Source organism: Chlamydotis macqueenii, chromosome 6 (assembly GCF_036417535.1).
Source record: "Chlamydotis macqueenii isolate bChlMac1 chromosome 6, bChlMac1.mat, whole genome shotgun sequence".
Classification (NCBI taxonomy): Eukaryota; Metazoa; Chordata; class Aves; order Otidiformes; family Otididae; genus Chlamydotis; species Chlamydotis macqueenii.
The window spans coordinates 16733238-16805326 of record NC_141561.1 but is presented as its reverse complement, the minus strand read 5'-3'; positions in this window follow the sequence as shown (position 1 = coordinate 16805326).

Sequence of the window (72089 nt, the reverse complement as noted above, 5' to 3'; positions counted from 1 at the left end):
GGGTCAGTGTCATTACAGGCAGCAGTGTTGTTCTCAGATACTATTTCATTGGCTTCCTTCTCCTTTTTCCCCTCTGTCTTCTGAAGCACATTTTCTTTCCCTTGTATTGCACGGTAGGGTTGTATCCCTGGAGATTCGCAGTGATGAGGAGGAGTAGGCTGAGATCAAAGGCACTTCTAGCTTTGAAAAGATTATTCCTGGCCTCAAACCAAGTATGGCAAGCTCAAATCCATCCATCTTACTCAAAGAGTGTTTCAAAACTGGTCACCCAACCCTTTTGGACTCTGCTTCCCTTTCAACTTTATATGGCACACAGAATTCTTTGATTTTACCTTTTAAAGCACAACTGACTGGTCTTATTTTTCAAACTTGAGGCTACAGACTTCTGTGGTGTTTTCTGTCCTGCTCAATATCTTTCAGGGCCAAATTACAGTTGCTTCACAAATCAAGTACACCGATTTTACTTTGGCTCATTGACCTTTCCAGAGAAATAGAGCAAAAAAAAATTCACTGCATTGCTTTGGAAACATGTACCTCCAGCAATCTAAAGTACGAAAGCAACAACAAAAGAACCAATGATAATTACAAGAAGTTTGCAAAAAAGTTGATACCATTTGTGTGGAAGAATGCAAAGACTTACACCATTTGGCTGAAAGAAAATTTTATTTTAACAGCTGGGTAGGGATAATAGTGTTAATAGCACAAGATGCATGAGTTGAATACATTTCTAGTGTGTATAAAATGTACTGTATTTTCAAACAACTCTTACATTGACAGGATGGATATCACACAGGAAGAGGTGAGTTCCATCTTATCCATCTCTGAATCACAAGTTCAGACAGTCACAAAAAGACTCAGATGTTTGGGAGTATCCTCACTGGCTGTAAGCTGTCAGAGTTTTGGATATCACAACTTGTTTTTCTTGTGTATTAGAACTGTTCTTAGCTCCAAACCTCCTGAAGTAACAGGTGCTTAGTAGTCTACCCATCCATGCATCACTGCTACAAGTAGTTAAAACAAAGTGATTTGGTTTGTTAGTTTTGTCATTGTATCATGGTGCATAAACAAGTGCAAATGGAAGATGTGTCTCCGTGTCACATCTGCTGGATAAAATAGTAAAATGCATCCTGCGAGTTATTCCAGAGAGACAGGTCACAGTCTGACCACGCACTGGTGTGCTTGGAAAATGAATGATTATCCAACATTGCCTAGTTTTTGGAATACAACCAGAAAAAACTAAACTGCTCAAGAAAACAACTCTCAAATTAAAAATGTTCTGAATGGATTAGGAAGGAACAACTTCAGTTAAATCAGTCATTTTATTTCTCCCATATGCCTTGGAAAGTAGTAGGTCATGAATAACGCTTTGTGGATTTCAGGGATGAGACATGCACACATATCTTGGTATGAGCATTCAAGAAATTCCAGAGAATGTAAAGAAAGTTTTCAACGGTAAAGATAAGCACATCTAACATGAATTTTTCAAAAATATTAGCTTGGTGGGAAAGAGGGGTGTCTATGGAAGGCAATAAAACATGGGCCAAGCTAACACGGTGGTTTTACTGCAAGACTATTGAGAAGGTAATTCACTTTCTACAGGTTTTCCTACACAAGATAAATCCAAGACATCATATTTCTCCTCTGCAGGAGGCCACTGTCAGTATATACAGCCAAAAATGTAGCTAAGAAAAGAAGACAGACAAATGTATGTGGTCTGGATAGATGCCATTGAAGTTGCTGATTATTTGGTATTGGTTTTCCTCAGCTCAAAAAAAGGGAAGGCAAAACAGAATAAAAACCCTGTAATTTCTATGAGAGATCAGCCTTATGAGCAGCAGATATAAGGTTATTAACTACTGTCACTAAAGGTTCCATTTGGATCAAGTAATAACTGCAGTCCAGTGTGCCAGAGCCCCATGAAGACTGTTACAGCAGAACCTGCTGACCTTGTGTCATTTCAGACTTCTTTTTCACCTGGAAAGAAGAAAAAAAAGAGCATATAAATAAGTATTAGTTGTACCAGATGACTTCGAAGATTTGTCTTAGCCTGTTCAACTACCAGTAAGTCAATCAATATACTGACAGCCAACTTTCAATGAATGCCTTTTAAAGCATTTTTCCCAAGAGGATTATGTGCAACTAGGATGCAGAGGTCAAATATAATTTGTTCAGAAGGCTACTGTACTACCATGAAATCATGCTACCTCTCACGTAGCCCCGGTCAGTACCAGGCGGTTCTTAGTTTTAAATTCTCTGAATCCAGGCCACACCATTAGAGTTATGTGATTTGACTGCCCGTGTAGTTCAAAAATACTAGGTGCAGTTTTTCTCCCGGTCACCGTGTAGTAAAATCCATTAACACTGCTCAGCAAAAAGGTGTTTTCTAGAGAGACGCTCAGGTCTTATTTAGAGAAGATAAGGCATGAGAGAGGGTTCTGCAGGCAGATTACTCCAAATAGCTGATTCTTCTCCCTCCCCGCTCCCAGTTAAATAATGTGCCAAGTTTTAATTCAACTCCAAGCTACTGAATCTTGTTCTGCTTTTCTCTGCTGAATTAAAGACCTCTTTAGCTGTTTTTTTTTTCCTTGGGAAGGTAATTATAGAGTAATGAAGTCACCTTTTGTCTTCCCAGTTGCCTTCATGATTAGTTAACCAGATTGATTTCTTTAAATACCCCATGGTGAGGGAATTTCTCCAGATCCAGAATAACCATGTGGTTCTGTTCTGCAAATTTTTTTGTCTTTTTATCCTTTTTCAGGTCTGGGTTCAGAATGGGATGCAATAAGCTGGCATTAGTGAATGTCATCTGCAGAGGTAATGATGTAATCTGTTAGGTTATTATTTTTCTTTCAACATACCCTCCTACCTCAGCAGCCCTGTTTAGCTTGTCTTCATAACCAGAATGAACAGCCTTTTGCTAAATTCTATCTTAAGTTAAGACATTTGTAGTGAGGACGAGTCTTTCTGTAGGTATGACATACTGCCTTTCTCTTAGGCAGAAACTTTTACTGAAATATTTCATTTGAATTTATCAATTGATTTCTTTGACTATAAATCATTGCCCCAGCAACACAAGTGTCACCCAGTAGCCTTTATCAGTAGAGATTTTATACGCATTACTAAATCAGTTGTGAAAGTGCAGGTCCAAAATGAGCCTCATCCTTGAACAGCAGCACTAAAAATACAGTAATTCAGGCTTTTCCCCGGGACTGAAATTTTGAGATGTCAGTCAGTTTTTAATTAATTCCTGCTCTATATATTGTTCAGTGCTCATTTGTTTTAAATCAAAATATGGAGCCCTAACAATTCAGTAAAACTAATGACAGTAATTCGAACATACAACATTTCTAATGAGCTCTCTAATGAGCTGTCTAATGAGTTATGTTTAATTAATGCTGCTAAGCAGTAACTGGATAGTGATTGCTGTTTTCAGAAACCATGCTAACTTAGAAGTTTTGTTAAAGTTTTTAAAGGATTTCTGTGTCCTCAGTGGGGACATAATTCCTTTCTCAGGATGGGGAAGTTTGTTATATCAATACCTGTATTTTTGGAGTTCTACACCCTACTCTCCATGACCATTCCTAGCTCTTAGTTGTGTCAAATACCAAATCACAAATATTCACCACTATGTTCTAACAGATGATTCAGGATGGCAGTGAGAGGTTAAGTAGGAGGAAACAGTAACAGGTTTTTTTTGCTGACTTGACTCACCTTATGCCTTAGAGTCAGACTTAAACAGCAGGTTACCCTGCAGAATGGCATCAAGTTTGTTTGACAAGACCTGTTGTTCAAAGTGGTTTACTTTCATGATATTTCTTCCATTTTTCTTCAATCAGGCCACTTTATGTCTAACTTTTCCTATTTTTTTTTAATGAATATCAATTTAGTGAGTTGATAGCCTTCTGAGGGCAAACAGAAAGGCTGAAACAGGTTCCTGTGGCTCATCAACAGTAGTATCCAAGGAAGAGAGCTATCAGGGAAGTGCCTGAACCCAAGAAGATGCTACAGTGCTCACATTACTTTATGAAAAGTTACCACATCTCCACTGGGGATGAAGGACCTACCTTAAAAAAGGAATAGTAAAACAAATGATAGTAATGTATTAGCAGTAGAAAGCTCTCAAAAAATGCTATTCAGGATTAAAAAATCATTATATTTAAGGACCTTACAGTAGTAGAATGAGAAAATGACAAGAATATTTGTGGGAAATAATTCAGAAGAAATTGAGCAAACTGAATTCTGGATGCATGAGTTTACAAAATGATTGTAAAGCTTGAGGAATGAGGATACTTCAGTTTACACAATAAAAAAAAAGAAGTGGGAAAAGGGATGTTTCAGGTTTCTCACAGTAGTTTATTCCCTTCCAGTTTTTAGCAAATTCTACCAGCTTTTAGTCTTGCACATAACACAAGCTATACTAGCTGCTAGAGATAGAGGCTGCACAAGGCAATCCGTGCCGTAGGAAGTCAAGGAGAACAACAAGAACTGAACCTCAGGTAGCAGAAGGGAAGACAAAGTCCCCTGCAGATTTGTCTTCATGGTAAGAGGTCTCTGTAGAAATAATTAGTTCATGTTGTGTGAGTGAAGTTGACGTTGGTCAACACTCATTACTCAAGCTGTTGAAAGACCCAAAAGTGAAACAAGACACTAGGAAGTGTGGAACTGGGAGTGATCTCTAGGAAATTATGAGAAAGAGTATTTTGATCGCCAAGAAAGCCAGCCTCAAGGATACTGGCAGGTGAGCATTTAAGGCTTACTGTGTAGACAAAAGGGAGATGCAAATTGAACATGCTTCCCAGCAAAGAAGGATGGAGAAGGCAGCTGTACATGATCCAAGAGCAAATGCTGACATTATGGCAAGCATCAATCCTAAATGTACTGGAGCTCTGTTCCCTGCCTTCTGCTGTCCCACACCAGATACCTAGCCTCTGTTCCTTGTGCCATTTTCCGCTGGTAGACCATCAACTTCAGATAAGAGGCTGGCTTACAATTAGAGACCATCATGGGAATGCAGAATTGCTGTTGTATGAAAGGTGCAAAGAGTGACTGCATTTCATTGCATCTCACTCTGGAAATGAGGGACAGCCTTCTTTCAACTACTACTCATGGTGGTTCAAGTACTCGCTGAAGGCCAGTGACTTCTTTAAATGTAGCAGACTTTCCTAAGTGCCTTACCATCTGTTCAGTGCTTTTGACAATGTGTTTATGTTGCCAGTCACATAGGGGAAAAAAATCAAAGCACTTCATATTTTTTGTTAATGGAATATGTTGAGATAAGTGATAACAGCCTGAGGCCAATTAAACTTTTCACATTTTTCTCAAAGCGAGGGAGCACGGGGAAGGGATCCTGGCACCAGCAATAGTGCTGAGGTGAGGGGCTTAGCACCGCGGTAATGTGATCTCTCTCCGCTCAGACGCTCCTGTGCTCCCCTCCGCTGCACGCTACCCAAGCCCCTGTCTGCAGCTCAGACACAGGGCTTGGCTTCTCTGCAGCAAGGGGGAACAGAGCAGGCAGGAGTTACCAGTTATGGGTAACCTCAGTTACCAGTGATGGCGTCAAGGATTTCTCCCATTTTAATGTCCCCTTGGGGTACACTTGCAGCTGGCCGAGTTATTGGGGAAGCACTGCCTTGCAAGATGCCTGCCACGTTCTGAGTCTCTGTCTGACTCAAAGCACCTCAGCGCACACGCAACACATCCAGACTTGTTACTACTTTGCACAAGAAGTTCCCCCTGGCTGGCCAAAATTTGCCTTTTCCCTGATAAGCGATATTACCAGTGAGAAACAAAAGAAAATGCATCCAAAGAAGCTTAAAACCATGGTCAGACTGAATTTGTAAGGTTTTGAATTGGCAGGAATTTGGTATTCGTGTACTTGTATCCTAGTGTGGACTATGCTTGGACTTTGAAAGCATAAGGCCTTAGTCACATAGCACACAATGCCACTCTTCAAAATCTCTGTATAGCCTCACTCTGTTCTGTGCAAGGGCTCATCTTGCAGATCTTAAAATGAAAGCGATTTGAGATGATCTAATAGGGAGCTCTATGGGTCCAAGTTCTTCTTTACTGTCTCCTCTCCTGCCCTTTTCCCGACTTAAAGACTCTAACTGCCAGGCAAACACTGAGTTGGGATGGTAGCGTTTCGCTGGTATGAGAAATGCTGAATTTTTCAGCAAGTTGTGAAAGCCAAAGCCCTCGCCAACTTTCCTTTAAGGTTTTTAGGCCCAGTGTTTGCGTTCGCTTTCTATTTCAAGCGAGGAGAGATGTGGCAGGCTAGCTAGAGGCCTGGTCCCTTTGAAAGTCCTGTGGCAACGGACACCAGGCAAACACAGGAAAATGGTGGGAATCACCTTCTGATGTCTAGCTCCCCGATCTGCATGTGTATTTCCATGCTGTAATATAAATAAAATTTAAAAAATCAAGACAGTCAGAGAGATTCAAACTCTCCTTTTCATTATATTGGGAGATATAATAATAATAAAAAAATCCTGTGATTTTTACGTGAGACATATTTTGGGCTTGTTTTTCTTGTCTTACATGTCCTGAACCCGAGTTTGTTGTTTAAACTAGTATAAACTGTTTCTTTTGTGAAGGTTTTACCCCCAGAGATCTTCAAAATCTATTGCAGATTTGAAGAGACTATTTAACCTTTTCTGACATTTAAAAGAAAACAGAAAGCAAGCTCTGCCGGCTGAAAAGTGAGTTAAAGGAACCAGTCCAGTTTGTGTCCAACTGGATGAAGAAAGGATAGTCAAATTCCTTCCATTTTACACATAGTTAGTCATGAAATTGTACAAGAGAAATAAAAAAAAAGACAATAAAATAGCCGTATTGTAACAGCTGAAGCAAACCTTGGGTAACTGTCAGCAGTGAAATGTCCAGAGAGCATTTGTACCATTCCATTTCACTAAGCTGGAGGGTGGGATTGCAGACTGTGAAAGATTATAGCAGAGCCCGTCAGAAATTTACAGCTCACAGTGCAGTGAAGCACAAGGGAAGCCTCCCTTTCTTGTGTACGCAACAGGGAGCCTGGGTTTTGTCTCTCCGATGATGATGTGTAGGAGAAGAAAGTTGCCAGAAGCACCAATGAAAACTGAAGTGTGCTCCATGAACCCTTTCTTTTTTTTTTATTTTCCCATGCCCTACAAAATGCATTTGCATAGTGGGTTTTATTCACTTCCTGAGCTCTTGACTTTGTGGGCTGGATTAGGACAGGAAGCCTAATGATTGGTGTTTAGGGCAATGTCTGATGCTTTGAGGGTATAATGCATAATAGGAATAAGTGCAATCGATGCCACTGGAGAGGAGACACCTTTCTCATTTCAAACAATGTAAACAGCAGGAGCTACTCTGTTTTGTACCTGCTGAGGATCTGGCCCCAAAACCATCACCAAACTGCAACAGGAAGCTTAAATTCTGGCTAAAATGGGAATATATGTCTACTGCAACTGAAACCTGTTGCTCTGTAACAGAGCAAGTACACTGGGAAGCTAAGTTCTTCTTTCTCAGAAATCTCTTTGTTTTCAGTCTCCTCTCTTTATACCAGAGCATCCACCCCCTACGTCAGTGCAACTCCTGCTAACGTGCTGCGGACTAAAAGAACACTTAAGATAGCAGTTATCTGTCAGCAGAAAAGACATAGGGCTGTCAGGGAGAGGGTGAGAAAGAAAAGTAATTCTAGATGACTAACAGCCCTACATACTTTTACTGGTGACGTTTGGCTATAGCAGCTAAGTTCCTCCGGCTCCTTTTTTTTCCTGCCGGTGTTGATTCACCAAAAGTGTTGGATTGTGCTTGTCCTTGCCAGAGCAGAGGAGGCATTACCAACAGCAGAGATGGTCAAGAGATATACACTGGTGCAAGTTTCCAATAGAGATGGCAATTTCCACCAAACTGATTTTCCAAAGTGAAGAATTTTCAAAATCACAATGAGAGTGATGCAAAATGAAGTGTTGCCATTCAAATGAAATGCAACTCAAGTTCAGAAATGCTTGGTTTTCATTTTTATTTATAAAAAATAATTAATTTTTGTCTTCATTCACCACAACATTCAGCTTAATTTCCTTATTTGAGCATTACCTTGTGGGAGTTTTAATTCACAACTCTGTTCTCTATACTATGCACCCATAGTCCTTTGGAGGATTGCAGCTCCCAAGAAATAATATGCACTTGGCTTGGCCGTGTTGGATACTCATGCGACTCTAGTGCTGTACGAGAAATGTAATTTGGACAGAAAAGTTTAGCCTGTAGGGAAATCTGGGGTTCTGGCCTTTTAACTAAAAAGCCAAAATAGAGACCCTCGCAAAACATGAAGATCAGTATTAACTGAATTTCAGGCAAATTGAGCATGTGTGTCAAATCCAGTAAACAAAAGGAAACATTTCAATATAGGTAATTCTCCATTCTCATTTCTATTCAAGAACAATGCAACTATTGGCAATTCTTAATAGAAATCATAAGAAATTTCAGTTTTTGTGCAAATTTATTATGCTGGAAGTACTTCCTTCAGCTTAGAATAATAAGTTTTGACACGCTGGAAGTTCCCAAAGAGCAAGAATTCCAACTTTCTCACTGCTGCAAGTCCATGTTCATTAATTTTCATGGTTTTTTATGTGCAGGCTTTCCTCTGTGGGTTATAAAGGCTTGAGCAGTAAAGCCAAAACATTTACTGAGGATTTGTACATGGGTAATTGAAGGATTTAATTCTTAAAATGGAATTGTGCTCAGGTTGGTTTTATAACAAAAAAAAAAAGATATAAATTGCATAGGTCAAACAAAGTGTTCTTACTTGTGCTGAAGTGATCCCACAAAAAGCAATGTATATGGATGAAAGAACCACCAAAGTCTGTAACAGAGCAGAGTTTGGACTCCTCTACAACCTTTTTTTTTAGTTTTATGCTGCAAGTGATTAGTGGCACAGGCTTCCTGTGAAAAATTGTCAGTTTAGACTGGTTTCATGGGCAAATTTTGAATATGTGAAGAAAAACATTTTGTGTGTGCAGTGTTGTGGGACTTTTGCTCTCTTTTGCAGAAGTGTAGGGTTTTTTTCCCTCAACAGATCTGTTTCCATACTGCAGAAGTGATTCCTTTGATCACCAAAAAGACTCCAGAAACTTCACACAACCTCAAGGACTGATTCCCATTCTGCTTAATATGACTCTGAAGTCCCCAAACTAAACTGTTCCACCTTCAGATTTGGTGTTATGTGAAATAACCTTGATTTCAGATCAGCCTTCTGAAGACCTTCAGACATACAACACTGGACACAAATTTAGTAACTTGGGTCATTTACCCTTGGATACTTCCTTTTCTGCAAGGGAAGTTGAAGGACTTTTGAAACCGTAAGAGCTGATCTGCCTTCAAACTCCAATCAACAATTTAAATCATGCCAAGAGAATTAAAGGATTGATAAATTAGTAAAACAGGATAATAAAGTTTACCAGTTCTTTCCCAGGCCTCTTGTTTTACTAGTCTGGGTTTTGTGTATTATAATGATGATAGTTTAGAAGATGCTGAGGACAAAGTGGTGAAGCAGTTGAACTGGCAGGCTCAGAACACTGTCCCTCAATCCTTTATTTTACATACCTTCATCTAGGACTTAAAGGACTGCCCAAGTGTTCTCCTTCACTGTTGCCATTGGGACACCATCATTAGTGACTGTACTGAGGAGAACAGGAAGGAAAAAGGAAGGAAGGAACAGAAGGAAAAAAAGAATCCTCAGAAGACTTGAGGATTCTTCTGGGTGACAAGCATGAAGACCAAATCTTGAGGAGTACTTGCCATTTTGCAAAAGGCAATAATGTATGTCTAAAATGGCATGCAGTTCTCTGCACAGGGGTGAAACTCCTCTAGACCAAGAAAGAGAAGGCCAAAGTTTATTCTTAGTTCATGATGCAAATAGAGAACACAATTCAGTGATTTTCATGAGCTCCCTAGATAGAATTACGCTCAAGTTGATCATTCATGTCTTAGTGGGGTCAAAGCCAATGATCAGCCTACAGGAAACACAGGGGGAGATCTACCCAACAACAGTGGACGGAAAATAAACTTTCCTTCCCTTTGCTGTAAAAAAGATGGATTTTTGTATTAAAAAAAATTTCTTGTCAAATTGGGAAGCATTCTGGTACTTTCATGAGAAGCAGGACAGATTCAAGACAGGTGTCTACTTTTCACTAAAAAAGTGTATTTGGCTGAAAGCCCCTAAATAAATATATTTTCCATCTTTTTGCAACAGATCATTTTAAATTCAGCCTCACAGAGTTACAGAGGACAATGACAGGACCTTCAACATATGGGAAAAGCACTGTTGTTTTGATCTCCCTGCAACACTTATTCAGCCTTGATGGCTATAGCCATCACTGCACCTTGTAGATAAGTACCCGAGATGGCATTTTCACATAGCTGTTCCCACTGTGAGCCTTTCTCTGCTGCCAATTGATTGTCTGGTAAGGGTCCTGGTTCTTCAGTGTGAGCAGATTAGAGATCAGCATTGAGTTTCCATGTTGTGGGACATATTTGACCCACAACCATCAGGAAACCAGGCAAATAATTCTCGTAAAAAAAGCTCTGCCTCTACTGGAACCTCAATTTTGTAAAAGATTCAGTGGGACAGTGAGAGCTGGTGGGTGAAGAGATCTTTGTTGAATCCAAATTTTCGCTGCAAGAGAAGAAGAGAAAATTGGGGTGTTGAGTGTTTGGTGGAAAACAAAACAAAAACATAACCCTGCCTCTACCAGGCTTGGATCCAGCCCTGTGACAGTCTGTTTTTTTCCACTGGCTTTCAAAATTTATGTAAAGAACAAGGCAAAGAATGTAACTGTTCTCTTGCAGTTTCTGCTCTGAATATGCTCCTAATGAGTTCCTCTTTTTAACCCATCTAATTGTCCATCCTACCCTGGCATTCCCTGGGCCTTTGCAACTCCAGAGATCCCAAGCATCTGAAGACATAAAGCCAGTGTTAAATGGCATTTCACATTCCAGGAAGCTCCTGAAGAGCCACCAATTTCCCCTCACTCCAGGAGGCTTTGCAGAATCCAAAGAATAGTCCCCACATTTCTGGGGAACCAGATCAAACCACAGCACCAAACAAGCATGTAATTGCCAAATATTTCTTTTTATCTTGGAAAAAAATAAAATTAAATAATAAAAACATTTCTAGTTCTTAGTGAATTTCACATGTCCGTGATGCCAAGGCGAAGGGATACTTTCATTCCATTAATAGCAAGGTACCGAGACATCAAAACTAGTGGAGCATTTTAAATTCCAACAGGAAGGGTGGGATGGAGTCCCTCTGTGGGAAAAAAAAAACAATTGTCACAATCAGGATGGAGACAAGGCAAAGTAATTAAGTAAGTGGCTAGCTCAAATTCAATTTATGCTTTGAATCACCTCAACTTTTTTTTTTCCCCATTCATATATGCCAGCTAATATTTATTTTAATTCCTCTGCCCACTCCATCCTGGCCTATCTCTTCTTGTCCCTCAGTGGAATAGGATTTAAAATTCATTTGAAGTCCATTCAAAAGGGGAAAAGATGACTAAAAAGGTGGACTTGGACCAGATTCCGGATCTTAGATCTTCCTCTACAACTGGCTTCATCACTGGCTAATAGGTTAAGGCAGGATCATGGATTCTGAGAAGCTGATGGGGTCCTCAGCTTGTTACAGAGCATGCTGCAGACACCTGCCCTTCTTCAGTTGCAGCTGATCCTCCTCTGATCATCTTGCCATACACACCTTTTGACCACTGCTGCACAGACGCTCCCTTTCAGATGTCATCTCAGCCTCCACCCACAAGGTCATCCCCAGAGACCCCACATTTTGGTGGCACCCTGGGGAGAGGGTGGGCAGCTGCAAAGGAAGGAGGCTGTTGACAGAGAGGCTGCTAATGCTGAGGTCAGTTTCTAACCACCAAGACCAAAAAGATGCCATTGAGATTTCAGTGGGATCAGATTTCACTCCCAAAATTGCTCCATCTCCCTACCAATGACAACATTGTGTCCTTATCTAGATGATCTGGAGTACACAAAATCAATTATTTCCTTCAACCTGTCACCAAGAGGAGCAAGAAACCCTCCTACAAGAAAAAGGAAAAAGTATTAGTTCAGCAAATGGCTTCATTTAGCAAAACTATATCTGTGTCTGATGGCTTCTGGAGCAGATGGGTGCTGAACAGTGTCTGTCAGGAGCAGAGACACTGTGGCGTGCAGAGGAGCACAAGTCCATGCCCCTGTTTACAGAAGTGCCCCAAGTGCTCACAATGAGCATTGCCAATCATTGTTTTCTCTAGTGAGATGTATCAGTCCCTTACTAGGAAAGTCACTCAGTCCCTCTTTTTCTCACGAACTGTAGCACTGAGATGCAGCAGCAGAGGGGCAAGCAATGTAGTTTCAATTAAGGCCCACTAAAAACAGCTCTTACTATGTTATAAATTCTATATTTATCCTGAAACACCAGCCCCATCCTGAGCCTTTCTTCCCCTCCTTTAATTGTTTGCAGAAAAGTTTCCATTGTGTTTTCTTTTCCATTTTTTAAGACCAGTATTGCAATATAAATAGTCTTTTTTCTTTTCTTTTCTTTTCTTCTCTCTCTCTCTCTCTCTATTTTTGCTAATAGTTTGGTTTCTCTACTTGGCTGAATGTACATGACTCTGAGGTTTTGTGATATAATTGCATGATTGCTTCCAAATTTTCCAACCAATGGGGCATCTAATCAGCTGAAAAATTTCATTATCCACTGATATATGCTGGAGGCAAGGCAAAAAAATGGTTTCTCCATGTATCATTTCCTTTCCTCTCCTCCCCCATATTTAACCTTCTCCCTTTACACCCACAGAGTGGACAAAGTCAACCCAGCTGCAAAAGAAGGGACTGCAAATCTGTTAGTTCAGGGGATTTGTGGTTGTGCCATGCTGCTTCACATGGAGATAACCCACTCAAATTGAACTCAGGGTCAGTCCAGCTAAAAAATCCAAGTGTGGTCTGATGTGTGGTATGGAGACAGGTATTACCCTTATTCCCTAGAGAGTTGGTCTCTAGCCTGAAATGTCTGATTTCAACAGATTTGGCTATTTTATTCAGTCTTGCAGTTGCAGACCAAGAAAAAGAAAGAGGCATTTTTAACTCTTCCCTGCCCAATTTTTCCTCTTGTACTTGGTTAGTAATCTCTTTAGCCCTGACTTAATTTTAATTACCACACAAGAACACTACAGGGGTGCCTGCGTCCTTTCACATGCCATCATTTTTCTGCTGAGATATCTGACTTCAAGGCACTGCTACATTGAGCAAATCAGTTAAGACCATAGGTTAATAATAAAAAGGGGGAAGGAGGAAGGAACATCATCCTCACCCCTCATCCAAAAAAACTTTCAGCTTTCTTAAGGGATTTAAGTACACTTGGTGAAACAGGAAAGCAAAAATTCTTGTCTCTGCTGTCTCTTGTTCTTGATGGAGTGGGGCCTGGCTTTGGTCCTCTTAGGGACATTGCATCCCTCTCCAGCTCCCAGGAGGTCCCCAGGGTGTTGCATGCTGAAAGAGGCAGAGGCAGGAGCCTACCATCCTTTCTTCCTCTGCCCTTATCCTCTGTCTGTCACCATATACAAAGCATAAAAACTCTTTCCTCCTCAAATGACTATTTAAGGATCAAAATCTGAGCTCAAGGTTTCACCTTATTTGAGTAGACTACCTAAAAAAAAAAAAAAATCACTACCACTTCCAAAATCTTATTTATAATTACCAATATTTGTACTATATTTTGAACAGCTTGAATTATTTCAAAGTGCAGAACTCTAAATTTTTTTTTTAAAAAAGGAAACCCAAACAACAATAACAACAACAAAAAAGCCCTCTCAATTTGTCTTTTAATTGAAAGCATCTCATGAAAACTGGAAATTTTCACTTACAATGAAGTTTGGTCCTTGCTTTCCACTTTTGCATAAAAATAATCCCCTTCCAAATGAGAAGAGAAGAGAAGAGAAGAGAAGAGAAGAGAAGAGAAGAGAAGAGAAGAGAAGAGAAGAGAAGAGAAGAGAAGAGAAGAGAAGAGGAGACTTGACTTCTAGCTTTCCTGAACAGTTAAATCAACTTTGCCTAGTCAAAGTTAAAACTACTCTCAAAATCTTACTTTCAGTCATCAGTTGGTTTTACATATGGTTTCTCATTTGTGAGACATGAGCTCAAGTGCATTTATCTGCTTACAATATCAAGAAGTCATTTACAACAGGTCTTTCTAAACAGAATTTTTAAAAAAATCTAAATACTCTTTGCAGGCTGCTCTCTGGAGTGCCCTGGATCTCATTAGAAGTGTAGTATTTTCCTCTTCCTCTAAAATTAAATTTAGCTTCCAATTAAAAGCTGGCCCCTCTGACAGACACTTTGTTTCACTTTCAGGTCCAGATTTCTTACCATGTTGACCCTACCCAATGCCTCCCGTGACTTGTAAAAGTAATAAGGATTATGCACAGCTGCACAGATCAACCCCCACCCCAGCATTCAATTGCTATCATGAGTCTTCTATCAATTTGCTCTAGAGTAGAGAGGAGAAACAATTTTCCCACCCCATGAAACTGAGATTTCATAAATGTTCCCTTTCCACATTATGATGGAAAAAAAAAAATCAAGGTTTTTGGTTCCTTTTGTAAAAACAGCCTCCCACTCCACAAGGGAACACTAACTAGCTGGTTAAGAGACTGCTCTGGAGGACAGAATAGCAGCAGAGGTAGGACTTCCACCTGCAGTACCAAGCTGCGTGAAATGAGAGAATAACTTCAGGAGACCCACGTTCACATGTTGGTCTACCTCAGACTTTCTGTTGTGTTGTCTTGGGCCAGTCTCTTCAACCTCCTGTTCTTGTACCCCTGCCCTCTACTTTTCCTGGTCTCCCCTTCTCAAGATGATCTTTACAAGTCAAGAATCAGAACATAAGGCAAAAATATGGGCAGCTGTCACCTAGGATAAACCTCATTTCCAGAGCATGTTGTTCTGGTTACCAGCACCAAATTCATGCTAAGAACAACTCCTGGCTCCTTAGTAAACTAGAAAATTTCTTTAATTCATATGTAATTGAATGGTGCCAGCTAATTATTAGAAACATAATAGCCTGTTACATAATCATAACAGCCTCAATAAATGTGGTTTGAGTTATTATGTAGTACTTTATTAATAGACAATAAATACAATCTTAAATCTAAATTAAATCCTCATTTCGCAGGTGCTTCATTTTGAAAGGGTATCAGAATGTGTCACTGAAGTCAAATGTCAGCATATTTAAAGTCATGTGACAAAAATCCTGGTCCAGATGTTGTTTCAGATCTTGTTCGAGGGACAAGTGGAAGAATGTCCTTGGAGAACAGCTTCATACAGCACAGTCTCATCTGTTGCTCACACGTTTTGTCTGAACATTTAATCCCTACCAGCATATAAGCATTCTGGAGGTCACTTTTGGGCAATATGCTCTGGAGGATCTCAGGAAACAGCCAGATGGTGTGAGAGCATGGTGGTATTTCTAGCTGGATGACCACCCACTTCCTCCTATAACATCCTTTGAGTGTAGGAAACAAAAGCAGACAGACTTAAAGCCAGGAAAGAGGAAAGTTATTTAAAAATAAGTGTCGTGATTGATAGCAACAAGATGGAAATTGCTAGTTTCATAAAACCAGATGCTCAGGAGCACTCCTGAGGATGCCTCACCTCATGGACCGTAGGGGTACAGTGCCTTGTTTTTTGCAACCAAATAGCATTGCCCAGGGAAAGGACTTTCCTATCACTGTGGCTGGCAAGGCAGCTACAACCATTGCTTTCTGGTGATAACTTCTTCCACAATAATTTATGAGCTTTCACAACCTAGGGTCCAATTATTGCCATCTGGTCTACCTGGGTAAAAACCAAGAAAGGCAGGGAAATCCTGCAGTCTGCACAAAGAAATCAGTGAATAAACCAAAGGCTTATGTGAAAATGTAACTGATCTTTCCACATAGACCTGATGGCTAGATTTCAATGTGATTTAGAAATTTCCTGCAGGCTTCAGTTATGCTGACAGGCAAGGAAGAAAGGAAAGAATATTCTGCAAATATTTACTCCCCCTCAATTAACTCACTTTGAAGAAGGCCATCATCATTTTCCTTCTTTGGACACCAGTAGCCTGGCAATAGAGGACAACAGTAGCAAAAACTGCAAGAAGTCCTACTGGCTATTTGTCCCAATGCTGCTTTCAGGAATGCACCTGTGAAACCAGGAGTAGTTATACAATCAATAAATTTATTTAAAGGCTACCAGGGACCATTCTGATCAGCCAAACCTCCAGAGAAGCCATGTAAGCTAGACCTGAATAAAGCTAGCTACATAAAGAGGAAGAAGAAAGGAAGTACTACTGTGTGCAGATGAGTGAAGAGAGATTCTAGATGGGTTTATGACATCAGTCAATTATCTACTGGCTCACCCAGAGAGAGTGGGATACAGGAACAAGGCTAAAAGCTGGAGGTGGTGGAATGGGGATCAAGGCTTCAGAGCTACTCTTAGTAGCTACTCTTAGATAGAGGAAGAGAGACCAAGTGAGTGAACCAGCACAGAGAACAAAGCCTCCTGGAATAAAATTTTAACAACTGATTTATAAACCAAGTCTGATTTTGACAATCAGTTCTACTAAATCAGAGTAAATTGCCCCCAGGTCAGTTTTCAAGGTAAGAAAACCAGAAAACCAGAAAACATGGACACTTCACTTTGGTGTTCAGGGAGAGGAGACAATGAAGACCTGACTAATGGGAAAGAGCACAGAAATGAAAACTTGCACAAGTGAAAGCAGAATAAATTCAAGTAATGTGTGTAAATGCAGGGTTATATCCTAAGCTCAATTCTCAGATAGTAAAAGAACTAACTTAATCAAAGTCAAGTAGCAAGACTTTGTAAGGAACATTGACTGCTCTGCAGGTTCATAAATTAAGAAGGAAGAGAGGGAGGGCAGAGGTGAATTGCTCAGCTGTAGACCCTTTCTCAAAGCAGCCACAATAAGTCAGGTGTTAGGGTGTGTGGGCATAGGGCAGACGGAAAACGTGACCAAGATGCAAAATGTGCCAAACAACATTGGGTTTCAAACTAATGTATCCAGTGAGATATCTGTATTTCAAGGATTTTTTTTTTTCTCCCAAAGAAGGATTTATAGTATGGTCAGAGTGATACATGCATAAGAGTGTGTCCATCCACTCTACTACCTACTGAATGCCAAGGCCGATTTAAGCCAAATTTGGCTGGAGGCTAGCATCTGAGTAGAATCAGTGTCTTCCAGTAGAAATAATGAATGTAGAAAGCCTTTCTGAATACCAGACACGCAAGATTTATTTTTGCTAATATAGAGGATACCATTGTTTGCAGCAAAATTTCTTCAGTTCTACGTTTGTAGGCATGTTGTATGCCAGAGACTGTCAGCCAGTGGTGCTGGTATTAAACCCTAAAGCTTCTGTCCAAAGCCTGCTGTTTAGGCAGGAAGGAGTTCAGTCTGTGATGCTGGTATCCTGGTCGCTTGGACCATGAGCACATCCTTTGGGAACTTGTTCAAGTGGTAGATCACATGCAGGTTTGGAAGAGAGAATTTCTCACATACTTTGAGCTTTGAATGGTCTGGTAGAGATTTTAATAAAATGCAGGCTCATTTGTATTTCTGCATGCAACTGACACGTCCCTGGCATTGTTGCAATAAGTTAGAATCAGTGTCATAGCCCTTTTCCCTCAATCTATCATGATCTTTGCCTACTGAGGAAAAGACTTTACCTCTCTTCCCTGCTCCCCAGATCATTTGTGTACTACCTAGGATGTTGTTGGCATGAATGGAACATACTAAAAATATGAGGGGGAAACACACCTTCAAGTGCAGTAGGCAGTGATACAGCAAACACTTCAGCAAATGCACAAGGCATTTCCACTGAGGCTCAGAAGAGGACAGACACAAAGGAGTGTGGAAAGAAATCCATATCTGTATCTAGGGCCTGATCCAAGGTCTTGCTGGAGCTGATGGAAAAATCCAATGGGCTTCAAATAAGGCTCTTATTCCAAAAAGGGGAAAGAGTTTAGAAAAAAAGAATAAAACATTAAAAAGTCAAAGGGAAAGAAGAGATAAATAACATTTACCCAAAACAAACCAGATGTTTCACCTCAAATCCACTTTCTGTTTCCATGAGAATAAAGACAAAGAAAATAATGGCTGTTAGCCTTTTCTTTGAGTCGGACAGCAGAGACCCAATGGGTGACGGGCTCTAAGGCATGTGACCCTCACACGCTTCCTGTGTCATAAATGAGTCACAGCAGTAGCGTACTCATAAATATATTGGAAAGAATAATGTTAGTCTAAATGGTTTGATTCAAGCAGAGGAAATAAAAGGCAAAAAACATCTTCAGCTTGCCTCAGATGCCTGTTTCCTACATTTTTCTTTTTTTTTATATATACATTTATTAAAGGAAAGCTCTTAATTCCATTTTCTCTCTCAAAATGAGCAATGTTTTTGGGAATGGATGAGCAGCGTGGGTTTGCTGACTTGAGCCATTGGAGTTACAGTCTCTGTGGAGCTTTTAAAGTTGCTGAGGAAGCAAAGCCAAAGCAATTTTCCAAGCAGAGATGACGACTGCATAGAGCTCTGGGTTGCTGACGCGGGTTGCTCAGGCACATTGCTTTCATAGGACTTGCTGGAGGTCACCGAGCCACAGCTGAGGTCAGAAGAAAGCACTTGGGTGTTCTCAACCTAATACCATCCTTTGGTGTCTCCTGGGAACTGAGGGATGAATAGAGACCTTTGTCTTTCCTGCATCTGCAGACAGCAGCAAGGTTGTTTCTATTTAAATGTGCTCAGTACCCCTGAAGAAGTTGAGGGTTCTTGAGCTATTGACCCTCCATACAAATCAATGGTAAAATTTGGGATTAAATTGCTGCTGCTCCCACAAAGAACGGGAGAACATTTGTATGTAGTTCCCTGAAAAGCCCTCTCAACTCATGTTTGTAAGTGCAAGCAACGCAGATAGCATTTAGCATTTTTTTTCTTGCAGAAAAGCCTCTGCTGTATCATTGCTTTTATAGCTGTCACACTAAAATGGCTCAACCTGAAGTTTTCCATGATACAGCATCTGCTTCAGAATGATTTTCTTTGAAGTTTCAGCTAGAATAGTTCCACTCCTAAGGAAAAGTGAAAAAAAGGCATCATTTTGTCCAAGTGAAAAAAGAAATAAACAACTTAACAACAGTTCCATTGAAAAACTGTAATGCCTTTGCTCAGAATAGGAATGTACAATTTGACAGAAGGATTGGATTGCCTTGCTCTGGAAGACGGCACTTGTACTATCAATGTGAAAAACAAAAATCTACATAAATATGGTCAAGTTGTAAACTTCAAAAAACCCACAGGCTTAATAGAAAATTTGTCAGTGTTTGACAGCTGAATTCTCAGGCATCTCAACATGCAATGAGGATGCTCTGATCCCCTTACTGCTCTTATGCATGCAGCGTGCTACTGCCTTGCATGCCAACAGCTGAGTGGGGCTTTGTGGCACTGTATTGCAGGGAGACAGCATCTTCTATACTCCCATTTCTTCTCCTGTTAATATCTACCCAGACCAGAAGAAAAACAGGCTCCACACATTAGAGAAATACAAATAAGACAATGTGCCTTATTTCATTATGTGAAAGTCGTGATAATGCATAATAAAAAAAAAAAAAAAAAAAGAAAAAGCTGAACAAAACTTGACCAGGACACCGTTACATTTGTCTTTCCTTAACTTATGACAGTTTCAATTTTGCAGCTTTACTGTTAAATGTTGTGATTTTTTTTTTTTCTGTTTTGGCTGTTACATAGCTCTGAAACATTGGTAGCTGAAATTTAGATAGAAACTAGAAGCAGCAGAATCTTTGTGTCCATAACAGGCCCGTCCACCCCCATAAGACAAAGAAATTATTTGTATTTGTTTTCAAAAGTGAGAGGGGAGTATTCAGGGTGTCCCTTTGCCAGCAGTTTAATAGAGAATTTGTCTCTTTCTCCACCCTTTTCTGGGTAAGATGGGTGAAATTTCTTTTGCAAGAACAGCCTCTGGCTGGCCTCCTGGTAGCCTAGTTTGTTTGACTTTGCTCTTGGGTGACTGCCTGCCTGCAAGTAAGCAAAAGCATGGAAGCTGAAAGCAAGCAGCAAGCTGATGTAATGGACAGGGACCTTTGGGATCAACTTTATGAGAGCTAAGCAAAATCAAACAGAATTGAAACAGGCTCTGCCAAGCACAATCTAACGGACAGGATTCCCTTGCCCCTGCAGCTGATTAGAAATAAACTAAAGAAAGGGTGTCTAAAGTAGGATCAGTGTCTGGATGAGAGAGTGGCAGATGCTGCCCTGAACACTGAAGGAGAGAGTGGGCATGGAGGGCAAATATGCAACTGAAGGTAATGTGGGCAAACTGACACATCATCTACAGAGCTCAAAACACAGTACAGCAGGGAATAACTTGCAGATGATGCTCAAGAAAAGGTTCTTCCCAGGAAACTCTCTTCTGTCTCTCCAAAGGATCTTTGATCATAGAATCATAGAATCATTTAAGTTGGAAAAGACCTTTAAGATCATCAAATCCAACTGTTAACCTAGAACTGCCAAATCCACCACTAAACCAGGTCCCTAAGCACCACATCTACATGTCTTTTAAATACCTCGAGAGATGGTGACTCAACCATTTCCCTGGGCAGCCTGTTCCAGTGCTTGACAACCCTTTCAGTGAATAAATTTTTCCTAATATCCAATCTAAACCTGTCTTGGTGCAACTTGAGGCCATTTTCTCTTGCCCTATTGCTTGTTACTTGGGAGAAGAGACCAACACCCATCTCACTACAATCTCCTTTCAGGTAGTTGTAGAGAGTGATAAGGTCTCCCCTCAGCCTCCTCTTCTCCAGGCTGAACAACCCCAGTTCCCTCAGCTGCTCCTCATAAGACTTGTTCTCTAGACCCTTCACCAGCTTTGTTGCCCTTCTCTGAATGTGCTCCAACACCTCAATGCCTTTCTTGTAGTGAGGGGCCCAAAAGCTGTTTATTGCCTATGCTGTGTGCATTGGTGTAGATGCACTTCAGCTGGGCTATTGATCCTGCAACCTTTTTGAGGGAAGAAGCTCAAATTCCTATGTGACCATTCTCAGACACTTTAGTAGTTTCTAACATATCAATAACCCCTGTGTCTTTTTTGCTGCACTGATCTCTATCCTCTACCTCCACTGAGACAGCAGACCGAAGGACCTTGCTAGCATACCATCCCTCAAACACTGGCGTGCTGCCCCCTGGCTTATCTCTAGCAAGCCTGGTTTTATCCCTGGTTATGATATATAGCAGCCTTTTAAAAAGCATTTCTATTAATCAGCCACTATCTTGCTATTTCAGTGTTGTGGGACTTATTAAGAGCCTTAACATGCCAACTGCCTATGCTGCAAATACACAAAAAGTGGACACCTCTTAGGAGATCTGAGACTGATGATGTCAGATCCTGAATAGTGCCATCCCAAGTCTCCCTTTCCTCCCTTTTGGGATACACAGACAAGAGAAAGCCAAACTGATCAGGACAATCTGTATGGTGCTCAGAGGTAAGCTACCATAACAACTACATACAAGTCCAAGCCTTCCTTCAGGACCAGATTTACTCCTCCTCTGCGACAGAAACCACAAGAGACCACAAACCTGATCTCTGAGAAGTTCTTGAACTGGGAATTCAGTCTCAAAGCTCCTGCAGTGGAGACACTTTATGGGTAAAGCCAGATGTGTTCCTTTCCACATGGCACAGCAGGATTCTTTCAGTCCAAGTGACAGCCATCAGTAGTGTGCGGAAAGCATCTGCCACGGCAGCTGGTGCTTCTGCCTGGTCTCATATCAGTTATTCACTTACAGTGCAGACAGCCACACCATTTGCTGAGCCCCTCCAGAGACACAGGTAGTTCTATTTAGTGCGGGGAATAGAGCTGTTCCCTTGGGTTTGGAGTTGATTGAGCTGCAAACTCCACATCACAACTCAAAATAAGAAGAGAAAGCCTTAACAGCAGTGATGGACAGCAGTTCCTCTCCCCTTTCACAGTTTCTGTCCCTGTAGATTATTAACATAGCCCATTCCAAACTCCAACACGTTCACCTTCAGCTTATTTTAATTTATTTCTTCAGAGAAGAGTTGTTTTTCACTTTTCAGAGGAAATTCCTGGTTACCTGAAGACCCTCTGTATAAAACCCACTGTGAGCTGCATTCCACAGGTCTCACTAGAATTTGGACTTTTTTTTTTTTATTTTTTATTTTTTTTTTCCCTTGAAAGCCTGCTCTGAGCTCCAAAAAGAAAGGGGAAATGATTGGGGCATTTGTGTCTTGCAGAAGCTGAAGTGAGACATGCTTATTTTTAATACAGGATATAAGGGATTCTTTTGACAATATCCATTCATTCTACCAATGACTGGATCAAAAAAAGAAAAAAAAAAAATCTTTATTACCCCTCCAGTGGCTGCTGCACAAATTATTTTTGCAGATGTACATGGATCTGGTTCAAATTGCAACAGCACTACAACTGTTGACAGGGTTGCTCTTATTTTGGGATATCCTTTTCCACCAAAAGGGAATGAATCTACCATTTTCTCCCGAGCTGTCCACAATCCCTTCTTCTTAAACTGTATACCTGTCACACCTGAGTTTACAGTTCCGGCTAGTCCTCTTAAAGAAAGATGAAGCAGGTGCAGGAGACAGCCTACTAAAACTGGCATTAAGCTTTTATTTAGTAGTGGACTGAAGTTATTCATCAGGAAGGAAAGAGAGGTATTTCAGCCAGCACTGTCTCAGAGAAAGGTATAGGGATAAACTGCTCACAAGAGAGTGTCAAGTGGAAAGCGTGGACAAACTGTAAAAATAACTGAGAGGAATAAGGTCCCTGCAAAGTTTTCTAACAGAAAAAAAAAGATACAAGAAATTGCTACTATTGGAAGAAGTATTAGATCTTCCCAGACAGGACTGTATGGTGTTCTCTGTAGAGGACTACATATGTGATGAGCTGACATCTTTCCTTGTCCTAAATCTGACATTCAGCTCTCTTTCACTGATACTCCTTACAGGTCCAGATCATGGAGCTACTCTCCTTCTGGACAATGCTGTTGCAATCCTCTTCAAAGAGTCACATTGATCCCTCAGTTCCACACCTCCAGATAGCTATGGTTATGTATTCCCAACATGCTGTCAGTCTACCAGCCAGCAGTTGCACCTAAGTCTACTGGTAAGGGTCTTTATAGACATCCAAGCTATTCAGCAAGGGAAACTGAAGTCTCCACCACTTAGGAGTCTTTTCATCTGGATTTGGACTCCATGGAGGATATTTACCCACAGATTTTTTTGATACCATTCATGTAGTTCCCTTTTAACCTTATAAAATGTTAAGTCAACAGTAAAAGTCTAGACAGAGCACCAAACAAAATATGAAAACACAGTGTTGATGGAGGCCATTGTAAAACAGGTTAAGATCCTTCTCTTCTTGTGATGGGAAAACTGAAGCTCAAAGTCAGCAGAAGTTCCACCAGGGACAAATCTCTTGTATTAGTGGTGAGTATGCACTCCTGGCAGGTAAGACATCCCCTAGTATAAAACAGAATAGTACTTCTCTTGCAGCTTGTTTGGCACTGAAGAGCACATCCCATGACTATTTTTCCAATTTTTAAGTAATATTCATGTGTCATCTTCCTCATCTGGGAGTCTTTTTAGACCTTTACCATGGACCAGCATTGTGTTCCTACCTCAGCACCTTAAAAAGCAGTTCTGCAAACAAAAACAAAACAAAAAAAATCAACTAGCAGAAAAGTGAGAAAGACCTTTTTTTTTTAAGAAACCTCGATTTAGGAAAAAGCTGAGGGAGAAGTACAAGTGTTAGCTCTAGAAATTTGACTTTAACAGTTGTTTTTATTGCTAATATAAGCACAGAATAGAACTGTGTGTGTTTTGTGCTCCATCTAATATAAAATTAACATTCAATCTATACTGGTTAAGTACGCAGAGACAGCTTCTGCAAATAATCTTGATATCAAAACTCTATTGCTATCATTTAGTGTATTGAATAAAGTGAAGAGTTTTCAAAAGCTTCTTGTAGGGGCCTGTAGCCACAAGAGGAGCCTCACCCCAGAGCATTAGAGGAAAACCATTTCAGCTAATCAAATATACTTACATGTATATTTATAAACTGGCATGATTTTTTAGATACTAAAATTAGCTTTAGATCTTAGCCTCCAATTGCCAAATGAAAACAGTTCACTTGCCACTAGGATGGTACACCATGATCTGAAATACACAGTGATAAACATTTTGGTTTTAGTTCTAGTGTCCAAAGGAAGTGGCAATTTCGTGATCACACCGGCCAGCTGCTCGCCTTCCATCACCAATTTAATCCAATTTCATCCAAGTAAAAAACTCGATAACATCAAGGTACTCAGACAGAAAAGTGGATTTTTGGTTTTGGAGGTTTTTTGTGGTTTTTTTTTTTTTGCTGTGTGTTTTGCTTTTTTTTTAATTCAGAGTGACTTGTTTTCTTAATGAACACTGAAAACCAAAAGAACAGCACAAACCCTTTAAAAAGGAGCAGAGGTGGAGGAGCTACTGCATGAACATAGCAACACAGGATCATCTTGCTTCAAAAACATTTTACTGTTTTGAAACAGTACACAAAGTCATAAAAAATAGCAATGGGCTTTGCCAAAAAAGCATCCAGAGGAGAAGAGGCAAGGAAAGAACAGAGAAGGAACAGTGGAAATAAATCTTTCCAAACAAAGTGACAAGTCCAAAAAATAATGAGAACTAAAGTTCAAAGAAGAAATCTAAACTGAAGTAGAAAGAGAGAACAACCATACACAGGCAGTGGGGGCATCGGGGGGGTGCATGTATGCTGGTGGGGGGGTACGCAGCAAACATCTTGTTCTGCTTCCTCAGCTAGCATTAAGAGTTCAAATCAGGACATCATCACTTAACAGACGTTATTTAGAAATCAATGTTTACACGTATGCTACAATGTCTGGCCCTCAAAGTTTTCAAGATCCCATCAAACACTTTAGGGGAAGTGAACCATCAGGATTTTTTTCTCCCTGCACACTGAATTGAATTTCCAAATTTATTTTTTTTTTAGCCTGCACAGTGACAGTATCCCATACTTGCATTTTGACACCTTCCAAGTTGGGGACAACTGGGTGGTCTGGCTGATATGTTGTATTTCCCTTCCTTAGCCACGCTTCCCAATGGCTTCCCTCTCACCTTTAATTCTCTCCACATTCAGGATAGAAAGAAATACAAAGCAGCACAACCGAACACACAGCATGCAGAGGATGTGGTTAAAGGCAGCTTTTAACTATAGCTTCTGAAGCAGACCACAGGGTCACAGGCAGTGGATTAACTTCTTAGGAAGGCACAACATTCCTTTGTTTTTCAACAGAAAAAATACAACACAGGACCATAATACAAGTGTGTTCACTACAGGATTTAACTTTAGCTCATTTAGCAACATGATCTGTATTCAGAGTGTACAGTTCTCTGCAGACCCAGAAAAATAAGGGTGCTGAGTCACGGTACATGGCTTTGGGCGCCTCTCAGTTCAAACACCAGATATTTCCTTTGGGGAGCTCAAGGACAGGCAACTAGCTTTCACACATACCAGGGAGGTACGTCATACCTTGACATTAGCTGTCAAGGCCAACCCATCCTTCCCTGCCCACTGCAACCAAAAGATCCTTTGCTGGCTCCTCCTGAATTTTTAGTCTTTGCTACTCCTGTGTGCTCTGCCCTCCCCTTCAACTCAAAGTACAGGGACACTAAAGAGGCATAAGATGAACAGGTACAAAAAAAAATTTTTTTTTATGGTAAAACATATCACAGAAGAAATAAGAGCTAGTCTGAGAAGGTGTTCTCACTAACAAGTGAGCAGCCTCTTATTGACAACCAAATTATTGCATGACCCCCTTTGGAGTCATACAGCAGAAACTAAGTTAGCAACAGAATAGTAACAGACAAAATTTGCCTACCTAGGCTTTCAGATATCTAAGATCCAATTTTCTTCTGTTTTCTTACAGAAAGACTTCTTTTTGCTACAGCAAACTCTTAACAACAACTCTATAGAAAGGAAAAACATTCTTAATGTCCCCTATTTTCTTCCTGAATGAAGTACTTCCCACCCCCCAAAGTATTACCAACCTTCCTCTTTAGCAAAGTATCTCATAAGAGACAAGCTGGCCTAAGATGAGGGTTTACATGAGAGCAATGAACCACAGACGCCGGAGATAACATTAACAAGCCACAGATGTTGCCAGGTCCAGCTTTGATTTAAAAGGGATGAGGTAGGGAGTAGGGAGCTTTGGAGGCTTGAAAAGAAAATGGAGGATCCAGAGGCTTGTGCTGTTAGAGGGCTCTGCTAAAAGCTTTTTTTTTTTTTTCTCCTTCTTCCTAGATTGAGCCTGACTTCCTATTGAATAAGTCTGACCTTGTATATATAGGCTCTGTCTGTGAAGTTGCTCAGGCACAGAACAGCTACTCTAATCCTCTAGAGCATAAATTTAAAGAGCTGAGGGTAAACTGGCTATCTAAATCTAATCTTAGATTCTTCACTGTGGCTTGAAAAGGTTAAATCTACAAGAGCCTCAGGCTAGATTCTGGCACAGCTGATGGAACAGCTATCTTAGTTGCAGGGTGAGATAGCTCAAATGCTTGGAAATCCAGGCATGAAATGCAATTTATTAAGGCCAGAACTTTTTCTTTTCTGTTAAGTTATCCCATACCAAAGGGTAGTTTTAAAGCAATCCTCTATATAACATGTGCTGGTTTTCCCTGTGAAACAGGAGACTAAGCAATCTGAGTTTCTAAATCAGTTGTAGAGGGACAACAGAAGTGTCTTTATTTCTGCTTTGTAGTGGCAGAAGAAAGAACCATATGTTATTGACTTTTTTGTATTGATTGCTCACAGTTCTTGTTATAAAGGCTGGCAGTTTTATTATTGCGTCTCCTCAAAATAACAATGCTCTGCATAAGAGGGAAGAAAAAAAAGACTTCTGACTTCAGTACTATTTGTATTAAAGTAGTGCCCAGAGGCACTGACAAAATCCAGGACACTTACGCTGGATGAGGTAGGAATGCAGGATAAGAGACAGCTCTGTTGTAATGTTAATATTTGCTTATGCTATAATGAGGCAAGAGTCACCAGGAGAATTTTGTCTGAGGGGCTGAAGTGTAGGTAGACTAAATGATGTGCCTGAGGTTACATGAAAATTTTGAGGCAGAATCAGGAGATTAACCTGCCCCTCTTAAGTCTGACTTTGTGTGCTTCACCAAAAGACTAGTCTTTTTCCCTTTAAAAGGCTCTAATTGTGCCCAACAACTGCCTCAGCTCTCTAAAGCTGGTAGCTGCAAGTAATTCAATAACACAAATGTTCTGACAGTCATTTTTAGCTTGTTAATTATTCCCAAACACATTCTTTCCCCTTCAAGTGGAGCTAGATGACATCAAAGCTCTTTGAGGGATGGAAGAACACTTGAAATATTAGCAAGAACAATGGAACAGACTATCCATTTTATTCCAATTCATTTAAAGGGGAAAAGGCTGGATGTTGGCCAAGTTTCACCTTGAGAAAGGATAATAAAAAACGATTGGAAACCCAGCTTTTACACTTGTGCTTCTACAAGACAGTGTTGTGGGAGTCCCTCCTTTGAAATTAAGTCTATGTTGCCTGAATCTATTATTATAAGCACAGAAGGTAAGAGGGGAATGGTGGGACAGAGAAGCAGTTTCTACAGTATCCAGCTAGGATGAACATTCATTTCCAGTGGAGGCCTACTCTGAAGTGGTAGATTTTTCCCTTTGGGTTTGACTTCCTGAAGCCTACTAAGAAACTCATGGACTGCTTAAAATCCTGCTGGACTAACTTTGCTGGCAGAATCGCTGAGTTAGGATTTAAAAGGGTCCTGTCTTAATTTTAGCCACATTAGCTTTCTCATGCTGGTTCGAGCCATGCTGTAATTACTAATGAGCCTCTAATGAGGGTTTAGACACAGGATCACTTAGCAGACAGCAGTACAGTCAGGTCTATCACTGCCTTCCACTTCACCTTTCTGCCAGTGCTAATTTGGTGGACGGGTGCATAAAAGCACTCCCTGGAGAAGCAGGGATTTCTCTTCTCTTCTCTTCCGTTTGGCTTTGATGTAGACATATGAGTAACACCTGGCTGAATCATGCAAGGCCTGAATGCAAGTCTAATGAAGTCATCTTATCACTGGAGCTAGGAGGAAAAAAAAAAGCTCTAAGGAGAAGTGGTAGAAGGAAAATTGAAGGAAGTGAGATATGATAGATTATGCTTTTATTTGTGGTAAGGCATTTTGCAGTCTCATGTGGAGAGGGAGGCAATTACTGTTATAAATACTATAATGTTTTTTTTTCCACCTCATAAGATGCAAAAGAAACTATTTTTGTTTGATTTGGTGGATGATCCATTGTCTGCTCCAATAAGCCAGAGTGCCAGAGCACCAGATCTTGTGCTAAATCTTATCTATAAGCTTCTGAATGCCTGCTTACAAATAGCAGCCACACTCTGGCCCAGTGGTCAATGACTGTGCGTGTAAAGTCCTGGTGTACAGCTTGTCTACCTGGCCAAGGAGTAACACAACAGTGTGGAAATTCTTCTTCAAAGAGACAAGAAGTTAATCTGCCATGCAAGGCATGCAAATCCTTTCCAAATGCAGTGATTCTCTGTGTTACTTGGGCTTCCAAGGGTGGAAAAGTCTCGTATCAGAACCTTTCATCTGCGGGAGTATCTCTGGGCTGTCCCTGTGCTCTGCTTAAATAAGGGTATGTCAGGCATTGGCAGCGAGTGCTGGCTGTATGCTGACAAGCATAGTGTAGAATATTCCGGTTAGGTGACTGAACTTCATAGAGTTAGGCTTCTAAATCGTAGGGGCTAGAACTTGGCTGGAGAATGGAGCCATTTTTATTATCATTCTAAGCAAACAACTCGGGTTTTATGCAATGTTTTTTAATAGGGAAATCTATAAATAGTTTTTTTCTTAATGTTATTGACAAGAAACATGCGTGGAGAATATTACAAGTACATGCATCAACAACATTGAAATGAAAATAGGATTGTGTTTGAAGTACAGTCTAAATAACTAAAGGCATTTTGATTCTTTTCAGATCAAAATGGCAAGAACATGTCAACAGCAGAACAGTTGAATTTCATAGTCTAGTGGCATCATTTTACACTAATTTCTGAATTTTTGGTTACTGGCTCAGCTGTCACAGTAATGTGATCAAAATCACAGCTCTGCTTCTTTTTCAATTTCAGGAGACGCTATTGAGATTGCAAGCTCTTCAGCTACTGCCTTAGTAAAGATGGACTTTAAAAATGAATTTAATTTTCTGAATGAACATTCTTAAATTTGTTGCCAATAAATAACACAGTCTCAAAATGATCAGGATATTTATTAAAAGTACTCCCAATACTATATAACAATACCAAATGGGATCTTCTAAACATAACTACCCAGTAATAGGGAGTGAGTGCCTATGGACATGGAGACTGCTGCAGAATTCTTGCTACACCCTTTGTTAAACAGAACTTCACTTGAATTGTTCAGAAAAGTTGAAAAATCAGGGTGTTTTGCAATTGGTATTTCATTCTGTTCTTCTCGTAGGTTGTCATTGCAATGGAGGTCAAATACTGGTCAGCTGTAGGACCTAAAACGTTCATGTAATCACTTCAGGTGGAAAAATGGGTATAAGGCCTGTCTCTATTCTAGAAACCTGCCAGACACGAAAGGGGAGATTTTGAGCTTTCTGTAACCCAAAATGAGCTTCACAGTTTGAGACCTTCTGCTTCCAAAACAAACTGGAACTAGGAGAATGGTAACAAACCAAGTCAGACCTCTACATAAATGTCCCCACTGGAATGGAGAAAATAATATAGCTGTACAGAAAACAGAACTTAAAAGTCTAAAGTTGTAGTAGGGTACAAACTGGGGGACATGAATTGGAAGCAGTGCTAAATTCAGGAAACCAAAATTAAAAAAAAAGTCCCAACTTGCTCTCATCAAGCGTGGTGTAAACCTGGAATTATTCCATGACAGCTCTAGTGTTAAAGAACCTTTATGGCTTTCCCTTGGCTCTCAGGATGATGCATCTCAGGGCTACCTCCTTGCATACCAGAGCACCTCCTTAACACTGGCACAAGTTAGGAGGGCTCAGACTAGTTGGCAAACTAAGTGGAAGTCATGGCCTTGGTTGACTTTTCATTGAAAGGTGTGTGCTTTGTTTACTGAGCACTAAAGCTGCATGTCCATCCAAGCATAAAGGAGGCAGGAGAAGAGTACCATGCTGCTAAAGGACCACTAACTCAATTTGGACAATGCACAAAGGAGCTTTTAGATATGAACACAGGATGTTTGGAAGTGGATCTGAGTAAGCAGAGGACAGAGGCGAAGCTGCTGCAGTGCCCTGAATTGGTGATATGACTCCCAGTAATGGGGATAAAAGCCTCAGGAAATTGCTGGGAAAGTGATTTTGAGTGGCTGATTCTGGATCCAGCTGTAATTTGTTTCACCTGAACCTGGTTTTGAATCTATTCTGTATCTCCTATACATCTGCCTGTATCTGAGAGAAAGCAACAGCACTGCAATAAGCCTGAAAGAGGATTAATCTCCTCTTGTTCCTAGTAGGGTTTTCTTATCCAACAATTTCTTTGTCCTTAGAGTCAGAAAATAATAATATTATCTTGCACCTTCTTCCTTCCTGTGGTGATAGGATTTTGTTCCACTAGGCACTCTCCTACCGAGGGCCACCAGAATATAGTTTCTTCAAGAACAAGTTATTTAAAAAGATCAAAACATACAGCAGGAATTATCTTGGCTGCCCTTTAAAAATCTTCCTTTCTCATCTTCTTCCTTTCTTATTTTTTCTCATTCCTCTCCTGTAAAATGAAGCTTTTTTGGCAGAAACAGTGGCAGATCCAAAATGTATGAGCTGAGGACAGGATATTGGATCCTTGATGAGAGAGAGATAGAACCCAGTGCCCATGTCCGTGTGTCTCTACCATGTTCAGCAGGGAAGTGACCACAGCAGAGCCTGAAATTAAACACGCTGTTGTTGCTGTGAGTTTTTATTGTTGTTATAATTGTTGTCCCAGTACAGCAGAGCTATATAGAAGAGGTGGAACAGAAAATGCTGCAGATGGAAGGAAATTAAAAAAAAAATATCTTGCGGATTAATTTAAGGACTAGGAATGGTCCACTAGGCAGGGTATCAAACCACAGTGAGCTGGAGAGCTTAAGGCAATTTTCTGAAGTATAGTTTATAGTTCCTGTGGCTTTTCCATGTTGAAATTTTGCCCAAAAGATAAGAGCTTTCTTAATGTATTTGCAGGTAAATTGAGGACATCTCAGAATCTTGTAAAGGGAGAAGCAGGAAGCAATGTAAAATGGTGATATACTGGATTTCAGGCATGGCCCTGGAGCTTGTTGTGAATTCAGAATCCAGTCAAGGTTCATCCAGACTAGCTGGTCCTCTGTGCCTAAGAAGACTTTAGTCTGAGACTCTACTAGAAAACAAGTTCTTTCCAGCACAGCTGGTCTCTGGCATGTTGTTCAGGATGAGATAGAGACTTTAGATATACTCATGGTGGCTCACTGTAGGAATAGGTGGATATAATAACTTCCAGATCCGGATATGGAAATGCTGGAAATAGATTGTCCCCATCAAGGAATCTGCCCTGAGGAGTGCTGGAACAGCAAGTTGTTTGTTTAGCTATGTTGCTGTAACACACCAGAAGGTCACTGCCTGTTGGTCATGAGTGGATAGCATGGGATCATAGCTGCCCTTTCCATCCTGTATTGCTAAACAGATTGGAAAGGGAGTCTGGCTACTCAGGTGGTTTTTCTCTGAAAGATAGTAAACTTTTTGGCTCCTACCTTTTGTCCTGGGACAAATTCAATTTTATCAGATTTTTATTTTGATGGATATAGTGCATCAGTGTGTAACAAGTAAAGGCTGAATAGCTAGGATTTCTTTGTAGCTCTGTCATTGTCTCGCAAGGCGACCATAGGCCAATTGTTTGATCTCCCTCGACCTCAGTTTCACCGTCTGTACAATGGCAGGAACGGTATCATCTGCTTTTATAAGCAGCTAGGAGATAAGGACTGATAAGGACTATCTGATAGTAATCCTTCGATTATTATTATGAATTGCTCCTCTGCTTTATTCACTCTTAAACTATCTGAAGCCTCATCACTTTTTTCTCTCTTGGTTTCGTGGGGCTGTGTATGAAGGGAATGTCTTGGGATTAATCCAAACCACACATGTCTTCATCCTGTCTTATCAAAGTGAAATAATTTTGTAAGAAGTTTTAGGTTCAGCAAGGCATATTTGGTTTTGAGCTCCTGGAATTAAGGGGAATAGGGGTGGGGGGAATGTGGAGGAGTGGGAGGAAATGTCTCCTTTCTCTCTGCCGTGACTCGGCACTGCGGTGGGTTGAGAAGTCCCACCCTGAACTCATCCTGTGTCTCCTCCTGTCCTGCAATAGTGCAGAATTTCCAGTGGTTGTCTGTAAGAGGAATCTCTTCCTGCCCAGCTCTAGGTCCCACCCCATCCCTGGAGATTTCCAGAAAATATTATTAGAATGAATTTTACTTGAATAAGCTAATAGTTCTCGCAACACCTGGATTTGGCTTTTCAATACATAAACTACTGCTCAACAGTACAATTTTTTTTTCTCTAAAGGCCCAGCTTTGTTCCCCACCGCTTACATAATGGATCCATCCTGAATTGCATCCAGCTGAAAATCTGCCTTTGAAAGACTTGAGGCACATCGGCATTCAGAGATTCTCAAGGTACAGAAATTTGGCAGAATCTGTGCATGCCTTCACACTCCAGTGTCCTCCCTTGAAGGCTGAAGGCCTGCCAGTTATTGAGTGTTATTATACAATTAACCCTGTTGGGAGAAATGTCCACGCCATGGTGGATTGTAACTGTAAAGCTTGTAACAAATCATCACAATGCAATCAACCCTACCAGTGCTGAAAACCTTTCCCTTTTCCTCTGGGGCATTTAAAATGTCATTTGCTATGTGCATTTTTCCCTTTATATGTTTTATTATTAATAATAATACAATAATGATGAAAAGATTCTTGACGAAGCCTCGGGAAAGGAATTTTATAAACATTACCGTGGAATAAAATAAGCGCATTCCATTTTATCAGGACATTTTCCATTATAAATGGCCAGCTTTCTCATCACCCTGCCAACAGCTTTGCCTGCCATCTGTTCACTGATGTCATACTAAAAAGTTGACTCGCAAAACTGCTTGTTGGGAAGCCCAAGGTTGTGCTAGAGAAGTTTTGTTTAGGAATAAATATGCTGGCATCTCTGAAGTTTTTGGGTTTTTGTTTTTTTTTTAAGAATGACTTTTTTTTGTTATTTCAAAGCTCAGATTGCTGTCTTCACTATACAAAGATAATGATCAACATTTTCTGAAATTACTGGAGATTTTGGCTCTTTCTGTTATAGGGAGATTAATGTGGGACATCTTGAGAAAGCGAGCCCAAGATCTGGATTTTCAGAAAGTGCTGTATATTTGTCTTCTGGAAAATAGACTCAATTAAGGCAGGCTAAGATGGGCATCTGAAATTCTTAACCAATGCCTCAGAAAATACATGTCAAAGAGATCCCTTTAGGAAGTGAAAGGGGAGAGAGATGCATCCCTTAGGGAAATATTTTTTTTTTAAAGAGAGAAAGAAAAGAAAGAAAAGCAAGCAAGCAAACAAGCAAGCAAATCTCCTCTACTGACTCCAGTTTTCAAAAAAACTTATAGAAATTCCAAGTGGGAAATTAAAATATTATGTATTTAACACTTCCTCTCTCCCAGGAAAAAGAAAATTGTACTTGGAAATGACAACAAAAATATAATGGAAACTTAATGTCAGGGTGCTGCTATGGCCAAGCTCAGCCTTGGCTGGACTGCACTTTCCATCACGCATCATCACCATTTTCTAGTCTTTCTAAACTCAGAGAAGCCCACACCTTTCCTTTGCCACCCTAGTCACAGCAGCACCAAGAAGCGTTGACTGTCGCTCCCACCCTGGGCAGACTGCTGCTCCCCAGATGCTTCCAGTGAAGCTGCCTGGTCCTGCCTGGGAAGTGGAGACTGTATGATCTGAGAACCAGGCAGGCTAGACTGTGGTAGGAATTGGGATGTAGCCTGGGCCAGGTGTGGTTAGGATGTGATGGAGGAAGAGGAATAAGTTCCTGGGCTTTGAGGTGGTGTCAGGTTTTGGGTGGCAGTGCAGGACCAGGCATTTGGGAAAGGGGCTGGGAAAAGTAGGGAGGATGTGGATGCCACAGCCATGCTGGGTGGTGTGGGAGCTTTTGTCATCCCCATGTGAGGAGAAGGCAGCCTGGCTCCTGTCCCATATGTGTCTGCAGAGGGTCTTCCATGGGATTTCCTTACTACAGAAGCCATCTTGCTGCTAACACGACAAGGTGAGATGTGGACTTCCTGCCTGCACCATGGAAGTTTGGAAGAAGCATGGAGATTAGCCCAGGAGGGCACGTGTCGACAGGCTTAGGGTGCTGTTCTTTGGTGTAGACCCACGTAATATGCTACGGGCACAGCCATAAGCTCCTTCAGACTTTTTCTCTCAGGGCTTGCTGCCAGGTTATCCACGGTACCTCAGCATTGATGCTGTGGCCTTGAGTGGGTACTTGTAGCCAGACCATCTGTTTCACAACCAAACCTGCAGCCTATTTCTGTACACATTGAACATTGAGGATAGCACAGGAATAAAATGGTAGGACTCTGGGAAGAAAAAGGGCATTGGAGACCCTGTTCCATAAGAGAAGGCAGGGAACTTTGCTTGCTTTTTGTAGGAAAACAAGGGTCAGGAAAGGATGGCTTAACTTTCCATGACTATGCTGAGGTTGTAGAGAGTAAGATGCCAGGAAGAGGGAAGAGCTATTTAAGTTGAAGGAAAAATGTTTCATATCAGAAGACACAAAGATAAGTGTGGCCAGGAATAAACTAAAACTGGAAAGAAGGAGAGGGTTTCTCACCATTTGAGGAGTAAACTTCTGGTCTCCCCAAAAGAGGAGTAGGAATAAAGAATCCAGCTTGCCCTCCGGTGGAGCGTTCCCCTGTATGAGAAGAGGATAACAGACTTGCTAGCAGGAGATGTGAAGGCTGAAGGGGATGTAATGTCCCCGTGCTTTCTGTTCTTCTGCCCCACAAAGCAGAAGTGTTTAGCCCTGACTTCTGAACCATCTCCCTGCTGAATTCAGCATTGTTGCCTATCTAAATTGGAACACCACATTTGTAATTAAGTCTCAGGCACGATCTTTATTCAGTAAGTGGCCCTAAAAAGCCCTTTTTTTTGTCCTTGGCTAAATCCCAGATCACTGAATAAAGCAGTACAGAAGCTAAAAATGAGTCAATTTAATAGAAAATGGGAAATGTTCCTGGGTCAAGTGTGCATCTGTGCCTCTTTATATATCCTAGTCTAAATATAGGTGCTCTCAGGGCTTGCTACAGATAACTGGAAAAAGGAAGGTGAAAAGAAAGAAACCACTTAAATTCCTCTTGCCCTTCCCCCAGACTGCAGAGTGTTTGCAAATCCGTGAGCTGTGCCAGTTTAACCTCTTGGAGGCTCTGGACAGTGAAGCCACAAAACTGGGAGGAATGGAGGAAATCCCACCTGCAAAACTGAGCAGCAAGGAAATGCTTTTCTTTTTTAATCGCTGTGCTTAATCCTGCCTTTCCTAAACACTATGGAAGGCTGGAGTTGGTCATTTGTTTTCTTAAATTACCGTAAATCAGAATTTATGGGCCAGGTGATTCTCTTTGAAAAGAGTCCTTGTGCGAGGGAGAGAAGAGGGTGGGGCCAATCTGTCAGCAGGGAGCTTTTGGACTACTCCAAAAGCAATTCTTTGTTGTTCTCTCTTCCCATCAGTGTTCCCCCCCTAGAAAAATAAATAAATAAAAGTGTTCGACCTTCTTTTAACAGCTGCCCACAAAGGTTCCTTTCTTAACACTATTTTTTTTTTTCTTTTTATTGGTCCTCCTATTTTCTTGGCACAGCAAAGGAGGAATAAAAGAACTCCAGAGACAGTGGGATCCTCTTGGGGACACCTTGCTTTCAGTACTTTTTTTTTAATGTAGGCCATTTTGGGGACAAGTAGATGGTGGGTTTTTTTTCGCTAAGGAAGATTGCAGGGGATAGATTAAGGATGTCTTGGGATCTGCAGCTTACCCTCTTTATAATGAACCAAGTATAGTCTCTTTGCTGAGGAGGAGAAGGATGTTGTTTTGTGTTCCCAACATCAACACAGATTTCCCTGGGCTAAGTACTCTGAGGTTCTCTACATTGCATACTGTACACTTTTTAGTGAGGTTTATGCTAACGTGTTTTACCTTGTGCTGCCTGGGGCTAAGAAAGGGAATAAATTGCTTTCTGGGTCCCCTATGGATTGAACAAGAAGTAATGGGATTAAATTGCACTGAGAAAGAGTCAGGTTAGACATCAGGAAATACTTTTTCACAGTCAGAATAGTTAAATGCTGGAATACATTGCCTAGGGAAGGGGTGGAATCTGTGTTATTATAAATTTTTAAGAAGAAGTTCAAACAGTATTTGGCAGAAATGGTTCAATAGAACTGAATCCTGCCTTAGGACAGGGGATTGGACTCAACTGGTATTCCTCAGCCCTTGCTTCCCCTCTCCCAATTCATCCAAGAATGACTTCACCTTTCTGATCTGGGAGGAACCACAGTTCACCTAGTGCAGTGTTTCTACAATGGATTGCACTTCCAGCCTACTGGAAACTGAACCGTGTTACCCTCGTCATCCCTCCCCCCTCCCATGATTTCCTTGCTTGCTCCCGCATGTGGAAATGAGTGTACATGCTGGAAAATTAAGTTGTTGCAAAGTTCCCCAGCTATTGCTTGATCCCTACCAGACCATGGACCACAGGCTGAAGAAATCTGTCTGTAGTGACCTCCTGAGGTCCATTCCAATTCTAATTTCTCTGATCCTAGCAGTGGTCATGTGGTTCATCACCATGGCTCTGCTGACACATGCTAATTTTAGCCTTGGTAATAATTATGCTCCTGAGCCCTGGGAGAGAAAGGACTTTTCATTGGTAAGATCGACAATCGGGGAAATAGGACAAATAACTTCAAATCCTAGCCCTGTGGTAAACCTGCTGTTAGAAAGTCCCTTAGGTCCAAACCTTCAGGTCCAAACCTTTCCATCCTCTGGACACATGTGCTGTTTCTGCCCAGGGACAAGGGAGATATCTGAAATACCACATGCCAGTGGCAATGAATTGCAGAGGCATTCACTGAAAATCAAAAAAGGCATAGATAAAATCAGTATACTTATCACTTGTGCTTACTTATGCACATGTCTAGCCAGGTTCTTCAAGATTTTAAAGGTGTTATGCAGTACTTCTCCAGATTAGTAGGAACATCCAGGTGAATACAAATCAGAATATTATGTTACCATTCAAACTTTTATAGTTTCCCCATAGAGAGACCCGTCAAACATGTTCAAGAAATGTTTGACCTTCTTTGCCTTCTTGGGACTTAATTCTTGGAAGAGGGGTTTATTTAATCTGAATTTTTGGAAAGGAAATCTGAGGCACACAAAAGACATCAACCTATCTTGTGCTCTGAAATATTTCCCAGCTATGTAGCCCAGATGGAAAGGAAGCAAAGGGTGAGGCTGAAGTTAGGCAGTGGACAAGTCTAGCAGCAGCATGATACTGCGATGTATTTCACACCTATAGAGAAATGAGTCCAGTTTCACCCTCTGACTCCAGAGGAACCTGAGAGACCTTGCCATTTGCTCCAGAGCTGGATCAACAGTTGTCATCATCCGAGAGTTATGCTCGATATTGGATATATGTCTGGCTACTCAAAGAGATGGTATACCTCGCACAATCCTTCAATAGATACTGATTTTTTTTTTCTGCCAGTCTCTCCATCATCCACCCTGTAGGAATCTGATGTATCCAAATAAATATTGCATGAATCATGGTTCTCCATCCAAAACCCTGGGGGCTCCAATTCACCTGCCCACACCTGCTCTGCTTGTCCTCTGCCCTGTGTTGTTAGCCTTGGTCATTAGCTGGAGTGGTTTCTGGATGCTCCCTGTGACACAGGAACGATACAGCACAACAGACCTCACTCCCACAGTCTGAATCAAATACACCAAATCAAGCCAGATCCTCATATACTGGAAACGGGTTAGTTCCTCTGAGTGACACAGAGCTCTGCTTCTCTATACTAAGGAGAGAACTGCTGCCTTTCCCCTGCCCTGGGTTAGGGACACTAAAGATACAGGATTTGCATTGTCTGGGATATGTTTGTGAATGTCTGCGCCTTTCTTCACACGTCAAATCCCTTCAGCTTTAATGCCACAATTCCTCGCTCAGAGATTTGTGCTCCTTCCTTGTGTTCAACACCACTGGACACAATTTCCAGTAATCTCTGGATGAGTCACATGCTTGCTGTTCTCCTGACCCAAATCCAAGGTGACAAGAGGTGTAATTTCTCCTGCATATTCCCAGCAGCTAGAGGCCTTTAAGGTCCTTGCATCCAGAGAAGGATGTAGAGTAGGGTACGTCATTTCTTCCTTGCCTCTGGGCTATGCTTTCCCTTTGCTCTGCAGGGGAAACCTGGACGTTTCCCAAGGACAGGAGAAATCAGACATGGGTGAACGTCTGCAGGTTAGAGAGTGAACGCTGCCCTAAGAGGGGAGTCAGGTAACATATTCATGAGAGAGCTGACTGAGTGGCTGATGGAGGCACTGCAGCTTTCTGTCTGAACTAGATTCAGGATTATAATTTTATTAAATATTTTTCCAAATGGAGCTGAGTTGCTGGGCAATGCACAGGCAAATGGAATACCCCATTGTTTCTGGAGCACAGGAAAGGGATTTGTTGACCTTCATAGAGGAAGGATGATTTTATAGGGCAGGCATTTGGATGGGACCTCTGGGATTCTCTTCTAGTTTTGCCACAGATGCAGGCAAGTCACTTAGGCCAAAACTTTCAGAAGGAGGAGGGAGAGTAGCTCAAAATGGCAATGTCCCCACCCATTTAAAGTAGGAGCTGGCTTGCTTTGGGGACAGCTGACAGGGTTTGGAAAGGGGAAGCCCAAAGGCAACAGGCTATGAAGACACTTCTTAAGTGAAGGAGGAAGCTTGACACCTTTGCTAGGGAAGCATGATGGACTGGGATGACTGAAGGCCTGAAATCACCTCATCGGCCTTTTAAAGATAGAAGTTCCCCTGATGAACCTCCAGCAAGGTTTATTTTTTAATACTTTTTATCTGATGCTTGTTTTTCCATAACAACTAAGTAATGACAGGCTGCCAACCTCCCCTATGAGATACCAGGAAATGCATGGTGAAGAAGTCATGACTCATGATATAATCTCTTTCGCAAACTTGAGCACTGTTTGTGCAAGTGGCTTTTCTGATGCCTAATACAGCATTACGCTTACATACCTTAGCATTGACTAAGTATCTCTTCTCTAATGGGTCACCTACTTGCATTCAGCTTAAAGTGTTTTGAGGCACAAATCACCAATTTTATCTGTACCAATTTTATCTGTTCAATGTCTCTAATATGAGCAAAGGGGACACAGTTCAAATCATGTAAGTTTTGTCTCCTTAGCAAAATGAGGTAATTATTTACATATATATTTGACTGCTTTTCGTCTTTAGGATCTCAAATGAGGCAAGAAATTCACCAAGACCTGCAGAGCGATAAAGTCAGTGCCTAAGAAAGGTCAGGCTCAGAGCTCCTGTTCTTACGTGGCAGAGCCTGAAAGTACAAGTGTACTTGTACCAGTGGTAGGAGCCATCGCAATAAAAGGGGAAGAAGAGTGTTTATGAGAGGCCCTTTCTCATCCCTCCGCATCACCTGTCCTGAAATGAGCTGTCTGAAGACTTCTGCATGTTTAAGAGGTCTCTGGTCTCCTCCTCATGTGCACAGTGGGACAGGTACCCTGAATTTCACCCTGCGGTGATGGGGGACACATGAGGGTCTTGGTGCCTCCACTGAGCCCAGGTGCATTCATGTAGGAGGTGCCTTTCTGAAGGTGAAGGCACATACACGTCTGCTGCCTTATCAACACTCCTTTTGTGTAGGATTTCCCGGTGGATAGGAGACCCTTTGCTGGGAAGAGGCAGGCGTGACAGAAGCAAGTGACTATGTTTCAGACTTAATTTGCCTGACATTGCTGGCCTGAATACCCAAGTGACTGCAGCAGGGTTTTGCTGGCTGATTTGTTATTTTGTTTTGCTGCTTCTTCTTCTTCCCTCTTGAGCACTTTGGCTCATGTGTGTCTGGTTTATTCCCTTTTCATATTTATACAAAGAACAGATTTATGGGGAATGGGGCGTCCTCATTACATGCTGCCTTCAGGTCTTCTCTGTCAGCCTGGGACTATCCATGTTCGTTCCTATGAAAGGGAAAGAGAGCCTGGGTCATGACATATCTCTGTCCCCATCAGCACTGCAGCTGCATTGAGCTCCATATGCTCATCAGCTCTGAACCACAAGAAATACCTCAGGGCCACATCCTCAGGTGCTCTGAGCAGATACAGCCCCCTTGGTTTCCCGATCAGAGGCCAAACGAGCGACTACTCAAGTCAATACATCTGCTTATAGCTTCTGTAAGTGAGCAGCTGATTAAATCCTCTGGAGCATGGCAATGTCTGTGCAGAAGTACACTGCTGAAGGAGCAGAGGGGAAGCGGCTCTCTGAATCTTTGGGGAAAGAGAATATGTTGTAAATAAAGCTACATACCATTAATTAACTTAGCATAATCACCCTGTAATTACTGATAATCATTTATCTTGGGCTTAGACCAAAAACCTTAATGGGGAAAATCCATCATATCCAATTTTTGTCCAGATGCTTAATTCCACCACTAAACTAATCCTAACAGTTCTGTCAGCTTCATTATGGTGCCATTAGAGATAGAAAACTAGAAAGTGCTCCGACCGTCTCTACCTCCCGCTCACACTTGTCCTAGCTGATGGGGAAAAAGGATGGAGGAAAGCTGGAAAACTCCGGCTACTGTATTTCTGATGGACCTCATGAGTAGTTGGGCAAAAACCGTTTGGCAATACTTTGAAAGGAGATCACAAACAGGGGACTTATTGGTCACTACAGGCACTGAGTGAGGAAAACTAGGGGATTATGTTAACCCCAGGTGAAGGGCTGGCATGAGGCAAACATATTGCTTCAGTCCTTCTAAAGCCTTTGCAAAGATTCAGATCTGGCAGCATGGAAAATGAGAATGGAATTAGGCTTCCTGGGAAAATGTCATTTTTGTCAGTGCTAAACTTGAAGTGCCATGACCCTAAAGTAGCACTTCAGGCATGTTGTATTTCGACCACTTTGCCATTACAAGGGCATTATAGAACAGGACAAAAATTGTCTGTAGGCTACACAAGAAATGAATAAAAAAAATATTTGACCATTTTTCTGTTTCGTCAAGTAGAAGCTTCTACAATTATCTGTATAAATGTAAAATGAATATAACTCTCGCAGGTATGGAATGATTTAATAATTGGTTAGTTGAACAAATTATTAACTCAAAATGAAGGAAGGTCTTGACCAAAGTGCATTAACTCTCAAGGTTTGAACTATCAGTTGTAAAGATCTTGTCTTGTTATGTGACCAGAGGATTTTGTAAAAGATCTTCCCAGTCTTTCCAGATCTTTTTCTTACTTTGCAAAAAAAAAATGTAGCGCAAGTCAGCTCTGTGTAGGATAGTTTCTATTTTGTAACCCTGTTTTTTAGGAGAGAGACACACAGAATGAAGTCCTCCTTTGAAGGTGGAGCTCTCGTTCCAGAGAGGAATTTGAATGTTGGCAGCTTCTGTTTCATTTAGGACCTGCCCCCTGTTGCTTATTATTTCCTGCTAAGCATTGGTAAAGAGGTCATATACACTGATGAATGCATTCAGGTGTCTGCAGTTAATTATGGCTCTAACAACGAACCAGCCTTCAAGGTCTTGAAACGCATCGCTGCTTCCTTGAAAAACAACACCTACTTCACCTTCAAATGTGTTCAGGCTGTGCTCCTAAAATTAATTCTATTCACCTTCTCCCTTGCCCCTTGCTTTTATTTTAGGAAATCCGAGCTAAGCAAAGCAAAACACTGTTTGTTTTTTTTTTTTCTCCCCAAAGAGGGTTGCACTGAGATTCAGTTTGTTATCTCCTATGCAAAATCACAGATCTTGCTGTTTGAATTCACGGACAGCTTTGTCGTGTGTTGTAAGAAAATGGCTTCCGCCATGGGGGAGGGACATATGGGCCTATGTACTCCATTTCAGAGTGGTCCTGAAGAACTGGACTGAACCACAGAGCATGATGCTGTCTTCACCAGGCAGCCAGAGCAATGAAGGGGAGAGCTGTGCTCATGTCCCCATGGAGGCAACGCTCGTGAGCACTCTGTGTGAGCTTGGAGAAACACCAGGCATTGCTGTTGGCCCTCGCAAAGCATGAACCTAGGGAAGGACAAGCATGCAGGAGCATGGAAGGTTACACTGGGAAGCCATCTACAGACTAAGGACTGATTGAGCCAGAAGCTGTCTTTGAATTTTTCTTCTATTAATTTGTCAACAGAGGTCAGCATTAGCTTCCACTTCATCCCTGTTTTCTCCAAGAGGCTTCATCAGCCCTTCAGGATAACGAGGCTGAAGAGGCTAGGAAGACTCTAATGTTTGGCCAGGCTGTTTTACGGACCAGAGACCTGGCTGCTGTTCTGGTGGTCTGGTGCTGAGGCTGCTGCTGTGGGAAGGAGGCAGCCGGCTCCGCAGGCCGGTCAGGTCATTAGATGCCATGGCTCAGGCTGGCTTCTGGAAGAACCCGAGGCTGAAGGATGAAAAATACGGGTGTGTATAGGGTATGAATATCCTCAGGCATATATTACTTATCATAAGTAACCCTTCCCTCACCTGTTCACAGCTAAACCTCATTAGCTGGCTCCAGATTGCATTTAACTCTAGCACTCTGTTGCTTAACAGTGTCTTCCTAGAAATTTTCTGGCCTCTCCATAAAGTCAATTACCAGGTATGAATCCTCTCCCTCTCCTGCTCACACACACACAGGACGGAGGTGATCAATGGAGACCTTACCGGTTATTTATTTAACAAGGGAAACAAACCTAAACACAAAGAAGGATGGTTAAAAAAAGAATTTTTAAACAAACTCCAAGAACAGCAGCTGATCCTTCTCTTTTGTAAACAAGGCCTTACTGTAATCTTTTTAACTCTCGCCACAAGCCAGATTTATCTTTGGACATCCTGCCCAGAAATCATTGCACTTCTCTGCAGCAGAATAAACATTGAAGGGACCCAGCCGCATGGACGCACACAGAGGAGGAGATAGGGGGACTTGGAGGTTAAGCCAGTGCAAAAATGTTTCATTATGATGGCGAGTCCTGGGCTAGAGGAAAAAGGAAAGAAAAAGCAATGGAATCAAATCCCTGCCTTGATTGCGCGTGGGTGGATAACTTGCTTCCTTCACACGCTTCTTATCCACTGGTGCCGCGCACAGCATGCAAGTGCTCCAACTCCTGCGCCTCCCCGTCATCAACTTAAATCACTGCAAAGATATACAGAAAAAAAAAAAAAAAAGCTTTGAGATAAAGCTAGCATGGGGGAAGAAATGCAACTTCTCCAGCAGAGCTGTGGCAGTGTGACAAACTCTTGGACCTCATCCAGTGAGCTGAAGCAACTGAAACTCGGGCCTGAAGCTGCTGAACGGCGACGGTTTGGTCGGGGCTGAGATCCGGAGCGCAGGAGGCGGAGGGGACACCTCTGTGAGCAGGACATGTGCATTGCTGCACAAGCATGGTCTGGGGCCTCTCCACCGTGCCACTGAGCACCCCAGTAGGACAAGGAAGCACCCCGTACTATTCTTTATTTTTTTTTTTATTTTCACATGCAAACTTGTAGGCAAATGCCCAGGAAATCAAAGCTGGGTGAAGCAGTAATGACGAATTAAAGTTCCTTTGTGTCACAGCAATGCTGAGATCTCCTCTATACCACTACCAGAAGGAAGCTCATATTTTTTCAGAAGGTTTTTATTAGATACTATAATAGCTTTCTTAGTAAATCTTGAAATAATGAACTTTAATACAGCACCTGATGGTTGGGAGCAGTTAAATACTGACAGTTGCACTTGATTGGTCTGAAAATCCAAAATATTTCCAGATTTTGGCAGATTCTAAAATAATCTATTTTAGTTATCCTATCAGGACAGGTAGGCATGAACCTATAGACAAACAGTGAAACAGTGGGTCTGCAGAGGGTATGTGCTTTTATATATCTGAGGGGTATAGGGCCGAACAGGATTGATCATGAAGACAGCTGGCATCACGGGACTGGATAGGAAAGAGACAAGTAAATGAAGTGTAATTGGACTGAGCATAAGTTCTTGCTTTCTCCAGCCTGGCCACAGACCTGGCAAAAGGGTTCCCAGGGTTAACCATCCACTGCCAGCATGTCATTAATTACTGATAAAAGTCACTTGCTGTTGCACATGTACCTGATGCCAGCCTCTGGCCCAGAGTGACATAATTTTGTCTGTGATCAACATCAAAGAAAGGGAAGAGAGGCCTAGGAAACCCACATAAATCTGAATGGGAGCAAGCAAAGACGTGTCATCAGCTCTGGAGATGGCACGGTGAGGAGCAAAGTTTTATTGCTACTTGTTTTGGGAGGACCTGTGTAGCTTGCTCATGGCTTTGCATGAGTAATGCGGTTGTCCTGGGTCCATGACAGTGGAAAAAGAATAATCATATTGCAATGTCACATATTTCCTCCCTCTTCAGTGGGTGAGCTAAAAAGCAACAGGAAGTTCTCCAGCTCCGAGAACCATGTTTTTGTCATTTTCATTGGGGAGATACTGTTTGCATCATGACAGGCCATCGATGGGGACTTCCTCTGGTTTTCATTTTCTTCCTTACAGATGCAAAACTTGGGGCATCTTCACAGGCAAGCTGGAGGAATGAGTCTGTGGTAGGAAGGATGGTGCCTGTGAAATGGTTTCTTAAAATGGAGTCCAAAGTCTCAGGACATTGTCCTTGGGTGACCTGGGAAGGACTGATCTCCTACATAGCTGAAGAGCACGTGATGCGACTGTTAGGAAAACTGCAGCTGCAGGATAATGGCCTAAAACTTTTTACAGGGATAGCTTCTTTTCTGTTAACGTTCTTTGTTAATTTTAACTCAAAAGTCTCCCTAGGAATTTTTTACTTTTAACTTTTTTATTTGGCATAATGGTTTCGTGCAACAAACCAGATATTTTTTAACTCTCCAGATCTCTCCAGTGCCTCCAAAGGATGCATGTTGCCTCATAGACTTTTTTTTTCCTCTTTTAAGTTAAATCTGGGTTTTTTTTCCACACATAAACTATAAACAAGAGATGAAGAAATCCATCTTTTAAAAATAGCTGGAGATGGTCAGGGCACGTGTTCTGCTACTTATGCAGAAAAGAGGAGCATCTGGTTTGAAGAGAAGGCTTCAATGGCTCCAGCAGCAATTTATAGTCATGAAGCTGTCATCTTGCACCTGCCTTGCAGGCAGGAAAGGATAAGGGGAAATATTTTTTTTTTTTTAAAAACGCAGAGTTATTCAATAGAACTCATTCTGGTGGCCTCCAGTGTCTTAAAATGCCCAAATTAAAAACTGTGGTGGCTACTCTGAGGTACAGCAGCTAATGTGTACTTTTCTGCCATTGCCTTGGACTGATCTTGAGAGTGGCTGGCTTGTAACTGGCTTGTGACTTGTTGGCTGGCAATTGACCTCTCTCCTTTCTCCTTTCCTCTCCCTCCTTCTGCACGTCTCCCCCTCCGCTTGTCCCCATACCTGCACCCTCCACTTGATGTCTGAACCCAAGCCTGTCTGTGCCAGAAGGGAGTGGATGTGAAGGTGGACTTCACCCACCAATACCTTTCACTTGGATAGGTTTCCCGGTGCAGAGAAAAAGGAGACCAAAGTGTCAACCTATAGAAGAAAAAACTTATCAGCATGACAGTGACTGGTGGTGGGTTTTTGCTTCTGTGAAGAACTCAGGTGAAGAGTTTTCATCAATGCCATTGGATGTCATGATGGGACAGAAAGACCAAACTGGCGTCTAGAGCAGGAGTGATGTTTTAGTTGGGTCCAGATTCAGAATCAATTTTGAGCTGAACTTTGCAGGTTAAGTTGTAAAGAATCCATTTCCCATCCTGTCAGGATTCCAGACAGAATTAAAATAAATTATCTTGGATTTATGCAAATTATTAAAACCTCAGATGATTTGTAGAATGGAACTTCTGCAATTTCTTGATTTCTGAAATATTGAAATAACTATGTGGGAATCTTCTATTTTGGTGTAGTCCAAATGCAATACTACAAATTCTATATAAAGACATGCAAATGTTTTAAAAAGTAGTGTTAGCACTATTTAAATGCTTTAGATTGTAAAAAAATAATTCAAATAAATTACAAGCTCCATGAAATGCTCCAAGGAAGTCCAAATGAAAGTCTAATTTCAGAATGATTTACTTTTGCTGAAACCATATTCCAGCAAAGCATGTCTATTTTGACAAAATGGCATTTCCTAATGAAAAAAAAAACCCTCATATTCCATGCTATTCCATCTTTTCTGCTTGTTGACTTGTTCATTTTTCATCTAAAATTGCAAATTCCTCTCTAAGGGAATTTTTCTTCCCTCCAGTCTATTTGAGACAAGTAAGTTGCAATTAACTTTCCCTAGTAAAATGTAAAAGCTAGTCTCTTTAATCATGCACCTCGCACAAAATGTGACTTGTCAGAAGAGGTTTCAAGCAAGAGATATTGCCCATGAAAGAAAATGTGGTCATGTGCCAGGAACACAGAGATAGATTCCCAAAGGGGAAAAAAAAAAAAAAAGCAGTGAAAGACTGAGCCTGTCTTGCAGAAGCATCGTTTTGCTTTGGCCTGGGAAGTAAAACACCCAACATACCATTTCCTCTCTTAACTAAGAGAGGCAAGGATTAATCAGCCCTTGAAAAACTAATAATTTAAGCAAGTGGAATGCCAGCAATGCTCACTTTCAGGGGAAAGTTTATAGTGCTTATATCCTGTCTGCTTTACTTTAATAAAATGTAAAATAGTTTCAAATAAACTATATTTAATGGACTAGAGATACATATCCTCTGGCACTTTTTCCCTCGTGTTCACATCCTGGTTGCTGTATAATTCTGTATTTTTCATGTTGAGCAATTTCAGTGTTTGCTCTATCCTATTTGGCTCTTGGGGGCTGGATTTCGTGTTCAATCAGAGCAGTAACATTGCTCCTCTGGAAAGCAACAGTGGTGAGATTGGAAGGGTCCAAACTGTATCCCACAAGCTTGTTTTGCTATAGCTATATCTTTTTTCAAAGTTCACATTGTTCTTCATCAGAGAGCACTAAAGTCCCCACATGGGAAGCCAACGCAAAAGCAACGTGTTCATGGTTGTGTTCTTTGTCAAAGATGATAACAGAAAATATAACTGGTTGACCCTACAGTAACTGACTCGTAGTCACAGTCCAGCACTCAAAATTATTTATTTGAAGGTCTTATTTATTATGGTTGTGCTCAAAAGATACCAAGGTGCCTTTCTGATAGCTCTTGGGGAGGCCTTGAGCAAGATAAGGATCCCACAGAAATAGGAAGCAGCAGCAGTGAAGGTAAATATTAATGAGGGCTGCCTATCCTTGGTGACAAGAATTTCATGTTAGAAAGCCTCTAGGTCACCAGGGTAGGAAGGAAAAGCCCCAGACTTAGAGCTGCTTTCAGTGACTTTGGAGGAAAGGAGCATGGGCTGCAGGTTGGAGAAGGCCTCAGTAAGTCTATCAGGTGCCATCAACTACCCACATGAAGCCTCTGCAATGGACTCTGCTTTATTCCAGAGTAAATTTAATTTTTAAACCATAGATGTCTGTTTTCAGCAGTTGGAACCTAAGAGTGGAAACATTTTGCAATTGGTCGGTGGGGGAAACTTTGTTGGCTTTTTTGTCTTCTTCTTTTTCTCTTTTGCACAACTTGGTTAAAATACTGCTCTAAACCACTGCTGACAGCTCTCAAGAAAAAAGAAAGACTTTGAATGTCACAAGGTCCAGGCTTATCATTGAGTGCTGAGAAAAGCAGATGGTTCAATGCTCTTGATAGAGACACATTCCTGGTGCACTTGCTCTGTGCCTGGCTCTTTGTGAGTTTGTTCCCTGAGAATGTGATGTCCATCCAGAGCCACAGTTTCTAAATGGGATGTTGCCTGCAACAGCAGGCATCCTGAAGGGTCCTTCCCAGACAATACTCCTCCACAGCACCAGAGGAGGTGGGTGGCATTTCCACACTGCTAAGCTTAGTAGCTGCCGCTAACATTAGGAACAGGATTGAGTTCTTTGCTAATATCTCCACATTCACCTAGATGGAAACTATGCAGGATCCCACTGGGATGTGCATCCCAGCTAAAATATCCTGTGGGCAAAAAGGATGATTAAAAAGTTAATCTGTCCTTCTACCCTTTGTCCAGTTGTCTATGTAATGGGAAACCCTTTGTATTTAAAAGAAATGGGAAGGCAAGAATCCCTTCCAGTATCCTGGAAGCCTTATCATCTTTGTGAGGAGAAAAACCAGAACAGCTTTGAAAGGCAGCAGTTGCGTTTATTTCATTCTCTTCAGAGAGCTGTTAAATCTCCACGTACAGTGAGGTTAGTCCCTGGCTTTCATCTGGCTATTTTGATGAATTAGCAAAGTCACTGGCAGATGCTGGCTGTGAGGGGTATGCCAAGACTCTTCCTCTGCCCCAACCTCTTTACTGCTGTGCTGTGTTCCCAGGGTGCTCTGCATCCTATATCTGAAGGCTTTTTTGCACAGCTGTCTTCTTATGTCTGCATCTCTGACATCTATATCCTATGTTGGGTTTTAATAGCATTTGTGGCTTCAGGTAAAGAGTATCCTCACCCTGCAGTCATCCCAGACCTAAACGATCCAGGGACTTCTAGTCCAGATATAGAGGTTGTAGGTTGCACTATAAGAGATCGAGGGAAGAGAGGCCAAAGATATATGTGGTTTTGGTTTTGGGGTTGTTGTTTTTTTTTTTTTTTCCCCTGTGACATTCTGAAGAAGAAGAGGACAACTGCTTGTTGGATGTCTTCAGATAAATGGTTTAGGGCTGTCCTTGGAGTGAGCTGAGAAAAGGCATAAGAAAGAAGTTGAAGTCCTGGAAAAGCGCTTTGCAAATGAGTAGAAACATGACTCTTGGTTCATGAAGGGCCACATAACCAGTTAGAGAGGAAACTGAGTTAAATTCTACATCCAATGATGAAAGGACAACCTGCCAGTGTTCAACAAGAACATGGTTACCCCTTCTATCTCACCTCTACTAGAAGAGCAAGAGTGCAGGCAGCATGTGTGACAGTCTCTTATCATAGACGTGCCTGTGCTGTGAAAATGGAGGGTCTTGGGCCTTCATTTTGGTGATTTTTCTAGCATAAGACTGATACTTTCTCTGTTGAGAGAGATTTAGACCAGGTAATGTCCAGCTCAGTCCTTCCCAGCTATCTCTGTCTCTTGTTGCAGATGGGTACGTAGGGTACATGTCTCTTGCCCTTTAGAAATATGTTGCCCAGAGAAGCCAAAATATAACTAACAAGAAAAAAATGCTCTGAACAATAAACCAGAATGTCATAAAAGTGTCAGCGCTTCCAAACCTTTCCCTGGTGGGTCACAGCAGAAATATCCATCGTTCCTCTGAGACACATCTCCTGCCATCTGCTTCTCATTCACTTTCCCCCTCGTGTCACCCCTTGGAAGGATTCTGGAGAGGAGGGCTTGGCATCCATTGCCAGGAGATTTGCATCCTTCATTTTGATTTGAAGGGTTCTCTCCTCTGAGGGAAAAGTTGGCATTATCCAGCAAAAGAAGTTAAAAAAGGAAAACAAAGGGATACACCCAGTTCTGCTGCAATTCTCAGTTTGATTTCCGAGATTCAGGTGAAAGGCAAGGCAGTGTTTTTCCACTTGATGGAAGAAGAGTTTATCTCCAGGGTCGAGAGGGAAACTCCTGTCTCTGTGGCTCATTTGTTTCAAAGCTGGCTTGGCCTGGCTGCATCTGGAGCTGGGAGAGGTTTTAGCACTTGTGAAGGTGACCTGTTGCCTCAAGGCAGCTCTTGAAGCGTGAAAGCTATTTCCAGACTCTTAGATCAGCCCAGGACTGCAGGTTACAGCCCTCCAAAGTCCTTACTTGTCCCTTTTGCCGGTGCGGTGGTCCCCTAGCTGCCCCGTGCCAATTTGGTTCACTAGGTGGCACAAAGACAGTCACCGACACAACCCTGAATCCCACCCTCAGGGCAGGAAAGGGTTGAGTGATGTGGCTTTGGCAAACCTGAGTCCCACGCTCTGGGGAGGCAAAGAGGGCTTTCAGTGCTGGTGTGTCCCCGTCTGTCTCTGTCCCAGCCTAGGCTGGTAGAGCCCCTCTCTCTCATCGCTGGCAAAACTGTCAGCCTGCTGTCCTAGAGGCATCCCCTCCCAGCCCTTCAGCAGACCAGAGGAGGGGATTTCCTCCAGAAGGAGCCAGCCTAAGAAATCTTGGCTTTTCACCTACCTTATCCTGTCAGTTTTCCTGCCCCAGAACAAATGGGCAATACCTTGCAGCTGGATTCTGCCTTTGCAATTTGCCATCACAATTTTGGGGGTAGGGAGTGGCAAATTCAGCCTGTACTTGCGTGTGTGTCTGTGTCACAGGGAGGCTTGATAAACCCCAGCACTCTCTGTAATTACACAAGGTTTTCTTATGTTACTGCCCACATAACTTTAGTGATTAGAGAAATGACAAAGATGTACTCAAAATACAGTCAAATATCATCAGGCTTGCCATGACTCCTACGCAGATTATCCATGCATCTGCAGGAGCACTGCAAGGGAGGGGGATGTAACTCTTGCATGTCTGGAGTCCGGTCCCTGTTGTCTACTGCTGACAAAGCAGGAACATTTAGGACAATGCTTCTCATGAGGTGTGGTATTAGGGCAGCCATGGTTTGCTTTATTCTTTGTCTTCTGCCATCTCACTTGTGGACCAATCTCCCACTGTCCTGGCAGCTGGGCAGCCCTCCTCATCCCCGAGAGCTTCTCCCCAGGCATAAGCCAGCAGCTTCCAGCAGGAAAATGGAAGGGAATGGAGATAAGTCTGCCTGGAGAGAGAAGGAAGGAGCACAAAGGAGGAAAGGGAAAGGAGCAGATGCCATCCGTGTGCACTTGCCGGCTCCTCTCAGACGTGCTGTGATGAGCCCCCATAGCACATGTAGCAATCCCCCCCGCTCACAGGGGAGCACAAGAGGGGAGACAAGCTCTCCTACACATGCCTGCTGTTTTGGCCTTTCTAGAAGTTGGAGATTGGTCTCAAACAGATGTCAGCAGGCCAGGCTGGCGAAATATGACCCTCCCTCTGGCAAAGAAGTACTAATTGTTGCTTACTGATCCCAGAAGGCCTGGGTTTCACGTAACTGCCTGGCGAGGGAATTAACTCTAACATCCAACAAGTGGTTAATTAAGGCCTTGTCCCTTATTACTGATCTCTCCTGTGAACATAAGGGTGTTACGCAGCTGAGTAAGTGTCACTTATTCGTTCTGAGAAGCTGGGACAATCTTTAACACATCCAGGAGGAAAGATGTATTTTACAGCTAGCAGGAAGTTGCAGCTTCCTCCGCTGCCTATGCAACAAGCAAGAGTCACGTTCTATACCTGCAACTGTATGTGATGCTTCAAGCACTGCTAATTGCGAACCACAGTCCTAGCCCACTGCTGAAGTGCAGTTAGCAAAGGGCCTGAAACATTTTGCCCAGTCCTGATACAAACAATCCCCTGCCCTCCCCTTCTGAGATTTTCACTGTAGAGCTAGGGACAAATGCGCTGAAGGAAGACAGGATTCTTGGCAAGATCTGCAACTGGCTGCCAACCAGAATTTGGGCTGCAGCAAGGCGACCAGTTTGAAACCAGACTGTCCCACATGGAGGACGGCACTTGGTGAATCCACTGGGATTTCATTCATATGGCTAGGGAGGGTAGGCTCACCAGATGATGCCGATTAGCATAGCTCAGCATTACCCCTCTTTGTAAGAGCCAGGAAATCTGTCCTTTATTGTCTAAGCAACCAAATACACACACACACAAAATAGGTCTCTGGGAGAACTGGTGTTGATAATAGATTTGAATGCTTGGTGCAAAAGCTTTTGTGCCCAGTGGACTTTTGTGGTCTTTCCTGAGATACTTACTTATATGTTTGTTTGTTTGCTTTTCTGAAGAAGCTCAAGAGTTTTTTACCTTGTGCAGATACATTATGATATCAGCCCATATTTGCATTATACTCTTCTGTGGCTCTGTTCCTTTTTGCAAACAAGCTGTTTCTAGACCTGAGTCACCTGCTTTCAGTTTAAATATCACAGTACACAGTGTCTGGACAAATATTTAGACCAGTAAGGTAAATGCACAGGCCCCAGTATTCCCTTTCGTGCCCAGCCATTGAGCTATCTTTGCTGTCATGCAGCTTTGATCCTTCTTCCCAATACTCAGATTTTGGATTCAACAATAACAAATGCATATAAGAATTCAACAGGGAAACTACTAATTGCATTAAGAATATTAGACATTGGCCTTCCACTGAAGCCAAGGGAAAAAACTTGGGTAAAGTTTGTCATCTTTTTTTATTAGGTCTTGGTGACACTGCTGTGCTATTAAAACCTGTCCCAAAGGTCTTACAGGAGCATAAGCAGTCAAACAGAGCAGGCTCTGAGACTTTCACAGAGCGAAATTCTGTGTCTGCTTGGGGTCGCAGCCTGTCCCTAGCCCAGACTGCAACCACGGCCATTGCTAACTGGAGGAGGAGATGGGAAATGCAGAAACTTTGAGGGTTAACTTTTAGGGGAGTGGAAGGGAAAAGAGAGAAAAAAAAATCTTTTGCTTAGTGGGTAAAATCAGAGTGTTTCTTCTTCCTCTCCTCCCTCCTCCCCAGTCAGGACAAAATAAATACTGTAATTCCTAATGAAATCAGGAAGGGGGTAATAGTTCCTGGAAGAGGAAGAGAGAGACCGTGAGGAGATCCCTGCCAATGGTGTTCAGTTACCACAGAGAGAGCACTCAGTAGCCCCAGGAAAGCACTTTGTGGGACAGATTCTTTTGGCTAACTCTGATCGAATTTCGCTTTTTCATTGGGCGACAAATTTCTTCACTTTCTTGCTCTGCAGTGTGCTCCTGCCATGCATTTTATAGCTGGTCTGTCACAAACAGCCCCAGTCTGTCCTCCCTTGCACGCCTGCAGAACAAAACGCCATCCTGTCCCATTTTCTCTCCCTGCTGAGGTGCTCTGGGGGGCATATAGCCAGGAATCGGCAGTGCTTCCTCAGAAATGTTAATGGTACCAATCAAAGCCTTGTTTGCAGACCCCACATTGAGCCCTGGAAATTCTGGGAGTCGATAATAGGGATGCCACCGCTAAAGATCAGAGGGAGCATCTGGGAGGGATTGCAGTGAGGACAGCAGCATGATCTACTATCTCTTTGTAGTCTGCAAACGCTGTAACTCCCAGCACTTCTAGTAAGTGATGCTGGAGCATTTTACCCAGTCAGCAAACTCCACTGACATCCACACGTCACTGCCCACCAGCAGATGGGCTCTACCATTTCCTTTTCCAGTTTAGTGGCCGAGATCTGCAGCACGGTGAGGGAAATTAAGGTCCTAACCTCTGTTGTTTTGCTGCAGTGCTATTTAGCACAGTGGCTGGTTTGAATTTTACAGTGCCAAGGGGGTGCTAAGCCTTGGACCATTGTGTGCCAGATGCTGTAGAAATGCTACAGTCAAAAGCTAGACCATGCCCCAAACAGTTTATGATTGAAGCAGAAGGCAAGGGTTAAGATACTATATATTTCAGAATCCCTGTCTATAGATGGGGAGTAAACACAAACCAGGGAATTGCGTGTTGGATATTGCTCAACATCACACTCAGCAGGATGTGATGTCCACAAAGATGTAATAAAGGATATTGGAAGAGCTAAAAGTGGAGTGTGGATACCCTCACTCCTCCTTTTGCTTTAATTCCAGAGTGAATTTCCCTCCTCTCTTATATCCTAGGATTTCTTTTAACCATAGAGCTTAGCTTCTCTGAAACTTTGAAGGTTTTTTTTTCACTCCAGCTGGAGCTGTTTCCCTAGGTCGTTGTGTTTCTGGAATATTCCTGGCCCATTCCAGTGACTCCTACCTGGACAAAACATCCTCTTTCCAAACCTTCGCCAACAAGTCTCATGTGCATGAAAACGCACAGGAGTCACAGGCCGCCTCCATGAGCCTGGCTCTCCATGGTGCTCTCTGGTAGCCGCAGAGAGGATCTCTTTCCTCCAGGTCAGAGGAACAAACTGCAAGATGGAGGCAATTCCTGGGATGGCAAGAGGATGTTATATTTTGGGAAGCAGGTGTGAACATGAGAAAGAGCAAATGAAACATACTGTTGAGGCTTTCTGGATCCATGCACGGTGGACAGGCAGGGTTGGAGCCCCGAGATAATGTGGCACTATCCTGTGAGGCGCAGACCTGGAGCACTGGGGGATTTTTGCAAGTTGTGGGGTATGGCAGCGTGCCCAGCTGAGCAGGGAAGGCAGGTAGAGGAGGGGGATGGCTTCACTCCAACACGCATGTGCAACGCGCACACACACCCCGTTATAGTCCGGAGCTTTGGAAAGGATTAAAGACACACGCTTGTTCTATTAACTGAAGTACAGGAGAGGGAGGCGTGTGTACAGGAGTGGGGAAGGGAGAGAGAGCAGAAATAATGCAGTGCATTAATGAGATAAGAACTAGACAAGGATGAATAATGTATCGTTACACCCCAGAGACAAAAGGGCAGCTTCCAGAGGGCTGAGGCTTATGCTCTAATCATCTTGACTTCGTAATGTTATACAAGTAGGGGCACATTCTGTGGCTTGGGAGACTTTGCTGAGTAAAACCCTGCAAGCCACAGAAAAATGCTTAAGCAGCCTTTTAAAGCCTGGCAACGATCCAGCCCTCTTCCCTTCCCCGTACTCCCCTTCCTCCACCCTCACCCCACTGCCATAACCCAGCCAGAGAAGCAGGAAAACCCTTGAGACAGACAATCTTTATTGGTGACAATATACAAAGCTTCTAAAGACAATGGGAAGATTAAAGCATTAGGGTCAGTCGCTGCGTTCCTGTAAGTGATCAGAGTGGCAACAAAATATTTAAGGTCCCATGTGGTCAAAGACTTTGAATTCAGTGAGAAGAGGGGGAGTTGTTAGGAGGGAAGGGCTCCTGACCATAAGATTTGACTTGGTTCTTGATGCAAGGGGGCTCGGCCCCTGCATACTTTCCCCCAGGTCCTGGTGGATGCGGGGAGAGGATGGAGGAAAGGGTCAGGCAGTCATGAGCAGCATCCTGATGGGCTGTGGCCATGGCACCCAAAGGCCATCGTGCAGCCACCCTGACTCCTAGATGTCACCCTAATGTTCCCGATCTGAGCACGCTGCCCCTGCTGCTGCTATTTCAGGAGGTGGCAGCCCCCTCCATGTTTGCCTGGAGCCACCAGCCTGTAATTTGAAACAGCAAAATCCCTTCTGGTTGAACTTCCCACTTCAGGATAAGGCAGGGTCTGTTCTCTCTCAGCTGCACAGTCACTCAGCACTTCCCCAGCTCCTATCTGCAGCGCCCAGCTTTCAGCTCCTTGGGATAAGTGCAGCACAGTCAGCTCCTGCCCGTACCAGCCGCTCCCCTCTGCCCTGCCATCAATTAGGCCCACTCAGATCGTGGGGCTGATGTACACCACCCTCTTGCTGGCACTGATTCTCGTGGAGGGAAGGGCTGCCCATGGGAGCAAGTTTCAATGGTATGAGTTGGAGCTGTACCCATCCAGGAAAAAAAAAAATCCAGGTATATTCTGGACCAGCCAGGATATATGCAGAGCTGGGTGGAGAACAGAAATCAGGAAGCTTGATGTGGTTCTTCCAGTCTGACTCTGATGCTGAGCATGTCTGGCAAGACTAAATACACCCGCAATGGTGGTCATCCCAGATGAGTTTCCCTACTGATCCTGCTAGCAGTCCTGCTGAAAGCCAAGATTCTTGTAGCTAGCAGGAGTTTCACATGTCTGTGGGCAAGTATTTGCTAAAGTTTACTGCTGTCGATGCTTTGAGCATTGTCTTGGGAAAGAAGACACTGGTTAGCTGTGAAACTGAGAATAGACTGTACTCAGGGTGAGCAGGTCACAGGCATCCAGGGACTGGACTGTAGATGCACAGAGTGGATTGTTTTTTAGAATGATAAAATCAGCTGTCAAACACTTCATAGACAGGAGAGCATAAAAAAAAAAATAAAAGGACAAGGAAGAGAGTCAGATGTTCTCCGTGTAGCTGAAAATTTCACCAGAACAAGTAGTTTTGGAAGACAGCTGTGTTTCTTCGATCAGGAGAAGAGTAGGTGCTAATTTAATCCCAAACTACTACATTTTCCCTGATTTCAGACCCAATTCCCTATCTTCTTAACAAGGACTTATTGCTCCTGTAGAATATGTCCCAGTTAAAAAGAAAAGTAAAACCTCTTCTTTTTAATTCTTGATTTCCAAAGACCTGCTTTACCATTCTGATAAATTTACTTCTTTTCTCTGTTGAAGGAGGAAGGGGCCCTTTTCTGCTTTTCAGCTGTGGTTTATTGAAACTTGTCAAACTTGCCCTTGTCTCAGCTTTCATGGTAGTGTCAGTTCTGAGTGCTTGATCTGTGCATAAATCTGCTGTACCAAACTAGAACTTCAGTGGCTATTTTTCATGTTTTTTCACTAATGGGTTGATGTGCCTTAGAGTTTGCCTCCTTTCCTCCCTCCTTTCTTTCTCTCTCTCCCACCCCATACTACTGCCATCATTTGAGCTAAGCGAACATATTCCTGTTGTCCACTCTTTCTTCTTATACTCACGACAATGTTTGTAAGGGCTGGCACAATTTCCAGTTATGATTAAGCATTGCAAAGAGCAGGAGGAGAGATGGGAGTAGTGGAACATCTTAGTTGGGGAAGGCTTAAGTAAACATGCATGCATTTCTGTGCGTTTACACTGCAGGAGGTAAGAAGGAAATCACTTGACGTGCAGATGGACCTGAAGGTGGTGAGGTTTGGGAGGGTTCTCCTGTCCTGTGAGGATTTGTTTCAAAGTGTTGGACCCACTCCTGGAAAAAGTTCTGTGTCTCTTCCACATGAAAGTTATCCTTATGGTAGAAAACTCTGTGGTTCCAGGGGAATAAAGTTGTCAGACATCTTTCATCTTTTGCTAGTAGTGTTGCTATGGCTGTGATGGCAAAAGGAGATCATTGAGAGAAGGTTTGTCCCAAGTAGGAGAGATTTTCCAACTATAACTACTTCCTGACGCTAGATGTCTGGTTTCCCAGCCTCAGAGAGACTTACAAAATACCCAAGAAATCTGTGCTGGAAAGCTAAAATCCATAATTCTACTGTATACCCAAAATGGTGACTTCAGAAGAGTTTCTTGGTGTGTCACATAATATACACATATAAAATCACAATTTAGCCTGCATACTGCCAGTGATAAGACTTTAATATCTCATAGGCAATAATTGCACAGTAGTGGACAGACAAACACCGGTGCCAAGGTAATAATTTTGTGAATATCATCTTTTCTTCAAGACCTGAAGGCTCCTTTCCATCAGAGCATCTAATCGATCCTGACTAGCATGTAGTAATGGCTCAAAGAAATTGCATGTCCCATTGGTGCTAGAGAAATCATCAGCATTTCTGAAGAGATGTTAATAATTTTAATTCCCAGCTGTTCAGGTCAATGGCTACTTTATACCAGTATTTCCCAAAAGATAATGGCTTGGACATCCAGAAGATGAACTTCTTTTGTTTGAAATTTCCAAAATGATGAAGCTTTCATATCCAGGTATATTTCCTTGCAGCAGTCTATCTGATATATGGTGCAGGAATAAGTAACTAACACAGGTTGTTTTCTGCCAGGAGCTTGCATCTCCTGGACAATTATTAATAGTTGAAACCATTACTAATGTTTACTGCTTTATGAAACTTGCAATGTATCTGTCCACATTGTTCCTAATGAGTTGTTTATTGGTCAGTATGAAGTTTCATGTACGGAAAATCAGCACAGAGGCTGTAAAGAGCAGTTATTTCTTGTTTCCTGCACTCAGCCTGGTCTTGAATTAGTTACAGCTTCAACAGTCTGTTCTTTGGGAGATATTCAAATGGAGGGTTCAGATCTGCATTCGGACTGAGCAAATTTAGATTAAGATCTTGTAAATTTTATTTTAAAATTTTGTTTAAAATATTGACAAAATATTAATGAAGTAGTAGAATGGCAATATTCTCATGCCTCTTCTTCACTAGTAATAACACAGGACAGATAAAGACTGTAACTCAGTTTTTTGTGACTTTAGGGAGCTGAGAATATCCTCCTTTCTGATACACAAGCTGAGAAGACTAGGACTGGAAACAATTGAGAAGAAATAAATCAAAAGTCACACAGTGTCACTTTTTGGAGGTAGTCATTTTTTTCTGATCACAGCCACAACCACACTTTAAACTCTGCTTGCTTCAATCCTGGATCCATTTGGAAATTTAAGAACAAACATATCAAGGGGGGAGGAGGGTAGAGGAATCTTTCCGGTAAGTGACTCACTTCAGGCAAGATGATTTATCGTGTGAAGAGCATTGTGACACACAGTGAGGGATCAACAGTGAGATAGTACATGTGAAGTGTTTCCATATTTTCTTAGGCTACCAAGTGGTTATGTGCTGGGATCATTCTGTTAACCAGCAGAAGGCAGCAGGATGAAAATATGTTGCTATTTTTTAATGGTATTTCAGAAATTGGCCATGCTGGTGACTGAGGAATGATAGTTGCATCAGCTCCCTTTGAAAAAGGTTAGTCTTGCTATTCTTAAGTACTTTATTTTAAGTATCCTTTTTTTTTTTTGTATCCAGCTCAGTGCCAGAGTTCCTGATGCTGTGCATGGAAATACAACACTATGTATAGTACTTCATCACAGATATGTCCCGCACTTTCCTTTCTTAGGTCACACAGCGCTGGCAACACACAAAGCCATGGTAGGTGGAGATGGAAAAGAACCTAATTAGCTCATCTATCTCTGTTGAAGGTTAACTCCTTGCCAAACATTTTTTAGGAATTTAGTCCAATCTAACTGAAATGTTCCAAGCATTTAAGATCTCCTCTTATCTCTTGGGAGACCACTTAAAGGTCAAATACATATCAAGAAGCACTATGATAATGTTTAAGCCACAAATTCCACATCTTAGCTTCACCTTTTCACTAAGAGCTCTGCTCCTCTGGGCTACCCGAAGTAATTCCTTTCTTTCCTTGACCCTTTCATGCCCTTCGCAAGACTAGTGTAGTGCTATTTATAAACTCTTCGAGGCAGAGACTGGATTTTCTTTTGTCCTAATGATGCAGAAGAAATGTGGAAATTACCACCACAAATGGCTAGAATTAATATCTTCAGCTTCCTAAGAATGGTGTGGTGTTTATTTTCCTCCAATAAACTTCTTAATTGAACATTTTATATGAAGGTAACATAGAATTCAGAAATAATCACTAAGTGGGTCAGTGGAAAGTCACATGATTCCACCTTCCCAGCTTCTGGCCATGGACACTTGTTAACGCTCAAAGTTTCATCTGGCCTTTCATGAATCATCTTTTCAAACTTCTCACTGCATAGTAAAGGCAACAGGATCCCGTGAATCTGCAGATCACTCAACATGCGCTGGAAAGTTACTAATAGTCTTTCAGTGACAGTCTGGGAATCAGCTTCCATCTACAGAGTTATTATCTGCTCATCTCCATCACAAGGTCTTGATTAAACCTCCAGTATCCCATTTGACACTGCACTTCTGTCTAATTTTCCATCTGCTTTCCATGATTTACCTTCTTGATGCAGTTGCCAGCTGCAGTTGAATGCACCCTGAAGCTTCTTGCTCATCCATAGGTAGCATTTAGAAGGGGAAAGTGCATGGCACTAAGCCTGACTTTTTTTTTTTCTTCATGCCAGCATACTGCTAAAGCATCTGGGGCTACAGACAATGTGACCACATGAAAGACTTTGGCTTGTGTCGCTGCCCCTTACAGAGCTGAGGCACAAGTTACTTGTAATCAATGTCCAGCCAAGCATCTACAGCACTTGAATTGAGTTCCCTCCCTCCCTCCCTCCCTTGTTTTTCAAGAGATGTCTGAAAGAGTCCTACAGGACTACTAAGGACTGTTATTAGCACCCATTTGTCCAGGGGAAGAGAGAGGATGGATGGATGGACACAAATCAGGTGACCATCAGTGGAGGACCCTCTCATGTGCTTGCAGTTGGAGCCTGCACTGTGTCCCTCCCAGTTTTCACTACTACCTTGAGGAAAGTCTGCTGATAGCATGAACTGCAGTATATGAGAGCTCTGAGGACAGGAAAGTACTAAATTAGTAGGGTTCCTCACAGAGTTACAGCCTCATTTCCACGAGAGCATCATGAGCCCTCATGTTTAATAGTTACTCTATAAAAGATCAGAAGGAATGGATGCTTCCTTGTGTCATTATCAGTGTGACTTCTGATCCACAGCCAAGCTTAAAACATGTCCTAGTCGGATCTGTTTAAATGTTCCTGTGGCACCTGAGTTCTCGTTTCAAAGAAAGGGTGGTAGCACACAACTTTTAAACTTGTTTTGTTCTGTTTTCTGTGTTTAATATATTCAGAGTTCATTCCTAAATGAACTTCTCTTAGGGTTAGACACTGAACTGGGGGAGTCACCTTTTTCCTTGCGTTGTAGTACCTGGATGCCAGAAATACCATGAGGTGATTAGATTTCATATCCATTTCTCCCTATGTATAACTCACAGAGGTATCAGTAGCAGCTATGAGGAAATACACAGCTCTACAAATACCAACACTGAGGTATTTCATTTGGATTTGCCCAAATCAGTCTATCTCTAGCCTCATTTGGGGTCTCTTATGGGGCTTCTTTAGGAGTCAGGAGGTTCAGTCCTCAGAGAAACTAACTGAATGATAATTTTGTAAGGGGAAAATGCACATGGGGATTAATTAGAAGCCACCCAGTGCATTTGTGATCTGGTAGCACCATATGCAGCTCTCCAGAAATGGAGAAACCAGAGTTTATCTTTTCCTGCACCACTGCTGAATGTATAACCTTCACCAGCCACCCCAAGAGAAGCAACGGGAAGTGAAGACTCAAGCTGCAGTGCCACTGCACAAGGCACCATTACTACATTCTGTTCAGCTGCCAGAATGTGCTTTTAAACAAAAATTGCTATGAATTTACATAACAGTTGAGCTTGAGACCCAAACTGCGTATGTAGGCTTGTGCTGAGCTCTGTTACAAGTGCAGAGAGAGAGAGAGGAAATGTTGTAATATTTGTTAAGCTTTTTGTAAGCTCAGGAAAAGCTGCTCAGGGAATTTCCTAAAAAGCATTGATTACTATTGGAATTTGTAGATTCATCCAAATTAATGAATTTGGGGGGAAAGAGTTTTGACCATGCTCTCCATTTGAAAGTGAAAAATACTTTTGAGATTTGTTAAAACATTGCATTCCAGAATTTTCAAAATGAAAAGAAGGTGGGAGTTTTTTTGGTTCAAAACTACTCTCTAGTTGAGATGGTTTTATATATTAAAAGAAAAACAAGGTTTAAAATTGGAGTAGAACCAACTTTGAAGTATTTTGACTGATGCAATGTGAATACTTCTTAAACAATTATTTTTGTGAACATGAGATTTTTGGCTTTGTCCTTGTTTAGAGTGGGAGGAAAAAGATTAAAAATCCTGAGAGTTTTTGGAGAAAATTCCATATGTACTCTGCTTATAGACAGCATAGAAATGAAATACTTCTAAAACACATCTTGCAAAATGCTCAAACAATGACGAAACATTCCTTAAAAATCAGAGCCCATCACTGGAGATATACATATTGGATTTTTGTATAGCATTCATCCTTACTGTGATGCTAAAACAGCTTGTCCAAAAAGTAGACAATACTAAAAGTAGTTAAGTTGCTAATATTTAACTTGCTTTTGTTCAGATCAGTCTACTTCATGATTGAAACTGAATAAACAATGGCCATTTCTTCAATGACAGATAGCCATTTGCTGTCACTGTCTATGAGAGTATTCACATGAGCAATCTGTAACCAGCAGGTAAGGTTATAAGGTGGCCATGTGCACTTTCTGTGACTTTTTCTCTTTCATCTCCTCTTCTGTTGGGGTCACTGCCCTGGCCAAGTGCTTTACCTCCAAGGTCTGAGTCACAGCATAGTGCTCTCCAAATGTCCTCAGCTCAAGCCTTTCATTCCAAATTATTGAGATTTGATTTGACAGGCTTTATGGGAGCATTTCAGGGAGTCTTGACTATACATCTAGTGAGGATTTTACTTCTGCTCCCAGGAAACTCTCCTGTTCCCCTGACAGAGGCCCTCAGGATTTTGTACAAGGTCATCCCCGTGCTGCCCAAGATCTGCAGCACTGTGAATTAATGTACTGAACCTAGGGAGATGGGGCAAGGCAGTTGGTCTTTCTAGGCTAGCATGGACAGACTAGCAAGAAGAAAGAAGAGAAAGGAAAGAGGGCAAGGAAACCTAATTTGTAAAGGGCAGAGTCCTCTCCCCAGACTTTTATTCTGGGCAATTAATCTCTCTCTAGTCTATGGGGTACCTCAACAGGACAAATAAACCTGCCTGTTTCAGGTTGGGATGAGTGATTATATTGAGAGAATAATCTCTTCCTTTGACTTCTCAGGGAGCCTAGCTGAGTGGCTTAGCCTACACGCCTAACCTTGGATCCATTAGTGCCTTACGAGATAAAGCTAAGAAACATAAACCCTTTTCAGCCGTCCTGCCATCAAAAGGCTCTTTTCAGCCAGTCTTTCTGTTCTTTTCTTTTTCACCTTTCCTTAGAGAGCCCTTTAGAAAAATGTAGATCTTTCTGACAATATCATATCATACTGAAAGTCACAAAAACTTTTAAACATAGTATTAGACCCACAAAACTAACCATGCTTAGAGAGAAATGCATGCCTTGGCTGTTCTAACTGAACTGAGGTTTTGGGGTTGAATCGCACAATACTTACAGGAATCAGAACTTTATCATTAGCTGCAACAGGGAAACCAAAGCCTTGGTCATGGGGAAAAAAGGTATCTGGCCAAGGGGATTGCATCCTAGAAAGTGGTGGCTCTGAGAGAGATTATCAGATATAGGCTACGAGCATATCTGTGTTGGGGTCTTTGTGGTCAAAGAGCTTAGGCTCTGAAAACAAATAGAAGTGCCAAGGAAAAGGAGAAAGTGGTATTATCACAATAGAAATGATATTGGAACATTGCATCCAGTTTAGGGGTTCAGACTGGACTTTTCATTCAAGGAAAAAAGAAATAAGATTTTATAGCCTATGCAACAGCCATTGGCATTCCTGTGGGGCTTGTGAGCAAGATCTCTTCAGCTTGCATTAAAAAGCTAGTAGGGGTGGGCGCTGCCCCAAACTAAATGCGAGGAACTGCACAGCTACAGTACCCTGGACACATTAGATGATGCAGACGTAGGCATTACTGTCACCAGTGTTACCAGGATGCCTGTGGGAAACCTTGTAAATGTTCACATAAGATTTTGGCCCAGCTATAGATTTTGGCTTTTAACATACGTAGAAGTAGGATAAAATAAACTGAGGAATGATTTAAAGAGAGTTTTTAACAGGGTGACAGGCAGGATTTTCTTGTTGAGGGGTAAAATCGGTTGTTTGCAAAGGAGGTATGAAGGTTACCATGCAGTATGATATGGGATCAAAGAAATCTCCAGCACTCCACCCAACTTATCCATCTGCTGTGTCACTGCATGGGTAGGGAAATCCTAGCCTATGCAAGCAGAGCATTATTTTGATTAAAAACAGATACTGGCATTTGGGTGCTATAAGAAATGATAAGCCTCTGAGCTCTCCAAGAGACAGGTCATTGTTCTGTGTCACTTCTTGTTTTCTTTGGAAGCCATTGCTTTCTTGCTAGCCTGGCCAGATTATAAATGAATTGCATGAACAATAGGAGAAAAAGAAAATTTGGACCTAATGCTCAGCTGATTATCAAACTGGCCTCATCCCACTGAAATAAGTGAAACTCTGTCTATTTACACCATTGCGGATCTCAGCACCCACAGGTTCCTGCATCACAAACACACACAGTGACAGTGACAGTAAATTAGGAGACTTTCCAGATGAATTGTGTTTTCCTCTGAAAAAGCTGAGATTTACTCAAGATAAAGTATAAATATTAATGTCTATATTATTTCTGTTTGGTTTGCTTGCATTGCAATTCTTTTTATGGTTTTGTAATTAAGAAAGATCTGAATCCTCAACGGTGCTAGGCCAAATTTTCCTCCAGTGGTAACAAACAGCCAAATTTACGCAAGACATCAGAAAACGAGGTAATTTGTCGAGCTGGGAACATAGTCTGTGATATTTAAGCAAGGAGATCTTATGGCAGACTCTACTTTGAGCAGGGGGTTGGAACAGAGCCCTCCTAAGGTTTCTGTAAGCTTAAATTGTTCTGCATTTCTGTGATCCTAAAAATTTAAGTACCATGCACCCTTTGTACCTTCTGTGCTTTTATTTCATTACTCTGTTGCTCCTGCTGCAGCCCACCTTGCTCAGAGACAGATGATTAAAGAGATGCTGAATGTACTTTCTTACTGATGTACAAGGAGTTGCAGAAAGGAAAAAAAAAGACTCTCTGTGATCCTCAAAGCCAGATGCAATTGCAGTACGAGATATTTGAGCCCCAAACTGTGCAGCTACCGGTGTGTAGCCGCTTCCTTGCTGGAACCCCAGGCCCCCCCAGGGATGGAGCTGAAGGAATACTTTCTAGCCCTTTACATTTCAGAGCCGTGTTGCTGCAGGAGTTGATGAATAGCCTTCATTGTGGACACTCCTTCCCTGCCGTGGCTCCCACCCTTGTCTCAACATTCCCATCTGGACATAAATCTTGCTTTTCCCTATCCCCTGCCCCCACTCTCCTCTTCTTCTCCCCCTGCAGACCTCCTCCTCCCCCTTAACCTCTGTGGAAAGCTGGAAAGCTGATAAATAAATCATACCTGCCTTGCTGACCAGGGTGATAGTCACCCAATCCATAACCACTACACGGTTTCCTTTGCCAAATGCTGGAAAATGAAAAACACACTGCCCTTTTGAACAGATCAGCATCTGTGTACATATAGAACTGTTATTGTGGGACTACCAGCATATCTGTGTTAGGGTCTATCATTTTCCACCATGTACTGACCCAGGCAAAAGCTTTCATTGAGCATGACTTACAATTCACTGAGGGACCCACTGTTGACTCAGGCCATTACTATTATTTTGTAGATATTCCCTGGTCTCTGCCAAAAGAAAAAAAAATCCAGGAAAGAAACGGTGTTAATTGAAAGCTACATTAACTTTTCCAACTTTATCATCATACTGAAAACCATTTAAAAGATGAGCTTCAAATAGACTCCTACAGGCAAATATTTTTGTGCTTTTACACTGCAGACCTTGGAGAAGCATTGGAAGAGCAAAGGACAGATTGTACAGTTTGTGCCAGATTTTTGAACTAGCCCTGAAAATTGCATCTACCTTTGATCAGATCTGGATCTTTCCTCTATAGCAAGTGGAAAGGACATGGCTCTGGTGTTCTGAGGCAGCGTCCAGAGACAGGTTTTGAAGTTCCAGACCAGTGTCTGGTGATGTGCATTAGTTAAATAGTTGCAGGGAATTAAAGAAAAAAATGAACCTGAGAAGGGGCGTGATGTGGGGAGAGCATCCAAGGGCTGGAGCACCTCTCTTAGGAGGACAGGCTGAAAGAGTTGGGGCTGTTCAGCCTGGAGAAGATAAGGCTCCGGGGAGACCTGATTGCGGTCTTCCAGTACCTCAAAGGGGCTTATAGGAAAGGCAGGGAGAAACTCTTTAGCAGGGCCTGTTGTGATAGGACAAGGGGTAACGGTTTTAAAATAGAAGGAGGTAGATTCAGACTGGATATAAGGAAAAAAATTTTTACAATGAGGGTGGTGAAACACTGGACCAGGTTGCCCAGAGAGGTGGTGGATGCCCCATCCCTGGAAACTTTCAAGGCCAGGTTGGACAGGTCTCTGAGCAACCTGATCTGGTTGGAGATATCCCTTGTCCTTGCAGGGTCGTTGGACTAGATGACCTTTAAAGATCCTTTCCAGCCCAAACTATTCTATGATTCTATGTGGAGAAAGTGTAATTTGGAAAGGGACATTTATGTTGCATCATTTCCTAACAGTGAGAGATGCCAGGCTGCAGAACAGTCTCTGGAGATAAGTGGTGGATGAGGTATTTGTTGGGCTATTTTAAAAAGATGACTGAACACTACCGTGGTGGAAAGAGGGAACATTTCTCATTACTTGTAGATCCTGCTACAGTGAATTACGTGCTCGCATACAGCTTGTTACAACTGCTGTTCCAGGAAACAGGGCTGATGTGTACCTAGGAAATGAACAAATTGTAACAATTTGTGATTCCACATCGCTGGTGTGCTGCATCATGTGAGAAGCTGGCTTAGATAGTCCTGAAATCTGCTTCCACTTGCAAAGAGATAACAGAGGAAAGTACAGCCAAAGGGAATATGCTGGTCTACAGGACTAATTTGAACCTGGCCTTGGGCCTTTCCTCTAATTATGTGACATACAAAAGCAATGAGGCAAAGTGGAGCCTCCCTTTAACTCAGTGACCCACCGAGGGCAACTTTCATCAACATCTGCGTGAGGGAGACCGGTAGATCCAAACGGAGATTTCAGTTCCAAAGCAGACTCAGTCATCCCCTGCAAGTGCCTCGCTTCTCTTTTAGCCTGCAGAAGGAATCTGGGATTATTAAATTCCTAATTTGGTAGCTCAGGTAGGTCAAATGAGCACGAGTGAAAATTTTGTGAAAATTTACTTGCCAGTGTAAGGGCACTTCACCTCCGTCTGGCCTCAGCTCTCCAGCGTGAACTTTCCTCAGCAGTTCTTTGTTCAGCCCTGTGCACATTCTTGTTATTTTTGCTTTCAATCAGAATTTATTTAGAAAGACAGAGCTTTGGTACAGATACAACATCAGCAGCTGAGTGGATATGCTGGGACAGTTACCGAGCTCGGCACAGCAGCCCAGGCAGTGACGGCACTTTACGCCGTCTGAGGGCTAGGTCAAATTTAGTAGAAGAATCTTTGCCTGGTTTGGGAAGCAGGGAAGAGGGGGTGTAATTTTATTTTTTATTCCTTGGTAGATGTTTGGAAACAGGCTGTACTTTTCTGGAATGCGTAGGCTCCTCTGCAGGGCGGCTTGCGACGTGATCATAAGCAGGCAAAAAAATGTGTGCAGGCAAGCGCGCACACGCGCTCACGCACGCGCGCACAGGCACACCTCGCCCCGCTGGGCAGCCTGCCCACTCAGCACTTGATGCTGCAAGGCATGATGATGAGCAGAGCTTCCTCCTGCAGCCCGCTTGATAACAGGGAGATTGGCACACACAGACACACCTTCCGTGTGAGTGGAACAGTATTTACTTTGTTCTGACCGGGCCCTTACAAGATCTCTTTGCTGTGACAGCTGACAACAGCAGGGAGAAACAAAGCATTAATAAAAGGTGATGTTTTGAGGTGAAAATATCAGGAATGAAAAAAGAAAATTAAAAAAATTAAAAATGGTAAATACAGTCATAAGGAAATAATGTGCCAATGTAGTTTCTATCTCCCTTCCTGGGTAGGCTAGCAGTGATTTTATTTCTCCCATTAAGGCTAGGATGTGATCTCAGTTGTGCTCTTGCTACTCTGGATGAACTTCTCAGCAATCAGGCAAAATCACTGGAGTTGCTTGAGGCTTATACCAGACCAAAAGGCACTGAGATTTATTTCCCAGCCTCTTCCCTCTCATTCCCTTGGTAGTTACCTGACATCTGTCTGTAACACCTCCACATGAAGAAAATCAACCTCTTCCATGAGCTAAATTTTCCATCAAACCTACCAGTCCAGTGAGGGAGTTGGCTGCATAGCTGTTGGCTCACTTGAACGCACCTCACTTCATAATGCAGGCGCACATTGGACGTTGAGCTCTAGCCATCTTTCTGGGGTTCCGAGGATGAGTTACATCTGCTCCACAGGCACACAGCGCTGGCCAGTCAGGAGGACAAGGAGGAGGTGGTGTTTGGAGACTTGAGGCTGGTCTCAGCCCATATGCTGACCTGAAGCATAATCTTTAAGTCATTCCTTTTTCTGTTCAACTTTGATTTTTGATGGCTTGTGAGTAGAAAATTTTTACCCCGTGATGTGCTGGCACCATTTCAGCTTGGCTCAGATCTATGAGATCTACAGCAATTCTCCAGACATCAGCTATGCCAGCGGGCAGTGGAAGGGACAGAGATATTGATCTTCAAAACCGCACAGTCCTGCTGGCACAAAGCAGCAGAGTATGAACATACGAGTGGGTTGTGCAGTTTCGGGGAACTGAGAATTACAGATATGAGAACAACTTCCTAACAGCACTATTTGGTGGTCGGCGTAGTCTTCCAAAGGAAGTGTTGGGAGTGGTATCAGTAAACAGAGAACCTGCACTAGTTGTCCTTGTATCTTCAAAAGATAACATCAGGCTTACCCTCATTGCAATCAGAATAAAATGTGCACAGAAGCTCAGAACCAGACTTTTTCATCCAGTTATATCCTGGCTGACCAAAGACCCTCCATCCCCCAAAACAGCTGGGGTCTAAATTTGATGTCAGTGCCTGAGGACTCATAAAAGCTTTGAGTTTCTTGGTTGCTTCCAGAGGACACTTAAACTGGCTAGAACTTACCAGAGCACAGGACAGTCATATCATGAAGGCTGAATTTCCTGCCCAAGGCCACATTAATGCAGTTTCCAGGTCTCCTTCAATCTTCCCACTTTACTGGCATGCCAACTTCAGGTGTTAGCCTTGAAGATAACTGTTCTTACCCTCTTCATCACCTCTTAGAGGAGCAGAAGACCCCAGCCGCTGCTTCTCATGCTAAGCCAGTTACTCCAGAAATAATAAGTTGTTGCATGAGCAACCGAACTATTGAAGCCAGATTTCCTGTGGAATCATGTCCTCTTTTCCAGATGTTCCTTTCTTCTACCTCCTCCATAATAACCTCATGTTTCTTATGTCCTTTCCACCTGGCAAGAGATGACGTGCACTGAGGCTAATCCAGTGTGCCTTGAGAAAGTCAGAAAGATATGATCTTTGCATTCCAATCAATCTAGGGAAATGAGTGCTCATAAAGCAAATTGCCATGGGAAAAAGATGGTTCTTTCTACTGGGATGGTTATAAATGACAATTTGATAACGGCTCTTCATTATGTTGTTCCCTTTCACTTTGTTTGTATAAAGCATTAATGAGAGATTTTATTTATTTTAGCATAATCAGACATATTTATTTGAATGTCTAAATGAATCAAATTATTCATCTGAAACACAACTTTTATTTTTACCTCATTGAAATGTGTTTTCATTTACTGGACAGTATACTTTGATATTATGACAATGAAAACTTTCAATAGTCCCCTGTTGAAATTTTTAGTGTGTTCTTTTCACAAGAAATTTCACAATGTTGAATTTCTATTCCAATTTGGAATACAAACTGTCCTTTTTCAAATGCCAGAGTGTCCTAAGGAAAGGAAATTCTGGTTTCTGACTAGCTATAATTATAATCCAAAAGCAGCAAATATTTTATCAGGAAAATAATACTGTAAACATGGGGTTTCTAGCAGGGAGGAGTGGTAGTTAATAAGAGTGACTGGGAATTGGTTGAAAACCAACTAGTAAAGCTGATGTAACTTCATTCTCCAGATATAATCTTGAGATTAAAACCACGGCAAAGCATCTCACAAAGCGTTGATCACCATCTTTCCTAACATCTGAAATTCTTGAGAATGGCTACCTAAGGCTGCACGTTCAGAGACGCAGCTTCAGCTGCATCATCTTTCCAATTTGAGGCTCACATTTGAAGTGAGAGAGGTGCTTTTCAGGGGGCTCATCTCTAATCAGATGAAAACCTACATTCCTTTGGTTTCAGAGCCCTGCTGTTGCACGGAGCTTCACCTTAGTGGTGGTGTTCAAAGAGGAACAGTAATGTCAGGGTACTTCTCAGGAGAAAGCATGCTGGGATTCTCCCTTGTCATTTTGCTTCCTCTACCCTATGGGTTTTGGATTCAGGATTTTTTTTTATTGCTTTTTTTTTATTATTATTATAGTCTCAGTTTTGCCAAAGCAATGGCTTTGACTCCATTTGCCTATTTATTTCCAATGCAGTGTTTAAGTGTTTAAACCTTGAATGTCACCAATTAACTTTTCCAGTAAATATTCCTGTTTCCTATCTGAGAAGGATCTTCCAGGTTTTGGTTTGAAATCTCTGTTTTAGTTGTCTGTAAAACTTCAGGTATTCTTTACCCATGTGCTTTTAAAAAAAAAAAGGCATTAATCCTCTTTACTTGCTAAAAAAATAAAATAAAGATTGTTCTTTTAAGATTGGTAAATAGTCTGACAGTTTTAGCTGGTCTGGTTATGAGGAAAAAACTTACTAAACTGAAAAATATATAAATATGTAGGTGTATGGGATTTCATGTACATGGGTGTAAGTATTTATAAATATATTTTTAAAATATTAAAACTTGACTTTTTCACTGGTAAAGCTGGAAACTGCAGACCAAAACAGAAAAAAAAAATGCTATGTGGAAATTCTTTCTTCTTTCCTCTTAAAACTCCCAGAATATATTTTGAGAAATAATAATAATAAATCAGTGCTTGAAACCTGAGTTCAAAAGCTTATTTAGGCTGAACTGAAAAATTTAATTTAGTGAATCTACTTCCAGCATATTGGATCATTTCTGCACATCAGAAATCCATCATGTAATAATGTGGCCTCTTGCACAACACAGGCTCAGGAACAATCAAACCAGCAGGGAAGTTTATCAGTCAGCAGGACAAATGTCCAGTGTATTGACAGTAGCAAATGAAATTTTGAAATGACGTAGGGATTGCTGCTCTTAATGTTTGGATTAACATGAGTTGCCAGTGTCATAGCTGTGGTTTGACATGGCGTGGGCAAGCGTTGAGAGGAAACCTTCTGTCGCTTCATGTTCAGCACAAATGACTGCTGTGTGTATCTGTCGCTTTCAAAGAGTCATCTCTGCAACATTCCTTATAGCAAATCTTCCTTATTTATATACAAAATACCCATCTCAGTTCCCTTAATGTCACTGTTCCTAAAACTGGATTAATTAGAAATTTCTACTCAGCAAGAGAATGTAGTGAAGCCCAACTCACCTTTCAAACTGTGTACTTTCATATATAAGGCTCTTACATAAACATATATACATAGATACACACAGGTATATACATGTACAAATACACATTTCCTTAGAATCAAAAAGCGCAGAGCCAGAAGAGGCTTTTGTGATTGGTTATATAACCCATATGTCGCTAGCACAAGTCAAGAGCTCCTTAAAACTGATTTTTGTTTGAACCAGAACAGGCATATAAAATACATTTTAAAAGTCAGTTCAGTCCTGACTTCAAAATTGGTGGTGAGGAAGCCTTCACCAAGCCCTGTTTTTTACAGCCTGTGTCTAGGTACTCATATGTGTGTAGATATAAATGTATATAAATAGGCACACTCACATAAGTGCCTTAAAAACTCTGACAACAGCTCAGTAAACTGGGAGAACTTATCGAACACAACAAACCTCTTCAGGCTCCTAAAACATTCCTAATCTTAAACTTGGAGCTGCTCTTTGCCAGGTCAATGTATGAAAGAAGCTTTGGAGGCAGCCTGAAAACTGCATTCCACTCCATACCCGCTTTGTGGCCCTTCAATGTAAAGCCGTATGCTAATATTAACAAAAGAAAAAAAGAAAAAAAAAAAAAAAGAAGCAACATCTGGTAAGAGCGATTGAGCTTACAAAAGCCCATCCTGCAGTTCCAGCACTTGGACAGCGA